At 39.5% G+C, this 72,089-nt stretch overlaps 1 protein-coding gene and 1 non-coding gene across 2 annotated transcripts; one reads left to right on the top strand and one right to left on the bottom strand.

The window, feature by feature from the left end:
• The first annotated feature begins 6,522 nt into the window (after positions 1-6,522).
• On the top strand, positions 6,523-6,628 carry LOC142162548 (small nucleolar RNA R71). The gene has a single exon (XR_012693797.1). It is a non-coding gene; the product is annotated as a small nucleolar RNA R71 (small nucleolar RNA).
• A 19,759-nt stretch (positions 6,629-26,387) lies between these two features.
• On the bottom strand, positions 26,388-30,476 carry LOC107825278 (allene oxide synthase 3-like). The gene is made up of 3 exons (XM_016652113.2): positions 29,574-30,476; positions 27,277-27,763; positions 26,388-26,674 (listed from the first exon to the last, which is right to left on the bottom strand). The coding sequence occupies exons 1-3, from the start codon at positions 30,427-30,429 to the stop codon at positions 26,566-26,568; spliced, it is 1,452 nt and encodes a 483-aa protein (XP_016507599.2). The 5' UTR covers positions 30,430-30,476; the 3' UTR covers positions 26,388-26,565.
• Between the last annotated feature and the right edge of the window lie 41,613 nt (positions 30,477-72,089).

Below are 72,089 nucleotides of genomic sequence, written 5' to 3'. Positions count from 1 at the left end.
TTATGAAAAAGAGATTCGAACAGTTTTACAAGAAGAGATGAAAGCAAATAAAGGGAGGGGAGTCCTAGTTTATAATTCATATGGATCACTTCAATGCAATACCCAGCGATCACTCCTCAGAAGAGGGGTCGCATATGATATTAGCGCATCGGTCATCATATCCATATTCTACCCTTCCCACCCCGTTAAGGTATTTAAACGCGATTAGTCTCGTTTACTTATTGCATGCTAGTACCCGTCCCAACCTATCAGTCCCGGGGTATCAGGACTTCTGATCCTAAAGGGGAAGGAAAGGGATATAGGCATATATGGAGTTCAAAGGTTAAAATTCAAATTGCGACATACAAAACAAGTAACAAATATAAGGATGAACAAAACAAATAGGTAAGGCTCAAGTAAACCCCTTAATCAAACAAACACTTAGTTTAGCATGTCTTGACACATACTGATTTGGTCTTTAAATTAAACTTAAACAGCAAACGGACTGGTTCAACCCATATGTTTAGATAGAAAGTCTGCATTAGGAAACTTGGATCCAATTGTCAGAAATTAAGGTATTTCAAGCGAGTGATTTAAAAGGTACTGGTTTCAGGAAAAGTAGTCTAATGCAGAGGAGTTTTGAAAAGAAAGTATAGACTGCAGTAAAAATAAAACACAGAAATGGTTGTGAAAAAAGTTTTAGAGATAGAAATATCTGAGGAAAGGGTAAGTGGCAACTGTTTTTAAAGACAATTTCAGGGTCTGAGTAAAACGTTTAGGCAGAATGTTTAGAAATAAACTGTTTCAGAAAAGATGCCGTTTTGAGGGATTCAAAAGCATACTGAGTCAAGAGAGTTTTGTCAAAGAATTAAGACTTCTGAAATCGTTGTTGTATTAAGACGTTAAGGACCAGTTAATAGATCTTTATTACTTTAAGCGAATCAGACGAGTTTGATGCAAATCCTATAGGCATGATATCTACTTTGATTTTTAAAAACCTGTTATTGAACTTGTAAAAGATGATTGGGTTAATTAACCCTACAGTTTGCCTAATGCATATGCATTCCTTATAGACATGATCTCTATATGCATTGATTACATGAACGTTAAGTCCTATAGGCATGATTTCTATGTGATTTGTAACACAATGAAGCGTTGACCCTATAGGCATGGTCTCTAGGTGATGTGGAACCAGAAACATTGAACAACCCTATAGGCAGGATTTCTAAAAAAAATTAAAATCCTAAAGCATGGTTCTACCCCTACTGATGCAAGAATGTAAAACCCCTCCCACACCCTTTTACTATATTCCCCAAATCCTTTATACAAATTATTACAGACCAAAAGAAAGAAAATAAATACATTAAAAACTAACAGCTAGATCCGTGCAGCCTAATTCAATCTTAATGTCCAATAACATGTGATTAACCAATTCCGGATTTCCAAAGCCTTCTCTTTATCCAAAGTGTTTCAAAGTTCCAAGGAATCTCAAGGATTCCCGGCATTGCTTACACTTAAGATACCATTTAGAATTAGAATAGTGCAGTGCGGAATAGCCAGCCCTCAGGCATCCAAGTTCAGTGGGAGCTCAAGGGTCCCAAAGCATGGTTTGCAAGAGAGGGGCAGAACTTAGACCTAGGAGTAAGTGCAAAGTGAAAAGGGATTGGGGAGCCATAACAAATGGTGGTCAACCCAGCCACATGTGCAGACTGGCACACCCCTGACCATTTGTTTGGTCAAACAAGTTAGGAGCAGACCCTTGAGGGTCAAACCTAGGTCTGGATGGTGATTAGGAAACCACCAGACTCAGGTCCAGGCTCAAGCACATAAAGGGGAGAAGGGAGTGGGAATTGATTGAGTTAGGAGGTTCAATGAACCTAGTTCAAAGTCATGGGCAGCAATAACAGAGTGCTGTCATGGCTGGAACTGTACTCTCATACAAAGAAGTAAAGGGAAGGGATTCACATGAGAAGAGCACATACAGAGTTGCAGAAACATAAGGAAAGAAAGCATAACAGACTAAGATGTAAACACATGGTGACAGAGAGAGCATGATAGGCTAGGAAATAAACACATAGTTAAGGGGCATTATTTAACTAAGAATGACATTCCAGTTGCAAGTACTAGAATAGAAGAACAACAAAAGCAAGTAAACAGCCAGAAGTCAGCAGGAGCAAAATCGAGTCTTCAGCAAATACTTGAGAGTTCAAAGAGAACTCAAAAATGTTTTAGAAAGTAGAAAGAGAAGAGGAGCAGAGTGCTCAATACTAGAAGTTGAGAAAGTAGTAGTAGAGAAAGTATTGAAAAGTTCGAAGTCTTTTTGTGTATATCCGTCTTAAGTGTAAAAGGGGTAGCCCCTTTTATAGTGCAGAAGGCAAGTGAGAAGAAGGTAAGAAAATAATTTTGAAAGTCAATCATACAGATTTCCCTTCAGCCAAGGGATTGATTTCAAACGGGCATGACAAATAAGGAAAGGATTTTGAGTATAACAGGGGTAAATACACAGAAACCTATTTAAGGAAACAATTTAGTAGTACACGGTTTAGGTCAAACAAGGAAAGACAATCAATCAACCAGCCAGTAAAATCAGGATTCGAATCTTAGTGTGAATGAATCCAACCAGAAAAAGGTGAAGAGAAACTTATTTTAAAGAAAATTAGTAACACTCAATCAATCCTCATAAAAAGGAAGTCGGAATCAATCACAAGTTGGCAAAAGACCTTTTGAAAGAAGAGTTTATCATATATAAAGCAAACACTTCAAACAGAAGAGTCTAACATCGAAGTATTTAGAATCATAAACAAAAGAATACAAGTTCAACCAGAGACTCATAGTGAGTCTGAAGGTACAGGGTCCCAAAGTGGAACCCTAATTTGATTTTCCAAGAAAAAACCCCCAAATTCTAGGGTTTCCCCATCGAATCAAACACAGAAATGAGAAGGCAAGTGAACAGACTTAAGGAGTCTTAGGAGAATCAGGCAAATACAATGGAAGGCTTGAAACAATCAAAGAAAGAAAACCATTTTAACGCATGAAGAACATGTTCAGACAACTTCACAACTTAAGAAAGGATGGGGGTTTAAACAGAACAGACGAAACATGCTTAACAAGAACACGAACATAGTTCAGAAAAGCAAAACATCAAGAAACACAGTAGTAAAGAGTGAGAAAAAAGAACAGACTAATCATATGAGCATACATATAAAAGTAGGAAGACAATACATGCGTAAATAGAGTAGGAGAACATACGAGCATACTGCAGACAAACAGCTGAAAGAAAAGAACAACAAAAATTGAAAGATTTTCAGAAACCCTAATTTGAAAAACCAACGATTTTGAAAAGGAATTTTTGGGAAAATACTCAAAACGTCAAATATAGCATAGATCTATCACAAATCTGAAAGAATAAAACGAAAAGCAACCTCGAATAGGTTAGGGTTTCTGAGAACCCTAAAGGACGAGAAGTCTTGGAAGTCACGAGAGCGGATCTGAGCTGATAAGGTCGAATCCAAGCTCAAGAGGCTAAAGTACGCCGGAGCAAGGCCGAAAACGGCCAAAGAATCTCGAATCGGCCAAGGTCTAGATGAAGACCTTCGAGGTCTAGCCTCAAATCTTCAGCGAGCAGGCGTATAGGAGCAGAATATGGTGAGTAGAGATCGTCCACGGCTAGATTAACCATGGATTTCGGTGGATTTTGGGTCGGAGAAGGGGTAGGCGGCTTCTAGGGTTTCAGGGGTTGAGAGAGTTCGAGAGAGACGAGGGAACCAAAGGTGGCGGGTTTGGAGAGAATGGGGATAGGGATAAGGTCATTGGAATTAATTAAGGTAAAGGGGAATCTGGGCCGTTGATCAAAATGATCAACGGCTCAGATTAAAAGGAACACGGACCGGTTCGGTTAATTGGGCGTTGGGTCGGGTTAATTGGGTAATTGGGTTGGGGATTTTGGTCCAATTGGGGGTTAAGATTGGGGTTAATTTAGGCTAAGACTGAAAGGTAAATGGGGCTACATATTAAATAGCCAGTTTTTTCCTTTTATTTTATAAAAATAGTAAAAATTGATTTTGAAATTAAATTAAAAGTACTGAATCAGTAAATAGTATATAATTTTAATTTAAAATACTGGAATCACTTTTTATAATTATAAAATGCGATAAAATCTTAATGAGGCTAATATTGCAATTACATGCAATTTAGTTTTAAAATACCAAACGAATTTGTAAAAATATGCAAAAATCATGCCAACTATATTTGAGGTAATTATGAGAATAAAGTAAATTATTTTCTAAAATGGCAAGTTTTGGGAATAATTATTGGGATTTTATGATGTAAAAATAGGCCGTAAATTGATTTAAAAATCATTAAAAATGCCAAAACCCTTTGGGGTGCTTATATATGCACATATATGTCATTTTGAAAATATATAGGGAAAAATTGGGTATCAACAGTTGTGCTTGCACATCTAACAAACTAGATGAGATAATAACAAGTAATATGGAGTTAGCTCCTAGGAACTCATACCTGAGATGGGCGAGCAGTGGCTTCAACTCCAGCTTTGGTGGTTCTTCTATGGATGGCATGGCTGGAGGAGTTTCTTTGTTTTATAAGTGCAGGGGCTCGAATTCAAGTGTTCTATCCTAAAACCCTCTGCCATCTAAAGCCAACACTCATTCTTCCAATTCTTGCCCATTCACCTCATCTAAATTTACTAGACATGCAGCAAGAGGATCTTCAATAGTCAATGTCTCATCATCCGCTTCCACGATTACATCCACGGCATCAATAAGAGAACAATTGGCGAATTCACTTGGTCGCCTCATAGATTTATGCACATTGAATGTTATCTCCTCATCGTTCAACCTCATCTTGATCTCCCCAGTTTCACAATCAATGAGAGCTCTCCCTGTGGCTAAGAACGGACTTCCCAAAATTATGGGAATTTCTTCATCCACCTTACAATCCAGAATCACAAAAATTGTAGGGAACACAAATTTCCCTACCTGTATCAACACGTCATCCAAGATACCAGAAGGTCTTTTTACAGTTCTGTTAGCCAAGTGCTAGATGTGGGTCTAGCTCTTCCAATCCCCAACCTCTTATAGATCGCCAGGGGCATAAGATTTATGTTAGCCCCCAAATCACAAAGTGCCTTGGCAAAAGCAAAGTTACCAATGGTGCAGGTAATTGTAAAACTCCCTGGGTCAGACAACTTCTCAGCAACTGATCTAGTCACCACAGCACTGCAGGTCTGAGTTAGAGTCACTGTGGCCAAATCTTGGGAATCGAATTTTCTGGACATCAAGTCCTTCATCATTTTTGTGTAACCAGGCATCTCCTTCAAAGCATCAATCAATGGAATATTTACCTAGATTTGTTTAAATATCTCCAAGAATTTCTTGTATTATTCTTCTTTCTGGTATTTGGCTAGCCTCTGTGGGAATGGTGCTGGAGGTTTCTTCTTCCCAATGATTTGGGTATTTTCTTTGTAAGACACCACCTCAACTACCGGTTCTTGGGCTGTCTCAACTTTTTTCTAAGCCTCAATCTGTGTGTTGGTTTCTTCCTGGGCAGGCTGTACTGTCACCTCTATCAGTTTCGTTGAATCATATAGCTCAATGGGTACTGGTACAAGTGTCTCAGCCTGTCTGCTTTCTCGAGCCCTCTCTTGCTCCAAGTCTAAGTCTCTTCCATTATGTAGACTCACTGCCATCAGCTGCTTCGGGCCTTGATCTTTTGGATTTATTTGAGTGTTTGCAGGCAATGTCCCATGAGGACGATTATTCAAAGACATCGAAACCTGGCCCATCTGCCCTTCAATATTCTTTATAGCTGACGCATGTGCATCTACCCTTTCAGTCATTTTCGCATTTGACCCAATAACCTGCTGCATTATTACCTCGAGTCTAGCAAACCCATCTTCCTATCTCCCACCATGTTGCTGCTGAGGAGGATGATAACCCTGCGCTGCTGATTTTGATTGTTGTATCCATGTGGCCTTTGGTAGGGCGCCACATTATTCTGAGGTCGCATGCCTCCCATATTTCCATTGTTGAGTTGTGGCTGGACTGGCCTGTATGGCTGATTCTGTTGGTCCCAATTCTGACCACATTGTCTCTGGCCCCCATAATTAGACACATAATTCATGTCCTCAGGGTAATGATGATGATCACTTTCTGCATTCCATTGGCCACCAATTGGCTGACTAATGCAAAATGTGCATAATCCCCCATTGGTAGTATCTACAATGTGCACTTGCTGCTTCTGGCCTGACTCTTCCACCTTTTTGGTGAGTATACTCATCTGTGTCATTAAGGTGGCCATATTTTCAACAAGAGTATTGGACGGATCTAAGGGCACTAATTGAACTACTAGAGTGATAGGTACATTCCTGGTTGTCCACCCCGAATTCGGTGCCATCTTGCCAAGTAGGCTCTGGATTTCGCTCCATGTTTTGCTCAATAATGCTCCACCAGCTGAAGCATCAACATTAGCCTTCACGCTATCTGTCAACCCATATAAAACCGCTGCCCCAACATCTAATCTGGAATACCATGGTGCGGACATATAACCAACATCCCTTTGAATCGTTCCCATGTTTCTTGTAGTGTTTCCATTGATTTCTATTTGAAGCCCAAAATTTCATCAATTTGCTGAGCAGTCTTGTTGGGTGGATGAAAATTATTCACAAATTGCTTGACTAACTCCTCCCAAGTCGTGATGGAATTAATGGGGAGTGAGTTTAGCCAAGTCTGGGCAGCCCCTATCACTGAGAATGGAAACAACAACAGCTTTATTGCTTCCTGAGTTACGTTGGGTTGCCTTTGAGTTTTGCAGATTGATAGGAAATTCTTCAAGTGTTGTTGAGGATCTTCAATATATGACCCCGAAAATAGTCCCTTGTTTTGCAACAAGTGCAACATGTTGTTCGTGATTTGAAAAGATTCGGCCTATATCTACGGGACTAATATCGTTGTGGCCAAATTCTCTGTTGTGGGTTGTGCCCATTCATATAGAGCAGCCTCTGGCACAAGAGGTGCCACTAGCGCTACTAGTGCAGCTGGGTCTACCATGTTATCCCCCATGTCTGGTTCGAGTTGTTCAGTTGATTGTTGTTGTTTGTTTTTCCGATTGGCCCTATTTAAGGCCTTGAAAACTTTCTCGGGATCTGATAATGCTTCAAATACTTCACCAGTTCTCGATGAGTTTCTAGGCATGCACCTGTACAACCAAGTCAACAAACTTTAAAATTTTAATGTATAGATTTGAAAATAAAGAAAACTGACTACACCAAGAATTTTTGTATTTCTTTCAACTATAATTGATAACACCGTTAATTCCCCAGCAACGACACCAAAATTTGATCTCGCCCAACTATCCTTATAAAAGGACAAGCGATCGTTACAAATATAATCCGAGTATTTAGCCCAGAGTCGAATCCCACAGGGAATTAACCTACCAATTACTTATGTCAGACTCACTGAATTCTTCGTAATCAACTTTCCAGATATTTCGAATAATAGCTGGAGATGTTTTTACTAACTATAACTAAATGAAAGCAAGTAAACTAAAAGCTAACTATGACTGGGTTGTATGCAAATAAGAGAAGTATCTAAGGTTTGTGATTTCCCCGATTGATGGAATACCTTCATGTTATGTTTCACATAGATTTGTCTAAACGTCTCTGTCGATCATGAGCACTCTTATTACCGTAAATATCTCCTTAGCAATTACGACAATTTACTAAACGCACTCCCCCGGGTTACGCTAGGTGGCTTTTATTACAGCTCACTTTAGATCGCACCCAAGGTTTCATTATCCTTAATCCCACCTTTAAACCCTCGGTTATTGATTCCTCATATACTTTGGGAGTGGTATTGTACAACAATTACCTAAATATGCATTCTCTCCCCGAGTAATACATACTAAATAGGCACAGCTAATTGAAGATCCTATCAATTAACTACAACAAAAACTTATTTGAACAAATAGAGATTAAACTGGGCAAACTATATTAACATAACATGAAGTTCATCCTTCAACAGATTCCATCAAAACCCTAGACTAAATAATTAGCTACTCATAATCGTGTTCATACTAACAACAGCAAAATTCATCATAAATGGTAAATATAAAAGGAAGAAAGGAAGAACTCGATGCCGAATTATCCTCCTTGCCTCTTGCTTCTCCTTGCCTTCAACTAAGCTATAAAAACCTTAATAATGTCCCTTTGGGTGAGCTGGACCTCTTATAGGTTAAGTAGAATTACCCCCGAACTTCCAAGTTTGCCCGTGAAATTATAATCTCTGAACTGGACTATCGCGGCCGCGCTAATGGTCGCGCATATGGCATAGTATTCTGCCTCGAATTCCTGGGCTAGTGCGGTCGCGCTAAGGGTGCACTAATAGCCGCGCTAAGCTGGTCAGCATTTTATTACTTCTTTTCTCTCTTTTTTCACACATACTCAGCTCTGAGGGGTTTGCCTTGCTTTAATTTAGCTTCAAACACTAACCTAAGTCCTCATAAACGCAACTTGCTCCTGCAAAACATGAAATTCACAATTAGAGCCAATTTATCATCATTTAACTATCATAGAACAGTGAAGCATAGTCAAGTTGAGGCATAAATAGTCGCCAAAATACATAAATCTAGCCTATTATCAGAACTTATCTCTTTGGCGAAGTCCCTTGGCCTTAAGGGTGTTATTTCGAGCTTCCATCGAAATATTAACCCGTTGTTGTTCCAGTTTTTTGGAGAGTTTGGTATCATCTGAGAGATTCCCAATTTTTCTTAACCTCTGCGCTTCCTGGGTGAGTCCCAGCTCGCTTAACTTTTTTTGTATCGGAGAGTGTAATGTCAGAGAGCATGAAATGTTTTTGTTTTGCTCACGTTCGTTTCGTGCACACATTGGGGTTTCCTTGTGTAATCTTTCCGCCTTCCGGTGTGGAGATGTCATTGGTAGGAGGGATGATGGATTATACTTTGAACTTGGGGGTGTCTCCCTCGTCGACTCGGTCCTAAGTTCTCGGGAAAACCCTATTGGGGCAACTCCTAGGTGAGGGAACGAGAGTACAACTTAAAGGGCATCATTTTCTAAAAGTTGGATCGTCAGGTGGGCGATATTTTGTAGTAATTTTGTAGTAGTTTTCCATTCACCAGTTGAGATGTTTCTTTGCTTGATCGCCTGCGTAGCGCTTGTGTTCCTGTTTGAGAAAACAACAGAGGATATGCCAAAATGATGTTTTCCTTACCCCTATCCGATGAGTCGGTGAATGAGGGTGGATTTGTAGTGTTGCCCATTTTTCCTGGCTTTTCAATGGTTGATGGGGCGGTGGTTTCTAAATTCGATGGTCGTACTCAGCTCTCTTTCCCCTTCTATTTCGTGCTTTTGCCCTGCATGGGCTGGGCTTGCCTTAGCTGGTTCATGGACCGCCCGGTGTACAGGGGAGGATGCTCTCTCTCCCCTTCTATGTTGTACTTTTGCCCTGCATGAGTTGGGCTTTGCCTTAGCGCTCTTTTCGGTGGGTAATCATGTTTCCGGTTTTTGATCTGGAAGAGACTAGGAAATTTTCACTAAGAAATCCTCACAGATGGCGCCAAATTATTTAACCAAAAGATATTGAAACCTTTTTTATTAAATCAATTAATGAAGATGAAGAGGTAAATCTTAGTCAAATAAAATAAACTCCAGATCTATAACCAAATCAGAAAATGATGAATAAGATAAAATAGGAGCGATCAATCTTATTGATGTTTTTCATTTCTTCTCTCACCAATTGATGGAGATAATTGTTTTGTCTTCTTTTTGCTAAGAAGATTACATAGGAGAGGAAAAAGGGAAAAAAGGCTCCCCTTCTAGGAAGGTTTCCTCCCTATATATAGTCATGGAGTCCATGCTACATTCTTGGGTCAATGTCTATTTTCGTTGTTCCCTGAATATTGTTCTTCGACTTAGCGGGTACTATGAGTACGTGGTTTGGTGCAGATCATGTGTCTTTCACTATCCTGGTGCTTGGACGGGATCCGGTTGGGTCGGCCACAGTGATCAGATTTTGACCAATACAATCATCATGCCACGTAGGTGCCATTTCGCATATATTAATGATATAGGGAAGCTTACATATGAAATAGAGTAGCACTTGTAAGAAGGTTCTAGAGAAATATAGAGGTTTTCTTAGGAATACTCTAGAAACATATGTATTTGCTAGGAAAATCCCTGGAAGATTCTAGTTATGTAGAGAATTCTGAAGAAGGGACTTACTTGTAAATAATAAGGGACTTATGCAACAACTAATATTTCTATACTAGCCTCTAGGAGACTAGTATACAAAGAGGGCCTTTCATTTGTAATTCAACAAGCAAAATAATCAACTTCTCTCTAATACAAAAGCTTTCTTTGGCAATTTTCCTATGTTCTAACATTCTCTTAGCGATCTTGAGTATAGTAATGCAGACTTGGCATAGCGAGAACATAAATAAGTTGTGCAAGATCATGAGCAAGTTGTCAAGTGTCGCACGTGCGCGTAGTTAACGACTAAGGACGTGACATCTAGTACTAGTAGATTAACACTCAATTAACTTGCAAAGAAAAAAATTATATATTTAAAATATTTCAAAGAAAATATACAAAGAATAATCTCATATGAAGAGAAGATAAGGATTAAGTTGTATATATATAGATGAACATTTTGTATCATATATTCGTTTGCATATATACAAGAAAAGTGCAGCTAAATGTTGTCCTCGCATAGAAGGAAAAAAGTATTAAACAATTATCTCATATATTCGTTTGCCTAAATATTGTTTTTTTGGACTCAAATTATCTTAACGGGTGTTTTCAAAAAAATACATTTCTATATATAGCGTGTAAAAACAAGACGCTATACATTAACGGTAACGTCTGCCGTTAAGGTATAGCGTCTTTTATTCATACGCTATATGGTTTGACGATTTGACTGCCACATCTAGCGTCTTGTTATTGTACGCTATATATAGCATTTTCTTTTCATACGCTATACTCAGATTTAAATACTGCCCTTCGTCTTCTTTCCCGACCACCCTTTCCCCCATTTTTTTTAAAACCCTTTCTGGTCCCCTCCCCCCACTGCCCATAATTAAAATAAAAATTGTGGGGCCCTTCCGTCACACAAAAGGTAAAGAACGTAGGTCCCACATCATAGTAGAGCATTGTATTATTGTGGTTTAACTCCTTCGTCTTCAAATTTTCACACAAAACACTCACTACATCGAGGTATTTCGATTTATTTTACGTCCAAACTTGTATAATAATGTATATCACTGACTATTGAATGTGTTTTCATGTCGTTTTGTATTTTATTTGCGAAACTAGTATGTTATATTTATCCGGACTTAGATATTAGTGTTCTAAAAAAATGTAAAATTGAGATTTAATTTTTTATGTTAATATCCGAATTTAGATATTAGTGTTTCCATGTCGTTTTGTGTTGTATTTGTAAAACCGGTATGTTAGCGTAGTAAACTGTATAGTATTTTAGTGTAGAATCCTTGTAGTTTCAGTATTTCTTATAATGGTAGATTGTTATATATACTTTGTACAATTAAATACTCAAAATTATAAAACAAACACACACAAAATTATCAAAAAATTAAATTCGACACACATAAATAATCATGATAAGTTGGTGCTACTGGGCCTCAAATATCGAGCCTGGAACCCAATTGTTATATATAATTTGTACAATTAAATACTCAAAATTATAAAACAAACACACACAAAATTATCAAAAAATTAAATTTGACACACATAAATATTCATGATAGTTTGGTGCTACTGGGTCTCAAATATCGAGCTTGGAACCCAATTGTTATATATACTTTGCATAATTAAATATTCAAAATTATAAAACAAACACACACAAAATTATCAAAAAATTGAATTTGACACACATAAATAATCATGATAAGTTGGTGCTACTGGGCCTCAAATATCGAGCCTGGAACCCAATTGTTATATATAATTTGTACAATTAAATACTCAAAATTATAAAACAAACACACACAAAATTATCAAAAAATTGAATTTGACACACATAAATATTCATGATAAGTTGGTGCTACTGTGCCTCAAATATCGAGCTTGAAACCCAATTATTATATATACTTTGCATAATTAAATACTCAAAATTATAAAACAAACACACACAAAATTATCAAAAAATTGAATTTGACACACATAAATAATCATGATAAGTTGGTGCTACTGTGCCTCAAATATCGAGCTTGGAACCCAATTGTTATATAAACTTTGCATAATTAAATACTCAAAATTATAAAACAAACACACACAAAATTATCAAAAAAATGAATTTGACACACATAAATAATCATGATAAGTTGGTGCTACTGTGCCTCAAATATCGAGCTTGGAACCCAATTATTATATATACTTTGCATAATTAAATACTCAAAATTATAAAACAAACACACACAAAATTATCAAAAAATTGAATTTGACACACATAAATATTCATGATAAGTTGGTGCTACTGTGCCTCAAATATCGAGCTTGAAACCCAATTATTATATATACTTTGTACAATTAAATACTCAAAATTATAAAACAAACACACACAAAATTATCAAAAAATTAAATTCGACACACATAAATAATCATGATAAGTTGGTGCTACTGGGCCTCAAATGTTGAGCCTGGAACCCAATTGTTATATATACTTTGCATAATTAAATACTCAAAATTATAAAACAAACACACAAAATTATCAAAAAATTGAATTTGACACACATAAATAATCATGATAAGTTGGTGCTACTGGGCCTCAAATATCGAGCTTGGAACCCAATTGTTATATATAATTTGTACAATTAAATACTCAAAATTATAAAACAAACATACACAAAATTATCAAAAAATTGAATTTGACACACATAAATAATCATGATAAGTTGGTGCTACTGGATCTCAAATATCGATCCTGGAACCCAATTGTTATATATACTTTGTACAATTAAATAATAAACATACAATTAATGTTGTTTAATTTAAAGTTGACGACATGAACGCGCTTGTACATCCCGGCCCTTACTCTCGTAAGCTATGTTACGCGGCGCCTTCCTGAGATTCCTTGGAAGGGCGACGTAAGGCTAAGCAACTGATGTCAGTGCAGTTGCTGTCCGCCAACTGAGGTCCCCTCCGTACGCTAGACTAGATTTTCAGTGCCGTACGGGAAAACCAATGTCAAGAGAAATTGAGAGAAAAGGAATGAGAATTGAGAATGAAAGAAAGCTTGATTGCATTAATGAAAACTATTACAGAAAGGCAATGCGGTGTCGAGGGGGAGAGACACCAGTACAGAGAATTGTTTGCTTGCTAGAAAGTTTTGATTGTTTGGTCCCCCTTAATAATGCTTAAAAAAAATAATCCAAAGCTACAAGACTAGACTTGATTAAGCTAGAGAAACATAATGGAATTACATGAAATAAAACTACTCTATTTACAATGAAAAAAGACTTAGTTTGCTATAAGGCAGGAAACAGGTCCGTTGTCGGCAGCATAGTCTTTGGCATCAGGGTCTGCGCGCGCGGCGCTGTTGGCATCTGCTTGCGGTTGGGCGCTGGCGAGGGATATCAGTGGGGCGACAGAGGCACATGCGCTCTTGTCACTTGGCGCGGCCAAGACCACGGGGCCGTCCGTGGCGCTAGGCATTGGAAGGCTTGCTAGGACGCCACGGGGCGCGCCCAAGGGGTCATGGGGCACGGCTGGAAAGCCGCCCATGACATTCTCCCCCACCTGAGTTGGCGACGTTCTCGGCGCCTTACTTGCAAGATAATCTTCAATTAGGCTCTTGTAGGCTTTGAGGTTTGTTCCCCTCTCCCAAGTGTTCTCCTCTGCATCACAGCCTTGCTATTTCACCAAGAACTCCTGGTGATCTTTCCTTGAGGCATGAATCACTCTATCATCAAGGATAGCTTCAACACGCCTTTTCCCGGTTGAATTGGGCCCTCGAATACTGGGTATTGTAAGCTGGCTCCTTGAAGGATCCTCCGTGTCTTCCCGAAAAGGTTTCAGGAGGCTAACATGGAAGACAGGATGAATTTTCCACCAAGCTGGGGTATCCACCCGGTATGCAACTTTCCCAATACGCCTTTCAATGGACAAGGGTCCAATATACTTTTGCAATAAGCGAGGGTCATGGACCCCCGCAAATAAGTAACGTTTTGGAATTTTGACCATCACTTTGTCTCCTACTTGGTATTCAACAAAGCGACGATTCTGATCAACATGCCTCTTCATCCGCTTTTGAGCCTTAACAAGATAGCTCTGCACTATCTCCAAATTTTGCTTCCACTCTTTAGAGAAGCTAGCAGCTCGAGGAGATTTAGACATATTTGGTGCATTGACTGTGTGTGGGAGTAGCGGTTGATGTCCGGTAACAATTTCAAAAGCACTTTTGTTTGTACTAGAGCTCTTTTGTGAATTGAAACACAGTTGAGCAGCATCCAGAAGCTTCACCCAATTCTTCTGCGATCCGGTTACAAAATGACGGAGATATTCCTCCAACATACCATTGAACCGCTTCGTCTGGCCATCAGATTGCGGATGAAAACTTGAGCTGTGATTCAGCTTCGACCCAAGGCACTTAAAGAGTTGGGTCTAAAAGTTGCTAGTGAAGCGTGAGTCACGATCACTAACAATGTCTTTGGGTAGGCCCCAATATTTGACGACATGAGAGAAGAAGAGTCGAGCTATATCTTCTGCTGATATATATTGTGGGGCAGCAATAAAGGTAGCATATTTGGAAAACCGATCTACCACAACCAAGATAGTTGTTAGATCTCCGACCTTGGGCAATCCGATGATGAAATCCAGAGAAACACTTTCCCAAGGTCTCTTTGGGACAGCTAGTGGTTCCAAGAGTCCCGCCTGTGTTAAGTGGTCTGACTTGTCCTTCTGGCATACTAGACAAGTCTTCACATACTAAGCAACGTCATCGGCCATTTGAGGCTAATAATATGCACGGCGAAGTAACACTATGGTGCGTTCTTCACCAGAATGGCCGGCCCACAGAGTATCATGACATTCCGCTAGAAGAGTCCTTCGTAGATCTCCTCCTTTAGGAACATAAAGTCGGTTCCCTTTCACTTTCAGAAAACCATCTTCCATGTAGAACTGGCGAGTCTTGCCTTGTCCTACCAAATCAACCAAATACTGTGCAGCAGGGTCTTTGATGAGTAAATCTTGTATCTGGTCCTTGATGGAGGTGGCTACTTCGCTCCCCCTTAGGGTGGCGAGTAAGCACACTGATGCTAGATCAGCTCTCCGACTGAGCGCATCAGCAACATGATTGGTCTTCCCACTTCGGTACTCCAGGTTGAAGTGGAATTCAGCTAGGAGTTCCTGCCACCTGGCCTGTCGACCATTCAACTTCGGCTGGGTCATGAAATGGCTAACAGCTGTGTTGTCTGTCTTGACCACGAACGGGGTTCCCAGCAGATAGTGCCTCCAGAGGCGCAAGCAGTGGACGACAGCCAATAATTCTTTCTCATGGGCGGCATAGCGCCGCTCTGCATCTTTTAGCTTCCGGCTCTCGTACGCTACGGGATGCCCTTCTTGTAGCAGGACGCCACCGAGGGCATAGTCAGATGCATCTGTTTGTACTTCGAATGGCTTGGCCAGATCAGGAAGGGCCAAGACGGGGCTACTAGACATAGCCGCTTTCAATGCGTTGAAGGCCTCCGCTCGCTTGGGTCCCCATTCCCAAGGCGTGACCTTCTTGAGGAGTTCTGTCAATGGTACTGCAATGAGGGAGTAGTTTTTCACGAATCGCCGATAGAAATTGCATAGACCAAGGAACGCCCTCAAGGCGTGGATATCCTTAGGTGGCGGCCAATCTGTGATTGCCTGAATCTTCTGCTGGTCCATCTTGATCCGCCCTTCCTCAATGACATGTCCGAGGAAGTCAATTTGCTTTTGAGCAAAGGAGCACTTAGATAGCTTCGCATATAGTTCATGCTCCCGCAATCGAGCTAGGACCTTCCGCAAGTGCATCAGGTGTTCCTCCAATGTTTGGCTATATACCACAATGTCATCCAAGTAGACCACCACGAATTCATCAATGTACTCCCGGAAGACTTGGTTCATCAAAGTGCAAAATGTAGCTGGGGCGTTAGTCAAGCCGAATGGCATAACTAGGAAATCGTACGACCCATATCTTGTCACACAGGTCGTCTTGTGCTCATCACCCTCTGCAATCCGAACTTGCCAATAACCTGTCTTCAAGTCTATTTTGGTGAACATCGTCGCACCACCCAGTCTATCGAACAAGTCTGCCATTAACGGAATAGGGTACTTGTTCTTCACAGTAATTTTGTTTAGAGCCCGATAGTCCACACAGAGTCGTAGACTACCATCATGTTTCTTTTGGAATAGCACAGGGGACCCGTATGGGGATTTGGAGGGCACGATAATCCCTGTGTCTAGCATTTCCGTCAATTGTCTCCGAAGTTCGGTGAGTTCGGGTTGTGACATTCTGTAAGGCGCCCGGGCAGGTGGCTTCGCGCCCGGCACCAGCTCAATTTCATGATCCACAGTGCGTCTAGGCGGTAGTCGCTTTGGCATGTCTTGTGGCATGACATCTTCAAACTCTAGTAGTAGCTCCTTCATGGGTTCAGGAATGGGACCCGAGGAGCATTCTACATCTTCGATGCAGAGGGTTGCCAGGAACGTAGGTTCGTTTCTTTTGACCCCCTTCTTCAACTGCAAGGCCGAGATGTTTTCAACGGCCATCTTCATGGGCATGCACGGGATAACGCAGGGCTTGGCCCCATTTGCTACCATCATCAGTAACATGTCAGCATACGGTACAGGCATGGTGTTGGTTTGCCTCAGGAATTCCAATCCAACTATCAACTCGAAGTCATCTATGATCACCACGCGCAAGTTGAATTTTCCTTCGTAAGGGCCAAGCTTCATCGGTACTTCTTTGGCTATTCCACCCACTGGCTGGGGAGGTGAGTTGATAGCCTTGACACGGCCTCTACCTTTCCCTACAACTAGACCAAGGCGCTCCACCTGAGTCGAGGCTAAGTAGTTGTGGGTAGCACCCGTGTCTACCATGGCCCGAATGGGCTTGCCATTCACCTTCATCTCAACGAACATTAAGGTCCTCTCGTGCTTAAGAGGAGTCTCATCATCCGCCTTCTTTTTCCCTTTCTTGGTGACGGGACATGGGTCCTTCTTCTTGCGGATACCAGCACTAGTCTCTGCTAATGCCTCAGAAATGGAGCCAACAATTGCATTGAAGGCACCTACTGGTTCAGTCTGATCCGCATCGTCTGAATCGTCATCCGTCCCATCATCAAAAGTCTGATGGGCATTCATCTGTGCATGTGGGCACTCATTGTTCCAATGTGGTCCGCCGTAATGACGGCACCCTGAAGGAGGCTTCCTCCCCCGATCATTGTTGTTAGACGCAGCACTGTTGCTGCCTGTGGAGGGAGCCTTAGGTTTGGTTGAGCTCCGATCTCCCCCACTTCTGCTAGGGCCAACATTGCTAGACTGGCCCCCTTTGAATCCCGCTCGGGCAGGCGGTTGAGGCCTATCCTTTCGAGCTTCCATTTGATAGTCCCCAAGGCATTCAGCTGCTTGGATCGCCTTGGGCAGGGTATCTACCCGTTGCCTTTGTAGCTCCATATGGGCATAAGGTTTCAGCCCTTCTAGGAAAGTGAAGAGCTTGTCTTTGTCCCCCATGTCGCGTATGCTTAGCATGAGTGCGGAGAATTCCCGCACGTAGTCCCGCACAGATTTGGTCTGACGGAGCTCCCGTAGCTTTCTCCTTGAATTATATTCAACATTTTCGGGGAAGAATTGTAGGCGGATGGCTGCCTTCAGTTCTGCCCATGTTTCGAGAGCATCTTCACCGGCCTTGATGGCTTCGTATTTCACCCGCCACCAGAGTTTAGCATCACCCTGAAGATACATGGCAGCAGTTGCTACCTTCTTAGCTTCTTCTAGGCCCCCAACAGCATCAAAATATTGTTCGACATCAAAGATGAAGTTCTCCACTTCCTTGGCATTCCTAGCTCCACTGTATGGCTTTGGCTCAGGAATTTTCAGTTTTTGTGTCGCGGAGGTGGGGTTTGCAGCGCCCCCGACCTGGTTTCCACCGCCTCGCAGTAGGCCCTGTAAAGCAGCATTGACAACATTGAGCTTGTCTGTCAAGTCGTCAATAGTTTGTTGCATGGCAGTCACCCTGTCTGCCTCTTGTGCCCTGTAAGCTAAATCCTCGGCACGCTCCTGTTGGAGTCCCTTGAATTTGCCAAAAATTTCGGCTGCCTCTGTGGCTGCCGTTTGCCGATCTCCCTCGGAGTCACGACTGATGTTTTCTATGTCAACTTCGGCCTGGAGCACCCTGCGGTCCAGGTCATCCAACCTTTGCCCTAGGCTGGTTCTTAGTTCAGGCACCGTATCCATGATGGGCAGTAATCCGTCAACCGTCTGTTCAAGGGCCGCAATGCGGTCCCCATGATTCACCATGGTCAGAAATGGTGGTAATGGCAATGCGTTCCCTCGTCCGATGTCGAGCCTAGGCTCTGATACCAACTGTTACGCGGCGCCTTCCTGAGATTCCTTGGAAGGGCGACGTAAGGCTAAGCAACTGATGTCAGTGCAGTTGCTGTCCGCCAACTGAGGTCCCCTCCGTACGCTAGACTAGATTGTCAGTGCCGTACGGGAAAACCAATGTCAAGAGAAATTGAGAGAACAGGAATGAGAATTGAGAATGAAAGAAAGCTTGATTGCATTAATGAAAGCTATTACAGAAAGGCAATGCGGTGTCGAGGGGGAGAGACACCAGTACAGAGAATTGTTTGCTTGCTAGAAAGTTTTGATTGTTTGGTCCCCCTTAATAATGCTTAAAAAAAATAATCCAAAGCTACAAGACTAGACTTGATTAAGCTAGAGAAACATAATGGAATTACATGAAATAAAACTACTCTATTTACAATGAAAAAAGACTTAGTTTGCTATAAGGCAGGAAACAGGTCCGTTGTCGGCAGCATAGTCTTTGGCATCAGGGTCTGCGCGCGCGGCATTGTCTGCGCGCGCGGCGCTGTTGGCATCTGCCTGCGGTTGGGCGCTGGCGAGGGATATCGGTGGGGCGACAGAGGCACATGCGCTCTTGTCACTTGGCGCGGCCAAGACCACGGGGCCGTCCGTGGTGCTAGGCATTGGAAGGCTTGCTAGGACGCCATGGGGCGCGCCCAAGGGGTCATGGGGCACGGCTGGAAAGCCGCCCATGACAGCTATTAGTGCTTCAGGGCAATCATAGGTCCGCCCATATATGGGAGGGAGAGTTACATTCCCAGACTCTTCGCGCTAGGAGAGTGGATGACTTGTGGGATTTTCTGAGGCACAGAGTTCTCCACGAGCGTGTAGTCCATCGCCTCCAGGACATGGGATTCTATAGGATTATTGAGATCGGGCAGATACAGGTTGACTGGGCTTTGATCACGGCGTTGATTGAACGGTGGCGACCGGAGATGCACATTTTTCACCTGCCCATTGGTGAGGCTACTATCACGCTACAGGGCGTTGAGGTTTTATATGGCATGCCCGTTGATAGCATGCACGTTTCACTGCCTATTGTTATGAGATTTATGTCGCGTGATGCTTATTTGGACATGCTATAGCAGCTCACGGGTTTTAGGCTAAAGGACGAGACTGCATCGTCGAGTGCTAGTCAGTTGACATTGACCCCGATTAGACAGCACCTGGAGTTACTCCACCCCGATACCACCGACGATGCAGAGGAGGTACATATCACCCAGTATACAAGGTTGTTGTTGCTTCTTCTATTTGGAGGGGTCTTATTCCCGAACACTTCGGGGAACCTAGTCAGCCTGAGATTTTTGCATCATCTTCAGCTGCTAGATGAGTTACCCTATTACAACTGGGGTGTTGTTGTTCTCGGCTACATGTATAGGCAAATGTGTCGGACGAGCATGGGCACTCAGAGAGATGTTTGTGGTTTTATGCAACTTCTACAAGTGACAACATATTCAAATAAAGTGTTCATCAGCTCCAACTCTACCTAGTTAGACTTTATCTTAAATATTACGTCAACTTTGTATGTTAGGTTTGGGCCTGGGAGTGGTTCTTGCAGTTTCAGCCACCACAACCACAATTACCTCCTACTGTAGCACCTCCATTTCTCCCTCTAACCAGGAGGTGGGTTCTCCGCCATACACTTTCACGAGAGTATGATACTCATTATAATCTCCCCCTCTGCAGGGATGTGTTGGATCTGGTGGAGGGCGTACAGGTAAATATGTACCTAAACTTACCTGGTGTAGATTAACTTAGTGTTGCGCATACTCATGTTTCATGTTCTTATTTGATAGTTCATTTGGACACCATACAGCGACGATTTGATAGCTTCTCTGCCACCTTATTGCTCAGCCGGCCGATTGATTTGGAGCACTTCTACCCCACTCATATGCCTCGATATTGTGGAGCATCATACCTCGGAGCGGGTACTTCGGTAGTTTGGCCGCCCGCAGAATATACCGAGGGGGCCAATATGGGAGCCTACACATTATCAGAGGGATGATCGTTGCAGGGCGGACAACGTATTTATGGCATAGTTAGCGACGCAGATCCATATTTGGGACCATCGAGATCAGATGATTCCGCCCCCACCTACACATATCCAGAAGGTTGATCTTTAGAGGTATATGTCCTGGTACTGGCACATCACCCGAATTTTTATCGGGACTATTCATCAGGTTGGCGGTCGGTACGTTCCATACGCCGCACGACGCGAGGCCCTGATATGTTTTCTATTATTATTCATTATATAACTGTATTTCAATGCAATATACGTAGTTTATATTTTATACGTTGTGCAGGCTATTGGACTACACACAGTCTATCATATGGGACTGCAGATGTAGGATTATGTCAGCGATCTTACGGGCGCCATGCAGGATTATAGCCGGCGATTTGTAGAGTTGGCTGCCCGGACACTGCAGCGAGCCCGGGAGGATCAGCGTTTGGCACACATGCCTGATTATGTAGAGCCAGAGCAGTATGAGCGAGGCCCTGGTGTGGCACGAGGTGGTGGTGGCCGACGAGGTGGAGGTGCCCGATGAGGTGGTGGTGCCCGACAAGGCGGGGGTGTCGGACGACGTGGCGGTGGGCGGAGAGGAGGTGGTCCCTAGCAAGGGGGCGTTGAGGCCCCTGCTGATTATGTTGTTGCCGATCTGCTAGGTGGCCTACATGAGACGGACATGCCGTCATACATCCTTGGGATGGATCTCACTCTAGGGACTTCGCAGGTGACGCTGTTGGGTCAATTATTGATCACGGGCACGCACCTTTCTGGAGTGGATTGGGATACATACTTTCCAGGCTCGCCTACTGTTATTGAGAAGCGGCCGAATTATGGTTCATCATCATGTGCAAGTATGGTTTTCATAGTATTGAATTAGAATTTGTCTTTATTTTCCATAAGTTTGTTAATTTCCTTTTTAAGGCTGAACGTGATGTTGACATGGCTGCGACAGATGATTATATTCAGGAGCCCGATGAGATAGTGGTACGACAATTCAAATTGTTGTGACTTATTATATACTTTGTTATTCTGAGCTTTTTATTCTTATGTAGGTTTCTACTGGACTGACTGCCCCTTCTTCTGATCCTGTCAGCACCACTGATGATCATGCAGCGGCATCCGGCTATAAAGAGGTGACTTGATGATGACGATCCCGATAGCGTACTCATGCGGGATGTGATGCGCCTCAGGCCAGTGCCTGCATTGAAGCACACTGGATGCGGGACACATTGATTTTATTCTTTTTTTTTGTATTATATGTAAATAATATTTTTGTATATACATTAACAACAACTTTTATATAATATGTGCATTACTTTTTATTTCTCCGTTAATTAGCTAGTTTCGTACTACAACACAAACACAAGTCGTAAAGAAGTAAAATCCCATTCCAATGACTGAAAATAAAGTTCATTACAACTACTTTAGCTTAATAAAAACGCACGACAACACACATAAAGATAACTTGATACACTAAACACATACATTTAGTCACCGCCGCCCATTATTCTCTGCTCCAACCACTTAAATTGTTCTAACAACTTTTTTTTTTCTTCTTCTACCTCTTTAAGTTTCGCTTTCAACTCCACAACCTCTTTTTTAAGTTGTTTTTCACGTTCCCACTTTTTAAACACAAATCATTAAGATCGTTCAACAATCCTTTGTAGTATTCCTGATGACAAGGTTCATCAATCCATACCTCAAAATCGCAAATAGGTTCGCCGGGAACCTTATAAAATTTGTTCAAACATTCCCAGAAGCGGCGTCCAGCTGTACCATTATCCCAACAACTTTTCATCTGGCATTTTTTTCCGCACTTGCACATTGGGACATAAATAGGCTGAGACATTTTTCTGTTAAAAAACTTGCTTTTCAAGGAAGATTTACTATTAGTTATTTTTTAGCGAAGAAAATATGTAGAATGAGCTCGTCATTTATAGGAAAGACAACACACATAACGTAGTATTTAACCGCCCTATATATAGACATAACATATTATTTAACCATGCTATGCCTTGCGTGTTAAATGTTCTTACAAGTACGAAACAACTTTATGTCAGATCGACAAGACAACACACATACATAACGTATTATTTAACCGCGCTATATATAGACATAACGTAGTATTTATCCGCGCTATACTTTGCGTGTTAAATGTTCTAACGGGTACGAAACAACTTTATGTCAGTTGGGTAGCTTTTTCAGATCGACAAGACAACACAGTCATAAATTAATCAGATTTATGAAAGTTCAATGTTGTTTCTAGTTCTTCCAAATATATAATTTTTTTTATTATCATTGAAAAACTAAAATAGAAAAATTCAACTCATAATTAACAAACATAATTTTATTTTATAAATTTTGCAACATAAACAAAACAACTAAATATTACAACACAAACTCATTGATAGTTAGGCACAATAGAAGAACACCCACCCCGAGCTTGATTATTGTTGCCACCCAAAAGACATTTTCGACAGTCGTGTCCTGTTTGCGAGCATATACCACATCTGCGCGTATAAACGGTATCACTAACATCCATTTGGTTCCGTATACGCGTTCTCTTCTTCACCTGCATTCGACGCAAATAGGACTTGTTACACACCATTTTAAATGGTTCAGACGGCAAATAATGCTCAGCACTCACTAGCTGCAACTGCCCATTATATGTGTTTAGGTACGTCGCAACACTATATTGTTGATCAACATAGTTGGTTACACCTAAACCAACTTGTTGAAAGCACTTGATGGCATGTGAGCAAGGCATGTAGTAGATGGACCATTTCCCATAAGAGCATAACCTTGTAGATTCATTTACAGTATGTACATTATTACCCCGATTTTGATGGATAGCGGTGCGAACTTCAAAAACATTTCTTTCGTTATCATACTGCAAAAATGAATGTCAATGCGCTCGCCGTCTGTATTTCTCAAATCTCTGTATCGGCACTGGCATAAATTCAACACCCCTTTTCATCAATGACGTTGCAGCTGCAGACCTTTCAACAAACCTCTCCGCCATCTTCTTGAACGACATCCGCACCATGGCTATGACAGGCAATCCTCTTACCGACTTCAATAACCTGTTGAAAGACACTGACACATTTGTGTCAGAGTTCCCCATCGTCTGCCACCATCCGCATGTAAAGTCCAATTTTCAAGGTCATGTCGCATTAACCAACGATAGGCTGCCTCATCTTCTTGCCTGATATATTCCATGTGCCTTCGAATTTATGTTGTTGGTGGTCTGCTGCTGCCATCCACATCAAATCATGCAGATCCTTGTTGGGATGTGCCTTCTCGAAATTGGCTTTAAGATGCCTAACATAGTAACGATGGTAGGCATAAGGTTCTTGCCATGCAGGCAAGTTCTCCACAAAACTTAAGATACCACCATGCCGATCAGATATTAGACAAATACCGGAACGCTGTTTGACAACGTGCTCTTTCAAGTGGTTCAAAAACAGCGTCCACGTCTCTTGGCTTTCATTGGCACAAATAGCAAAAGCTAGAGGAAATATCTGTCCATTAGCATTTATTGCCACGGCTATCAACAACTTGATATCGTACTTTCCATAGACATGAGTGTCATTTATGGATATTACGGCCGGCAATTTGAAAAACCATCAATTGTTGGTTTAAACGCCCATAACACGTAATTGAATGTATATTCTGGTTTACCTGGAATTCGATCAAGCTTCCATTCAACAACCATCCCGGGGTTAAACTGTTGCAGTGCAGCCATGTACCTAGGCAGCTCTGCAAATGACTTATCCCAGTTACCATAGACTATTTCAAACGCTCGTTTACGCCCGAGATATGCCTTTCTTTTAGTAATGGCATGGCCATGTTCCTGGTGGACTGCTGTAATGCACTCTTTGATTTTATACCTTATGGACGCTTCGATGTTTGGAATAAGAACGAGAGAAATCAAGTCAATATCTAAGTTAAAGTGATTCACGTTGAATGTGTCCATTTCGCATGTGTGGGTGGGAATGTATTTACCCACTTTCCACAGACCTGTCTTCTTCTTGCTCGCACGCAACATCAATGACATGGCCAAAACCACATGCGACAAACAACCTTGTATACAACCGGACTTGACTCCCATACCGTCATCTCACGACATTCTTTTACGTTGTGCATTTTACAAGCCCTGCTTAGGCGCGCTTTATCAGGAAAAAGCATGCCCTTTGCCAGCACCATTGGTCTAGACTCATCCCACATTGCTGTCCGAATTTCATCAAAATCCCTTGTGATAGCTTCCACATCCGGTATGTTTGGCAAGTTATCCAGTAAGGAATCTCCCTTGAATGAAACGGCACTTGGGACTCGTACACTCTTCGTCTAGGGGGTGGAGAATACTCTTTCGTCAAATCAGGTCCTTCCTTCTCGTCCTCCTCATCACCATCCTCACGAAGAAAGGGTGTCTCGTCTCTAGATTCATCAGCATTGTTGTCGTAATCACTGTTCTCTTCCTCACTTTGTGCATCTGCCAGATCCCGATTTAATACGTCGTCTTCGGACAATTGAGTGAGTACATTTGGTTCAACTTGCTCGTTTTCACTGCACAATCAACAAAATAATAAGATGTTGAACTTAATAAATACTTTCCATATAGCCGTATCACTTCACTTACAAGTCGTAATGTGATGAAATTCCATGATGGACATTTTCATTTCAGTGATGGCTCCCATATGGACCACCATGATCCAACACCCCAAAACAATGCTTGGGTTCAAAATTTGTAAAATTCATATCCGGCATGCACCCCCTGTTAAATATATGAGCATTAATACAAATTCAATACAACAAAAATGTACATCGTAACACAAAGGAAAATTGAAGCTTACCACTCGTCTTGTGAATTATGTAAAGCAGGCGGGGATAAGTTTAAATCAAGGAAAACTCTTTCATTCGGAACCTGTCCGGCAAAAACTCCTCCAGAATAGCCACCCGATGACTGGAGGTTATCCGGAACCTGTCCGGCAACCTCATTGTTTGGAACGTCTTCGACCTTGACGTACATATCCAACATATTTATTACAAGATATTCCCGGTATTCATCTGGAGTCCTCAGAAAATCCCTCAAAGTTTCATCATCGTAGATGTTTAACTCCGAGTAAAAAGCAGCCTCTTGCGGAGTGACGGAATACGGATATCTTCCGGTTACTTTAAGTATCACTGAACGTTTCCTCACACCCATTTTTGCATAACAACGATATCAATTTATTGTACTCTATTGTAAGTGGTAATTTAACATGACCCTGTGGAGATAAACTATACCTCACAGAGTTATTCTCCATCACAACCTCACCCCCCCTCCCAATATAATGAAACTCTTATTCTACGTTCTTCAGACATTACGAAAAAAATGTTTCAACAACAAGAAAAAATTGAACGGGAGTTAGAATTTTATGTGAACGAATTTTCCTAAAATCGTAACCACTTTATATAGGAAATGGCTAGTCCGGGATATGAAAATTTTTGTCGTATAGCGTTCTTTAAATATACACTATACACATTTAAATTATTGTGTTTGTCAGTTTACTTATTGGTGGGTCCATATTCAGGGTATAGCGTTTTTTTAGGCGTTATATGTATAGCGTATGAATAAAAGACGTTATACCTTAACGGCAGACGTTACCGTTAATGTATAGCGACTTGTTTTTGCATGCTATATATAAAAAATATTTTTTTAAAATATCTATTAAGATAATTTAAGTCCAAAAAAATAATATTTAGGTTCCGGACAGCCCGCATCATTACGTATAATTTAGTTTCGATATATCTCAATGAAGCTGAACTCTAAAAACAGTGCATTATTATCTCCACTCGAAGTCAAGTACATCAGCACAAGTACAATAATTTGCAGAATGACCACATCCACGTGCAGTAATCAGAGCTAAGTCTTTTGAGGCTTAAGTAGCCAATTACTGTACTTTATTTGCAGCCTATAATTACATATCTGAAATAAGATTCATGTCGCTCTTTCCACTTTCTTCACCGTTACTGATGACCCAAGAAAGAGCTTTGTTGACTCCACTGTGAATGTGTCGTACCGCATGAAAAACTCCACCAACATCAACCTGCACACATATATAGGTCGATATTTTTCAAATTGCAGGACAGAAGTAAGGTCCAAGAAGGATAATACATGGGCAGACTTTATCCCTACGTAATTATTTTTGATAAATGCTCTACTCAAGAAAAAAAATAGTAGCAACATGCAGTATTGTCAGCAAGAACAAATCGCATGACAACTATAGTAAAACTCACTATTACTCCTAATGTGGTTTATGTTTGAAAACATTTATCTTTTTATAACAACATAGTAATAGATAACCCAGGGTTTATACGAGCCCGTTTGGACATAAAATCTTTTTATTTTTTTTCAAAATCAGTGTTTGGCCTTAAAATTTTCAATTGTCACTTGAAGTTGAAGATGAATATTGGAATTTTTAGAAAATTTTAAAAACTCCAAAAATCTGTTTTTCTAAATTTTTCACTCAGGTCACTTAAAAAAAATCAAAAATAATCCAAAATTATATTTATGTCCAAATACAACTTTAATTTTCAAATACCATTTTCACTTAAAAAAATTCATTTTTTCTTGTTGGAATTTTACAATTCTTATGTCCAAACGCCCACAAGTTAAAACTCGATAAAAAGGGAGAAAAAGAACATTAACCTGCACAAAAGCACGACAAGATTTTTCCCTGCGCATTGTTTGTTGTCCACCGTTGGATCATCTGTCTCTCTTGCATTTGACCAATACACATACTTTAGCAAATTTTCACCTTCGGCCATGAATCTCTCCGGAATAAACTCCTCTGGTTTATCAAAAATCTTTGGATCTTTTGTAGCAAAAGGCTGATATCCAAACATCATTTCACCTTTCTTAATTAAGAAAGTTGAATCATGGCTTTGGATTAAGATATCTTCTTTGGCTTTACCATATTGAAATGGAACTGCAGGTTCAATTCTTAATACTTCATACACTACTGATTTTGTTAAACTCATCTTGTTGATTGCTGATAGAGTTATGGTCCCACATTCTTCTTTGATAATTGTCCTGATTTCATTTGCCAGCCGAGTGTGTAAACTCTTTCCTCCATTGGCGACCCACTTTATCAGTGCAGGGAATAAAACTTTCATCCCACCATAAGCATTGAAACCTGTGCGTAGAGGTGGCAAAATAAGAGGACAGACTTTGTAGTAATCCGTCTAACTCGTCTAAGTTTAAACAAGTTGGATTAGAGTTATGCAAGTATTAGTTATACATGTATTAGTTATGTATGTATGTATTAGTTATACAGGAATAAGTAATGCAGAAATTAGTTATGCAGGAATTAGTCCTTCAGTAGTGCACGTGAAATTCAAAAAAAACGGTCATGCTAATTAGTGTATATAACTCTTTCTTGGGTTTGGGTTGAATTTTTTGCTATATTGTTACACACTTTATTTAGTAATTCAAAAACATCATAGCACAAGATTGTTATTTGCTGGAGAAAACGAACAGTGAAAAGTTTACTGGAGAGAATCTGAGAATGGCAATGATTTGTGGTAAACTTATAGGGATAAATTTGTCATTTTAGTATTTTATCCATATATTACTAATACATGTATTAGTTATTCCATCTTCTCTCCCGCATAAAATAATACACAGATTGACTCATAACTTATACATATATTATTTATGTAGAATTGTAAAATGCCAACCAAATATGGTATTAGTTATGCTGAATTTTGTACAAAATAACTAATGGCTACCAAACATGGTATAAGTTATGTTACCCCTAATACATGAATAACTTTCCCCCTAACCGGCTACCAAACGACCCCTAAGGGTTCGTTTGGTTGGAATAGGGCTTATGTCGGTATAAGTTATGCCGGTATAAGTTATGGTGAGATAAGTCATACTGAGATTAATTATGTTGGGATTGTCGTTTATTCACTATTTGATATGTTGTATTAAGAATGACAATTGTAGAATTTCTAAAAACAAGGTATAAATTATACTAGTGCTAATTACCCCATCCTCTATAAGGTATAAGTTATCCCGGTATTAAAATTAACACCGAGATAACTTATACCTGGTTTGCTAACCAAATAGAATATTAAGGTGATATTAAATTTTTATACCACCCCTATACCTTCTTATACCTCATTCCAAACGATCCCTAACTCGTCTAAGTTTAAACAAGTTGGATTATGAACTATTCTTTGACATGACTAAACGAGTTGAACTTAATATCACCCATTAAACTTGAGTCAAAACGAATTTCAAAATAGTGTGATCTAACGGGGCAAAAAAAATCTTTACACAAATAACCAGCTATATTCATTATTTACTTTTCTTAGCCGGTCTGCATGGATTATACATAGTTATACACATATTGAGGCAGAATTTCATGCTAATGGGTTTAAAAAAGAAAAAAAAATTTAAAAATTATAGGTAGTGGAAATTGAACCAATGACCTTATAAAAATTTTGAACCCCATAACCACTAAGTTGTGATTATGGGCTATGCCAAGGAAATTCAAAATATAATATATAGAGGTACAAAACAGATTTTATCTTATATATCAAGTGTAATATTTTGGCGAAGAGGGTAGCAAACCCCTTTCCGCCCCCTACATATCATATCTGAATTATTTATATATTAATATATCTATCAATTATTTTAAGTTTAAACGGTGGGATGAACAACTATTTAGGTTATTTCAAACATAAAAAAAGCAAATTTAGATGAACTTCAACTAATAATTTAAACAAACTATATTACTACTACTTTCAGATTTTTTTTGCAAAACAAAAAAGGAAAAGTTAAAAAGGTCAGAGAGAAGGTCGGATCATGTTGGACAAGTTGGGTTATGCCTGGATATTTTGACTTACTTTAACCCGACCACCTTGTTCTAGTGAGCAGGTTCAATTATGAATTGTTTATTTATTTGACCCTTGTTGATCCGTTCAATTTTGACATACCTGCAAGAAAAACTAAGTTGTGGCAAGCTTCATCTCTTTTGATCCCATTCTTCTCTGCTTCATTCAGTGTACTTTCAGCATGCTTGCTAAAAGCATCATAAAGCTTCTGGTAATTCGATCTCACTAGAAAAAATGGCAATGGGAAAGTATGCAACATTAAATCTTCCAGAAAGTTCGGCACAAATTTTAGACCTAGACTAACCAATGGAGCAAGTTGAGGCAACAACCATATATCAAAAAGTTTTGGTCCATTAGAGCCAAGATTTGTGTCATGGGGATTGGTTTTGTCACATAACAAACGAAAAACAAAGTCAAATGACATAATGTCGCTATTATTATTGAAATTTGCTTTGCCATTTTGAGAAATCTCATTTTCAAGATTTACAAAAAGGCCAGAAATTGAGCTTCTAAATAAAGGAATAAATTGATTATGAAGCTTGGAGATTAAAGATAAAAAGAACCCTTTAAGTGTAGCATGTGTTGACTCATAAGGATCAAGATAAGCACAAGGACGATATCCACCATAGAAATCAGTAGATGGCATGTACGTGCCATCAAGAACGTTCTTTTTTTCGACTTTAGAGTTGTCGAAAAGAACGGGAAATGTTTTGGCATCGAGGAGAACAATGACTTTGGGATTTTTAGCAATGAATGGACCTGGTGGCATGTTGGTTCTAAAGACAGTAGAATTGTATTTTTGTATCTTGGTAAGAAAGAATTCGTCTGTGCCGAGGTTGTAAAAGTAGTCATATCTATCTTTAATGGCTCCAAAAAATGGGAAACCATAGTCTCCTGGGATTTCTCGAACTGGAAGTTTGGAATTAGAAGTGGCAGAAGATGTGGAAAATGAAGACATCTTTTTGTTGTTTTTTGATTTGGAAGAAAAACTCCACACAGCTTTTACATTTATAGAAGGCAAGGAAGGAACTAAATAAACATTGTCGCTCCGTCTCGTATTAACAATCGTGGTTAAAATAGATATATCAAATTATTTGTCATTTTAGAAGTTTAAGATAAAATTGATTGTTTTTTTTTCTTTTTTATCCTTACAGCTTGTTTGGATGGTTGTTACTTATTGTATTATATCGTATTGTTACTTTAAATACAATGTTTGTTTTGATTGTTACTTAAATTTTATTGTATTGTATCGTTAAATCCGTCGTTATGTAACGATGAAATGTGCACTTTATGTAACGACCGATTTGGTGTGGTCATATCGTTACCTTGTCTTTTTCTCTCAATCTCACCCTTCATTATTATAAATAATTTTATATTATCATTTACCCTACCTTTTTATATACCGTATCATAATTTTTCTTTATAATATTGCAAGTTTATTTATCATATTACTGGTGCGTGATATCATGAAATGATAGCAAAACGATACAATCCATTCAAACATTATATTCATTAAACGATATAGTACAATACAATATAATACGATACAAAACATTATGAAACGATACGTAACAACCATCCAAACAAGCTGTTAGTAATAATTGTTCTTGAAGATGGAAATAAGACATAAATAGAATAAATATTCAATTAAGAGAGATTATATTTTAGGACATAAATAAGGGTAGAGTAGTCCAATCCTTTTCCCACTTAATATTTTTTAAGGGGCGTATAAAAAAGAAATACGAAACATACCGTAAGAAAGAGGGAGGACAATACTTCGTGGAGTTGGGGGGAGGGTGGTGTTCTGGTTAGGGTTGACGTTTGATAAGTTTATTTCACGATGTCAGTAATTAAATAATTTTTTGAAATCAAAATTATTTAATTTTGCTAAACTACCATAGGAAATATAATATCATGTGCATTGTCATCAATCATCATGTCTTCTTTGTTTCCTCATGATGATTTTTTGTCATTTTTAGATAGAGTTCAGTGATTTTTCTCGTGACAAAATAATTTAGTACTTTTATTTTGTAATACATAGATAAAATTAAGTAACTTTTTTCTTATAAAATATTTTAAAAACTTTGGTATGATAAAAGAAAGTTAAGTGATCATTTATAAAATTAGTAAGGTATTTTGATCTAGTAAATGATAGTACTTCGTTGAGGTGGGCTATAGCCTATAATGGATAAATATAAAATCAGGAAATTCTTTTTTTAAATTTATATAACTACTATTTTTTAAAAAAAATTCCTTAATTACCAACTTTTGAAAAAGAAATTTCAACCGGCACTTGATTACACTACTCCATCAATTGACACTCTCTGTGGTGGTGTCTCGTTATCCTATTTTATAAATTTTTAAAAACAATAAGATAACAAATACGGGCCATTCTACAATAAGCGAATCCATACATATTTTATAAAATTCATATATACCTGTTTATAGACAATCTTCACAGTATCCTAGAGATATTTGAAAGTCTTTCAAAGTCGCCTTCATTACTGGCAAATTTGTATGTGTATATATATATATAGAGACCTCAAAACTTCTCTGTAACAACTTTATTTATTTTGATATTCTTTTGGCTGTCATGGTGAAGTGCTATTATAGAAAACATATATTATAACATAATACAAAAATCGATTCCGACAAAAACTTGACTTCTATATATAGTGAATGAATGTTATAAAGGAATGTTGTTATAGATAGGTATGACTATATATACAGTAGCAGAGCCACTCATTAGTTAGGAGAGTCAATTGACACCCATCGTCAAAAAATTACATTATGTAGATAGGTTAAATTTTTAACTTTTATGTATATATACAGGGGCGAAGCCACATGCTCGAGAGGGTGGTTTTAAAATATTAGGTTTTAAAGGTATATAACATATTATTGAATACTCTTTGTCGAAATTTTTTTCACTCCTTTCAAATTTGAACACCCTTGAAAATTTTTTTGGCTTCGCCATTGTATATATATTATATGTTGATTCCCTTAATTTTTTTGTATGCTTACTTATTTATATTTTGACTACTCTTAATAAAAATTCTGATTCCGCCATTTGAAATTCAATAGCAAGCGAATTGCGTATTTCTCTCGGTTGTAAATTTTTCGGCGTAGGGACAAAATCTATCCGTTGCAGAGGGCTGGCCAGATTTCGAAGAGTTTTTTTTTTACTTCTTTATTGTATTTAAAATCTTGATTTGCTAAATCATGCTGAGCAAGGAAAGACGTGCTACTGATAATGCACCATACTGCTACATTTTGAAGTTCCAACTACTTAATGAATTGACCAAAGAATACATATTTTATGGCTCCCTCGACATCCCACATGCCTTTTGCTATATATATATTTTATCTCCAGTTGCGGATCCTCCTTGATGGGTGGGGTGTGCCAGATTGGCAAAATTTTTATATTCATATATTTTACTTTTACTTGACAAGTATATTAAAAATATATTTTTATTTTTATTTATTACTTTACGCATATCAATTGAAAATAAAAAGTTTTTCTTGTTATACTCACAATATTTATTACTCATTTCAAATTATTTTCTCAAATTCAATAAAATATGCATCAATTTATATGAGTATCATAATATACTTCATTTATTATTTCTTAAGGGCATGAAAAGTCAAAACGTATCAAAGAAAAGTGAACAGAGGGAATATATGTTAAAACTTTTTTTTTAAAAAAAGGTCAACTATTTAATCTTGGCGATTACAGTTTCATGCTAGACAAAGGTGCCATTGAAAATGTTGATTCCATTTGTTTTTAGGTATAATATATGTAATTTTTATATTTGCAAATCAAAAACCTATTAAGTTAACTCGAATAAATTTGAAAGAGATCGAATAGAATCGAATACACATTCCTAGCGAGAAGAGAAAACTTTTTTCTTCTGTTTTGACATCATTTTTCCCTATGCGCTCGAAAAATTGCCTTAGAAACATGCGGGTTAATCAGAAATTGGTTTGAGTTTAAACGCGAAAGAGAAATTAGACTTTAAAGGTTTTATTGCTTCTGTATTATTGTTTTACTCACCTAAATGGTCACTCAATTATTTCAAATTATCTTTTAAAGTTATTTTTCTTTCGTTTGTAATAACAAAGTCACTGAACTATGTCTATTGCACTCAGAAGATCACTCAATTAGATTTTTTAAATTTTGGATTGTCAAATACCTGTTTTACCCTCTAACTTATAAACATTTATCTTCTTTTAATTTTTTAAACTTTTTAATATTATGATTTTCCCTTTTTAATTTATATTATGGACTTACCTATAGAATAAATAAATGTTATTTGTAAATTAAACAAATAAAAAGTATTTAGGCATCTATAATACTGGAATAAAAAAATAATGAGCATAGTAAAAAAATAATTAGAATAATTTATTCATTAATAATAATTTTAGTGTTAACAATAAGAAATTTAAAATTTTATTTACACAATTCAGAATGAAAAAAAATAAAGGTTGTAAAATATATATTACATGCACGTAATATAATAATAAATATTTAAATAAATGTATTTTTATAATATACATTATATATTCTTGCTCAATTATATTATTATGTTTCTACCAATTGTCACGACCCTAAACTCAAAGCTGTCGTGATGGCGCCTATCGATGATACTAGGCCAGCCGACTTTTACAATACTTCAATAATTCATTCAAAGATGTGCTAAAAAGCCTTTTTATAATAGAATTTTCATAAAGAGAAACAAGAGTTGAACTCAATATAGAAATGCAGAAAGAAAGCCCCAAACATCGGGGTGTCACTAAGTCATGATCATCTAAACATAATTAGTCCGACAATAACAAGACCAACATAGTCTGGAAGCCAAAATACAACTAAAGGAAAGATAGGGAAGAAGAAAAGCAAGGCTGCGAACGCCTGACATCTACCTCGCTATCTCCAAAATTTGCTACGAGGACTATCAACAACCTCTACGATCAACTACTCCTGGATCTGCACACGAGGCCCAAAGAGTAACATTAGTACACCAGCTTAGTAGGTAACAGAAATAAATAGGGAATTGAGAAGTAGTGACGATCTATGCAAATACAGTTCATTTCATAGAATTCAGTAAAGTGTAGGCATGCTTTCAGTCCAGAGTTTAAGTCAAATCAGTTGATTTAAGTCAAGTTCAAGTAAAGTCAGATAAATTATCTTTCAACAGTTCTCAAAACAAGGATATAAGGCAACTATGTGCATCAATGATGGAATTATATACTGCCTCTCGGGCAATCATCACTCAGTCCTCCCAATCATTTCAACCTCACACCCACTCATTCCTCACAATCGCTCAGCACTCGCACTCAGTAGGTACATGCGCTCACTAGGGGTATGTGCAGACTCCGGAAGGGTTCCTTCATCCCAAGCGCTATATCAATGACAATCATGGTAGAATAAATGAAACATGTTGCGGCGTGCAGACCGATCCCATAAATGTCCTCAAAATTAGGCCCTCGACCTCACTCAGTCATCAATCTCTCCAATCTTTCGGGCTCTCAGAAATCAAGATAATCAGCCTAAACAACAATGACAAGATGCATCAAATAGAATAACGGAGATTGAGATGTAATATAAGAATGCACAACATGACCGAGTATGGAATATCAATAAAAACAGTGAGATGACAGCAAGAAACGACTACTAAGGGTCCCAACAATACTGGCATAAAGTCAAAATATGGTATCTAACATGATTTACAATCAATCTTTCTATAACACATATGAAGCATATGGCTAACAACAGGTTGTTCAACTTTACAGTTTCTACGGGACGAACCAAGTCACAATCCCCCATCGGTGCGCGCCCACGCACCCGTCAACTAGCATGTGCATCACCTTCAAAATAGTCACATCACACAAAATCCGGGATTTCATACCCTCAAGACCAGATTTACAACTATTACTTACCTCAATCCGAGCAAATCTCTACTCCGCAATGCCCTTGCCTCTCGAATCAGCCTCCGAACATCCCGAATTTAGCCATAAGCAGTACAATACCATTAATATATGCTAAAGGAATCAATTCCACAAGAAAAACTACTAAATTAGACTCAAAACTCAAAATTGGCTCAAACACGGGCCCACGTCTCGGAATCTGACAAAAGTTATAAAACCCGAAAGTCCATTCACTCACGAGTCTAATACCAAATTTACTCAAATTCGACAATAGAATCCCCTTCAAAACCTCAAAATTCCATCTCAAGAACTCTTCCACTTTTCCCCCAATTTTTTACCCTAAATCACAATTTGGATGATAACAATCAAGATATAATCATGAGATTTAACCAAAATCAAGTGAGAAACACTTACCCCAATAAACTCCCTGAAAATGCTTCAAAAATCACTCAAATCTGTGGTCTCTAGCTCAAAACGTAAAAAATGAGCTCAAACCCTCGATTTTGAAATTTAACACGACTACCCAGATTTCCTTCATCGCGATCACAGAAAAGGCCTTGCGATCGCGAAGCACAATGCAGACCGCCAACATATTAACCCTACTCGAACGCGGAATTAACCATGTGATCGCGGATCAGTGCCTCTCAGGCATACGCGAACGCGTCCAGCTCCACGCGATCGCGTAGAGCAATTCCTTCACTCCTCTACCGCTCCAAATCCTTCTACGTAAATGCAACCTCAGCCATGCGTTCGCGATGCATAGCTTCGCACACCTACGCGATCGCGATCCTATCTCTGTGATCGCGTAGAACAAACTCATCTCTACCCCCAAATAAGCTTACGCGATCGCGAATGAACCCCTGCGATCACGTACAAGGAAACCAAAAAAATCCAACATTAGATATCAGCAACTTTAGCCATATTGCTAACCAAAAATTAAGTCTGTTAACCACCCGAAACTCACCCGAGGCCCTCGGAACCTCAACTAAACATACCAACACGTCTCATAACATCATATGAACTTAGTCGAACCTTCGAATCACTCAAAACAACATAAAAATACCAAATTACTCTAGGATTCAAGCCTAAGAACTTCTAAACTTTCGAATTTCACAAACGACGTCGAAACCTACCAAACCACGTCCGAATGACCTCAAATTTTACACACAAGTCAGAAATGACACCACAAACCTACTCCAACTTCCGGAAACCCCGATGTCAAAATTTCCACTTCCGGCCAAAATTGCTAAAATTCTAACTTTCGCCAATTCAAGCCTAATTCTACCTCGGACCTCCAAATCACATTCCAGGCGCGCTCCTAAGTCTAAAATCACCTAATGGAGCTAACAGAATCATCAAAATTCAAATATGAGATTGTTTACACATATGTCAATATACGGTCAACTTTTCTAACTTAAGCTTCCAAATAAGAGACTATGTGTCTCAATTCACTCTGAAACCTCTCCAGACCCGAACCAACTAACCCGGTATATCATAATATATCTAGAATACAAAAGAAGCAGGAAATGGGGGAACGAGGCTATAACTCTCGAAACGACCGGCCGCATCGTTACACCAACTTTTCGACGACACAAAGTTATGTCACCGAAAAGCAGGGGGACTATCTGTATAGGGTAAAATATGCTATGTTAAGTCGTGCATGGAAAATATATAATATTATTGAGCATAATTTTCAAGAATATATAATTTATATTATAAAAAATACAACAACAACGACCTAGTATAATCCCACAAGTGGGGTCTGGGGAGGGTAATATGTGCGCAGACCTTACCCCTACCCCGAAGGGTAGAGAGGCTGTTTCTAGGAGACCCTCGGCTCAAAAAAGTAACATGAGCCGATATATTAGTACCATAAAAATGCATAATAAAATAAAAGTAATATAAGAGATATGAAATACAGAATACAAAATACGAAATAGATGGCTGGTATAGTAAAACTAGCAGGTAAAGCCCTGCATCAATAGACGACCAATGACATTCTTAGTCTAACTCCTAACTGGCTAGTCTCACTCTATTGTGTTGTAGAAATATTCACAACTTTCTCCTAACCTACAACCTTAATGCTCGACCTCCATAATTCCCTGTCAAGGGCCATGTCCTCAGTAATCCTAAGTCGCGCCATGTCCTGTCTGATCACCTCTCCCCAATACTTCTTAGGTCACCCTCTACCTCTCCGCGTGCCCACTACAGCCAGTCGCTCACACCTTCTCACCGGTGCATCAGTGCTCCTCCTCTGAATGTGCCCAAACCATATGAGTCTTACTTCCCGCATTTTATCCTCCATGGGGGCCACACCCACCTTCTCTCGAATATCTTCATTCCTAATCTTATCCATCCTTATATGCCCGCACATCCACCTCAACATCCTCATCTCTGCTATTTTCATCTTCTGGATGTGTGAGTTCTTTACCGGCCAACATTCAGTTCCATATAACATGGCAGGCCTAACCACTGCTCTATAAAACTTACCTTTTAGTAACTGTGGCACTTTCTTGTCACACAAGACTCCCGACGTTAACCTCCACTTCATCCACCCCACCCTTATACGGCGTGTGACATCCTCGTCAATCTCCCCGATCCCCTGAATAACCGATCCAAGGTACTTGAAATTACCCCTCTTGGGAATGACTTAAGAGTCAAGCCTCACTTCAACTCCCGCTTCCATCAGCTCAACTCCAAATTTGCACTCGAGGTATTCCGTCTTCGTCCTGCTCAACTTGAAACCTTTAGACTCAAGAGCATGTCTCCAAATCTCTAGCCTCTCGTTGATGCCGCCTCGTGTCTCGTCAATTAGAATAATGTCATCAGCAAATAGCATGCACTGTAAGCACGTGATTTTTTCCCTATATGAGAATTACTCCCAAAAAATTCAAAAAATAAAATACTTTTCCTTGGTGTGCAATTTTGTGATATTTTGTGATATTTTGAATAATTATTTGTATTTGTCTGTGCATGTTTATTTGCTAAATTAATAAAAATACAAAAATATGTCGCATTTTGCATGTAGGCTTTAATTCTACAATTTGTTAGTAATTAAGTTTGTTTACAAAAAAATAAAAATTTACAAAAATAGGCATCATTTGCATTTTTGGCATTTAATGTCCAAATATATAATTTTATGCTTAATTACTACTTAATTGTGCGTTAATTGTTATTTGGAGTTAATTTGCGCTTTTATAACTTAATTTAGTTCTTAATAATAATTTAAGTATTTTTATAATTTAGTTTTAGAGAAATAAAAGAAGAAAAGAGAGCGAAAATATAAAGAAAGTCGGAATTGGGCCTCTTCTTCGATTTCAAGCCACAGGCCCAAAAATTGGCCCAATCTTCCCAAACGACCCAGTCCATTTCGAACTGGGTCGACCCAGCCCATAACCCAACACCCCTATTATCTTACAAACAACACAAAACAAAAAAAGAAGAAGAAGAAAACCCTAAAAAATACTAACCCATCCGCCACCCCCTCTCTCTTTCTCTCTTCTCCTTCACCATCTTCAAGCTCCATCCATGGCTGCCCTACCCCCAACGACCACCCCCTCCAGCCCTTCCCCCTCACCCCGTCACACTCACACACACACGCACAACTCCTTCATCTTCTTTCTTCAGTAAGAAAAAAAACGCAGCCAACCCTCCGTCGAACCCCGTCGCGCTGCTGCATCATCTGCTTCTTCGTTGTTGCTGCTGCATCGTCTGCTTCTTCTACTGTTGCTGCCCGCTGCTGCATCTTCTCCTTCTTCTTCTACTGCTGCTGCCTATCGAGCAGCTGATTCGAAACCACCTCGTCGTCGCTGGACAGAAAACCAACGAGCAACATGAGGTGAAGAAGAAGAAGCAACAGTCTTGGAGATGTTGCTGTCCGCCACTGCTGCGTTTTGCTGCTGCCCGCTACTGCTCCGTCATGCTGCTGCTTGCTTTTGCTACGACCAGCTATGGACGAGCTTCATCGAGCTCGAACTCGAGCTCCCATGGCTGCCGCTGCGTCTTCGTCTCCATTCGCGCTGCTGCTACTATGTCGCGCTGCTGCCTGCTCCGACGTGTTGCTGCTGTTGTTCCATCGTGTTGAGTTGCTGCTCCTGGAACTGCTACTGAGCTGCTGCATCGTCTTCAAACGACGCCAAACGACCATCTTCTTCGATCGTCGTTTCGATCCGGTTAGTGGGTTTAAGATTTGGGTTTAACATTCTTGTCTTGTTCATCGTTGAATTAATTTTTTTTAGTTTGTTCATGTGTTTTGTTGGTTTAATTTTCAGATTCAAATGAAAATTTAATTAATTGTTTTTCATGTTAATTTTATTTATTTTTTGAAAAAAAGAATTGTTAGTTTAGTTTTAATATAGAAAGGTATTAGTTTAAATCGTTCAAATCCGTTGTTTGTTGTTAATATAGATTTAGTTAGTGTTCATCTTGTTTGAAGTTCGTTTTTAATTTAGTAATATAATGAGAAGTTATGTTTTGGTTTTAATTTTTGGATCATGCATCTTTGTTATAAGTTTTGTTGGATTTAATTTAAGAAAGATTAGTTGATTATTTGAATATTAGTGATTTGAATATGTTTATTTGTTTTGTTTAAGTTTAATTCGAAGTTTGAACAAAGTTTGTTTGTTATCGTTATTGAATATTTTCATTCATGTTCATACTTTGTTTGGTTGATCTTGAATCCGAAATTTGTATAGTTTGATTTCTTGTTTATCATTTATGATTATTTATTGAATTTGTCTCATGATCTTGTTTAAGTTTAGTATAGGAATTGTTGGTTGTAATGTTGTTAGGGTTGATTTTAAGATCAATATTATTGAATTTAGAAATCTGAATATACTTGTTTGTTGTTGTTGTTGTTGAATCGGAAAATAGGTTTGTTTGTTGCTAAAATATTGTTCAATCAAATTTTAGTTGTTCTTTGTTGTTCAATTTGTGTTCATGTGATTTGTTGTTGAAATATTGAAGAAATCATGTTCATGTGATTCGTTGTTTGAACATTGTAAGAAATTGATCATATTGTCTATATTTTGGTTAAGTTTGATTAATTGATTTGTTATAGCTGATGGGGTAGTTTGGTAATTTGCAGTATGTTCAGGGGTAGTTTGATAATTTCAGTAAGGTCGGAGGGGTAGTTTAGGAATTGTACATTTTGTAATTTTTTATATGAAGCATGGGGGACAAAATGAAATGGGGTGGGTTGTGATATAGTTATTTAATATAAAGGGGGGACAAGACAAATTTTAGTGTGGGGGATTCTTGTATTTGTTTATGTTAGGCATGGGGGACAAAATATAATGGGGTGGTGTGATATATTTATTTAATGTAACGGGGATGAGTGGGAAGATAATGGGTTTGGTAGAGAAAATGGGTTGATTTTAATTGATTAAAAGATTTATGGGATGAGATATAAGTAGAAGTCTTGAAATCAGAAAAAAGAGAGGACAAAAATAGAAAGGAATACAAAAATAGAGAGAGAGAAAAAAAAAAGGCTGAACATTTAAGAGAGAGAAAATTCCGAAAAATATTCAAACTTTCAAATAAAAAAAAAAACTAAAAAATATTCTGCTTTCTTTCATTGTTTGAAATTAACATTAATTGTTGTTGTGTCATAAAAGCTTGAAGTTTTTGTTTTGGGATTAATACTCCACCGGTTTGCAAACTCTGTTCCTGGGTTGTTACTGTTGCTGGATTGTTGCTGCTGTGCTGTATTGTTATTACTGCTGTTGATTCTCATCTTCATTTTCTTTTGCTTCCAATATCAGGTACACAACTGACACGCTGGTTATTGTAATCCGAAATATGAAGCATGAATACGAAAAAATGAAGAGTTGAAATTCTGAATTATATTTAATTATATTCTGAATTTTATTTGTATGTATAAATTATTTAGCTTGTAAAAAATCAGAATCATGTAGATATTTAATACATATAGTGGAACATGCGACGATAGCTTAACAAATGAACTATCTACATCTATTGCCTAAAAATAAATAAATGGTGTAGTAATTCCGTCGAGTCAAAAATCAAACGAATAGGCCATCTAGTAGGAAGTTGGTAGAAATATTGTTTAGTTAAATAATATTGGTTAATTTCAGCATGTAAATGGTCTAGGATTAAAATTAGAATTGCTATATTTTTTTTAATTTGACAAACTGAGAACATGCCTAGTATAATGTAACTAGGTAATAACATGTAAATAAATTAAGATATTTCTCCTTTATTTTGTAGAGACAAATTTCAATAAAAAATGTAGGCATTTTAGGACTGCCCTTTTAAAAATAAAATGAGATGAGCCTCGTCCAATAAAATGCACTAATTGCGGGGCCCTCAATAATTGTTTAATTGAGTATTTAGAATTCGGGATGGACTGTTTAGTGAATTCCACAGTCTTACCCATAAATAATAATATGCTAATCGCTTTAGGCACGATTTTAATAATAATACATTCTTAAACACGGGTGCGCATTTATGCGACCCAAATCCAAATCCCAAAACATTGAATAAAAATACATTCCGGATCGCGGGTGCATTTTATGTGACGCAATCCAAAGACATGTTTTTAAACAATGTTCACATTCTTGTAAAAATAATTAAAAAATAATAAAAGCGGTAAAAAGATAAAATTTGCACATAAGTTCATATTTTGTATAAAATCAGATAATCAAGCCGAATATAACAGTTGAGCGACCGTGCTAGAACCACAGAATTCGGGAATGCCTAATACCTTCTCCCGGGTTAACAGAATTCCTTATCCGGATTTCTGGTTCGCAGACTGTAATACAGAGTCATTCTTTTCCTCGATTCGGGATTAAATTGGTGACTTGGGACACCCTAAATCTCCCAAGTGGCGACTCTGAAATAAATAAATAAATCTCGTTTCGATTGTCCTTTAATTGGAAAAAACTCCCTACGTACCCCCGCGGGGGCGGAAAAAGGAGGTGTGACATGCACCATGGCACCTCCCCTTGAATATGATGAGTCAGTGCATCCATCACCAGGGCAAATAGGAATGGGCTGAGCGCAGACCCTTGGTGCAACCCCGTAATAACTGGAAAGTGTTTAGAGTCGCCTTCTACTGTCCTAACCCGAGTCTTAGCTCCAGCATACATGTCTTTAATCACCCTAATATAGTCAACCGGGACCCCTTTATCCTCTAAGCAGCTCCATAAGACCTCCCTAGGAACCTTATCGTACGCTTTCTCCAGATCAATAAACACCATGTGGAGATCCTTCTTCCTATCCCTGTACTGTTCCACCATCCTCCTAATAAGGTGGATAACTTCTGTGGTAGATCGCCCCGGTATGATCCCGAACTGGTTGTCTGAAATAGACACCGTCCTTCGCACTCTCATTTCTACCACTCTCTCCCAAACTTTCATAGTATGACTTAGTAATTTGATACCCCTATAGTTGTTACAGCTCTGGACATCACCTTTGTTCTTATACAAGGGGACCATTGTACTCCACCTCCACTCTTCAGGCATCCTATTAGTCTTGAATATAACACTAAACAATGTAGTAAGCCATTCCAAGCCTGCTCTACCCAAACACCTCCACAGTTCAACCGGAATTTCGTTTGGCCCGGTAGCTCTGCCCCTTGTCATCTTACGCATTGCCTCCATGACTTCATCGATCTCAATGTCCCAACAATTACTTAATTCATGGTGACTGTCGGCATTCTTCAATTCCCCAAGTATAATATCCCGATCCCCAAGGTATATTATAAATAATACCTTTATTTAAATAAGTATTCTTATATTACATGCATGGTTACAACCTATTTTCTTTCATTCTGAATTGTGTAAATAAATTTTGAATTTTTATTGTTAATATTAAAATTATTATTACGAACAAATTATTCTAATTAATTTTTTTATTGTGCACATTATTTTGTTATTCCAGCATTATAGATGGTTAAATATTTAAAAAAAATTAATTTATTAATAATATTTATTTATTCTATAGGTAAGTCCATAATATAAATTAAAAAAGAAAAATCATAATATTAAAAAATTTTAAAAAAATAAAAATAAAATAAATGTTTATAATTTAGAGGGTAAATAGGTATTTGACAATCCAAAATTTGAAAAATCTAGTTGAGTGATCTTCTGAGTGCAATAAGCATAGTTCAGTGACTTTGTTGTCATAAACAAAAGAAAAGTGACTTTAGGAGATAATTTGGGATAATTAGTGACAATTTGAGTAATTGACTCTAGTTTTGAAAGATTGGTTTTATGGCCATAATGAATGTTCATGTATGGAATCATTTTCTTAGTAAGTAGTATATAACTTGCCGGAATTCAACATTTATTAAAATTTCGTTTGATTATGCTAATAATTGTGATTTTACAAAATCACAATTAACCCAATTCTCTTTCTTTCCAAAATCCTCTCAAGATGCTCATGCTCTTTCTACTCACTTTCTTTTGATTGCAGTTCGAATCGTGAAAAAAATGGTGTGGAGCCTCTATATTAACAGACATGAATTGATGTTCTTTCTTAAGAACCGATAAAAGCATCACCAATGACTCTATCATGTATTTGGTTGTTGGCATAATATTAAATAAAGACATCAAAATTAAGTCTGAATTTACAGTCACATCACACATGTTAAACAAAGTACATGTGGTTGTTATGCATTTCCACTTTCTAGAATGAATCATGGCAGTCGTACGCTATAGCGCAAGTAATTAAATTCATTTGAATATTCAGACATTTTCTTCACTTTTGGCGTAAAGTTACTTTCAAGCAGCAGCTTAATGAAACATGTCCAATTGAAAGCAGTCAGGGGCGGACATGACACATGACTTAAAAGTTATAGCTAGATTCACATAACTTTAAATTTTGAAGCCACGTTTAAATGTTCGCTATCTCCAAAAGTATGTGTGAAGTAAAAACCACACGTGTTTTGTGTGTGTAGTAATCGAGTAAGAATGGAGAATAATAGTCCGATTGGCCAACCTTTTTTTATTTTTTTTGGCCAAATGCACTTTTTTTGGGCAAAAAATTAAGGTGTTTGGCCAAGTTTTTGGAAGGAAAAAAAATACTTTTGAGGAGAAGCAGAAAAAAATAGTTTCTCTCCAAAAACACTTTTTTGAGAAGCACTTTTGAGAAAAATACACTTAAAAACAGTTTTTTAAAGATTGGCCAAATACTAATTGTTGTTCAGAAGTGTTTTTCAAACTAATTAGTCAAACACAAACTACTTTTCACCAAAAGTACTTTGAGAAAAATATTTTTGAAAAAAAAGTATTTCTCAAAAATAAGCTGATTTTTGCAGCTTGACCAAACGAGCTATAAATTGGCAGTAGCAATACCAAACCAAATATGACTGAGTAGTGAGGACATGAGCTGAGCCTTAGCTAAATCTTAGCTAAAACCTTAAAAATCTTAATGACATAATGCTTTTAAATTCTCCTAACTATTATCCTATTGCAACAATTCTTGTTAAGAAGAATTCTCATTCATAGTTAGGCAAACAGCATAATGTACTTATGTAGGGTAGCTTTCATGTGGTTCCCTGATGTAAATGTAATTAGTGAGAGCTCCTCGTGCAACGCTAGATCCGGATGCATCTTATTTAAGATATATAAATATCAACAAATATTTAATGGTGAATGAATAATCTAAAATTACATATCTTATCTTTGATACTAAATACCTTAAATATTAATATTATCAAATATAAATCGTAAATTTGTCTATGGCAAAAGTTGCAATAGTATCAAGGAAAAATCAAGTTGCACATGAAGATTTCTGTTCTTATTTTCATTGTGTACGGGGTATAGGAAGGAAAAGTTCTCATAAGGATATGAAACTTTACCATTAAAGAATGTAAAAGGTAGCTCTAGTACTAGTAAATTAACTCGCAAAGAAAAAAATTATATATTTAAAATATTTCAAAGAAATTGTAGCTATTCACTCCTTCTAGTTCTAGTGAATTTCGCTCCAAATAGCATAAAAAGAAGCTTGAGTTCAATTAGGGGGGAACCCTCTGTAGTCAACCTGCTCCCAATGAAGAGGTAAGGGGCGTAGCGATGAAGTCGAACAGGGTTGGTAAATTTACCGGGTGACTCGAAAGCAGGCTCTTAAAGACCACTCCTAGCGCGTCAGTCATTTCGCTCCCAAAGAGCTCCCTAAAAACGTTGCCAATATCGACAGCAGCTCCTGTTCAAGCTCTTGTTTCGGTTCCCGCAAAAGAAATTGTTGCAGTCTCAACTGGATAAATGAACAGCTTCGCATCTATTTCCTATTGTAATGACAAAGGTTTTTCTACTGATCCAGTGTCAGATAATTGGGAATTCGCTTTCAGCTCTTAATCTTCTTCGGGAGACATGGAAAAAGGCAAGGCTCGAGAGACCTAGCGCTAAAGCAATTGTAGCGGCCCTTACTCTATCTGCTTCTTTCTCTTCCCAGGAATGATTTAGTGTATAGAGTTTAGCTTATACATGGAAGATTAAATCACCGTTTCTTATAAGTATAAAGTTTTGAGCTCACAATCTAATGATGGAATTGGACAAACCATCATGGATGATTGTAGCACAAGATTAAATATAATTTATCTTAATTATGGGAATGATTTAATTCCAACTTCTTGTGCTAGTACATTTTGTATGTATTGAACGGACCAAATAGAGATAAGTATTTTATACCGATTTAATAAAATAAATTCTCTAACCATTAAATATACTTATACTCTTAATCTTGAAATAATTATTATTAGTTGTGTATATTATTATTATTGTTTTGATTTATTAAAAGGCGAGATCCTTTCTTTGGTCAATATGCCTGGTAAATTGGATAATAATAATGTACATTAGCGGAATAATAGTTATGTCACGACCCCAGTTCGCCCTCTGTGAACTATCGTGACGACACCTAGTCTCTACGACTAGGTAAGCCTAACAATGCGGAAAATAAACTAAACTTGCGGAATAAATAGTCAAAAGCCAAAATAACTTAAGGAAACAATATTTAAATGCCGCTCGACATATACAATACAACATTCTCAAACCAAGTACACTATCCCAAAATCAAAAATCTCATGAAAATACAAGCCTTTAAATATCTAACACTATCTAACTCCATATTTGTCTAACAAAGAAAAGAAGTACAGAAGGGCTAATACTTAAAAGCGAGAATAGAAAGGGACTCCTCGGTCTGCGGACGCGACAAATATACCTTGAAGTCTCTACAGAAGCGCCTCGCCTCAAGGATGATAAGAGTGAGCGAAAATACCTGGATCTGCACATGAAAAACATGCGCAGAAGAGGCATGAGTACACCACAACGGTACTCAGTAAGTGCCAAGCCTAACCTCGGTAGGGTAGTGACGAGGAAGGTTAGGGCCCTACTGAGATCAATAAGATATAAGGGTTAACAGTGTGAGTAAATCAGTATAAATAAGTGCAACAGTAAGAAATAATATAGAACTGCAGAAAACAACAACACCATGAACAGAGACAGACAAGCCACGGAAGAAAATACAGCTCAACATAGAGATACCATCCGGAGCATCTTCCAGGATATCGTCCTGTAGGCCCAATTACAACTGTCCAGTGGATCTCCCGGGATACCGTCCCGTAGTCCATCACATATATGTCCGAAGGATCTTCCGGGATCCCGTCCCGTAGTCCAACTATCAATGCGCGGGGGGATCTACCGGAAATCTCGATTTGTAGTCCCCAAATGTAAATATGCAGGGGGATCTATCGGGAATCTAACCAGCAGTCCCAAATATAAATACCTAGTACTGAGGGAATCTACTGGGTGCATTTTCGTAGTTCCATATAACTGTGCAGGGGGATCTATCGGGAATCTAACCCGCAGTCCCAAAGTAAATAGACAAGGGGGAGCTACCGGAATCCCACATCCGTAGTCCCAATGTAAATACACAGCAGTAACAAGAAAATATTCAACAAAGGGAAATTTCATATTAAGACAACAAATAATTCTAGCCTAGCATGCTGCACAGAGTTCAGGTAAACAGATTGATCAATTAAAGCAATTAAATCACTTAGACATGCTTTCCTAAGCTAACAACAGGCTTAACAGGACAAGTAATAAAAGAAGGAAAAGAAACACGCTAATGAATACTTTAAGAAAATCGGGTTTCCAACAATTTGCACTAGTACGCGTTCGTCACCTCATGCACAAGGCAATTCAGTTACAAAATATACAAATCCTAAGGGGAAGGTCCCCCACACAAGGTTAGACAAGCCACTTACCTCGAACCGACTCAAAATCAACTAGAAACCACGTTCTTGCCACGAGTATCCGACTCCAAATGGCCCAAATCTATTCAATTCCATTTCATAATGTAAATAATACTTCAAGAAGCTGATTCAACAATTAAATTCTAAGCTAATATGCGAAATTAGGTAAAATGACCAAAACACCCCTAGGGCCCACGTCTCGGAATCGGGTGAAATTTATATTTTCAGAAACCTCGTACTCTCACGAGTCTATGCATAATAAAAACACTAAAATTGGAGTTCAATTACCCATCAAATCCTCAATCAAAGGTCTCTTAAACTCAAGCCCTAATTACTCATTTTTCCAAATTTCTCACCATTATTTGGTCTTTAATCACATAGAATCGAGTTATGAAGTCAAGGACGTTACCTCCAAGCGATTCCCTTCGAATCCTTCTTTTATCCCTTTCAAAGAGTTCCAAAAACGATTAGAAATGGTGGAAATAAACCTCAAAGTCGCGGAACCTCTTTTAAAATAATGCCCAGCAGTTTTCGCATCTGCGGTCCCGCTTCTGCGGAACAAACTGTCGCATATGCGACTTCCCACTCAAAGGCCAGAATCCGCATCTGAAAAATATACCACATTTGCGGTTCCTGAAGAAAATCGCAACTTTCGCTTCTGCGGCCTCTAAGCCGCTTCTGCGGTTCCCAAATCGCAGATGCGAAAATACCAGAAGACAACTGCTGCACAACCTCAACTCCAAAATTTCCTCCGTTAACCATCCGAATTCATCCCAAGGCCCCCGGGACCTCGACCAAAGGCATCAACATATCTTAAAACCTCATTCAAACTTGTACCAATCTTCAAAACACTTCAAAGAACATCGGAAACTTGAATTAATCAAAGATTTAAGCCTAAGGACTCCAAATTTCCCAAAAATACGCTTTCGATAAAAAACCTAACCAAACCACGTCTGAATGACCTGAAATTTTGCACACACATCCTAAATGACATGACGGAGCTACTACAACTCTCAGAATTCCATTCTGACACTCGGATCAAAATCTTACTATCGGACCAGAAACTTCAAAAATTCAACCTTTGGCATTTCAAGCCTAAATTAGCTACGGATCTCCAAAACACAATCCGAACACGCTCCCAACCCCGAAATCACCCAACGAAGCTAACGAAACCATCGAATTTCCATTCCAAGGCTGTCTTCACACTGTTCTGACTACGGTAAATTTTCCAACACTTAAGCTCTCATTTAGGGACTAAATTTCCCAAAACTCTCTGAAACTCAAAATCGAACATCCTGGCAAACCACATTAGCAGAATTAAACTTGGGGAAAGAAGTTAATAGGGGATCAGGACGTTAACTCTTATAACGACTGGCGTCACATCCTCCCACACTTTAACATTCGTTCGTCCTCGAACGAGCATAGAGACATACCTAATGTAATGAAAAGATGATAGTAACTACTGCGCATATCCTGCTCGGTCTCCCAGGTCGCCTCCTGGACTGACTGGCCCCGCCATTGAACCTTCACCGATGCAATATTCTTTGACCTCAGTTTTCTGACCTGCCTGTCCAATATTGCCACTGGCTCCTCAACATAAGATAGATCCTTGTCCAACTGGACTGAATTGAAATCCAACACGTGCATGTATCACCGTAATACCTCTGGAGCATCGAAACATAAAATATCGGATGAACTCCTGCCAAGCTGGGAGGTAAGACCAGCTTATAACCAACCTCCCCAACATGCCTCAATATCTCAAAAGGGCTAATAAATCTCGGACTCAACTTTCCTTTCTTCCCGAATCTCATGACGCCTTTCATAGGCGAAACCCAAAGGAGAACCCGCTCTCCAACCATATAGGAAACATCACGAACCTTCTGGTTTGCGTAACTCTTCTTTTTAGACTGGGCTGTACAGAGTCTATCCTGAATCACCTTAACCTTCTCCAAAGCATCCTAAACCAAGTCTGTGCCCAATAGTCTCGCCTTACCCGACTCAAACCAACCCACCGTAGATCTGCACTGCCTACCATATAAAGCCTCATATGGTGCCATCTGAATGCTGGACTGATAGTTGTTGTTGCAAGCAAACTCTGCCAATGGCAAGAACTGATCCCAAGACCCTCCAAACTCAATCACACACGCACAGAGCATATCCTCAAGAATCTGAATAGTGCGCTCGGACTGTCCGTCCGTCTGAGGGTGAAATATTGTACTCAACTCTACCCGAGTACCTAACTCATGCTGAACGGCTCTCCAGAACCGTGATGTGAACTGGGTACCTCTATCTGAAGTGATGGAAACTGGAATACCATGCAGACGAACAATCTCCCGGATATAAATCTCTGCCAACCGCTCCGAAGAATAAGTAGTACACATAGGAATGAAATGAGCGGATTTGGTCAGCCGATCCACAATTACCCAAATGGCATCAAACTTCCTCAAAGTCTATGGAAGCCCAACTATAAAGTCTATTGTAATCCTCTCCCACTTCCACTCCAGAATCTCTATCTGCTGAAGCAACCCACCCGGTCTTTGGTGCTCATACTTCACCTGCTGATAGTTGAGGCACCGAGCTACAAATCCAACTATATCCTTCTTCATCCGCCTCCACCAATAGTGTTGTCTCAAATCCTGATACATCTTTGCGACACCTAGATAAATGGAATACCGTGAGCTATGGGCCTCCTCCAGAATCAACTCCCGAAACCCGTCAACATTGGGTACACAAATCCGACCCTGCATCCTCAATACCCCATCATCACCAATAGTCACATCTCTGGCATCATCATGCTAAACCTTGTCCTTGAGGACAAGCAAATGAGGGTCATCATACTGCCACTCCCTGATACGATCAAATAAGGAAGACCGAGAAACCATGCAAGCTAGAACCCGACTGGGCTCCGAAAGATCCAATCGCATAAACTGACTGGATAAGGCCTGAATATCCATCGCCATAGGCCTCTCTAATGCTGGTAAATAAGCCAAACTCCCCAAACTCTCTGCCCGACGACTCAAAGCATCAGCCACCGTATTGGCCTTGCCCGGGTGATATAAAATAGTGATATCATAGTCCTTTAGCAACTCTAACCACCTCCTCTGGCGCAAATTTAGATCCTTTTGCTTGAACAAGTGCTGCAAGCTCCGATGGTCAGTATAAATCTCACAAGTCACCTTGTATAAATAATGACGCCAAATCTCAGGGCGTGAACAATGGCAACTGACTCAAGGTCGTGAACAAGGTAGTTCTTCTCATGTATATCTTCAACTGTCTGGACTCATAGGCAATCACCCTACCGTCCTGAAACAACAACGCTCCGAGGCCAATCCTCGAGGCATCACAATAGACCGTATAAAACCCAAAATCTGTAGGCAGTATCAAAATTGGGGCTGTGGTCAAAACTGTCTTGAGCTTCTGAAAGCTCGCCTCACACTCCTCAGTCCACCAAAATAGAGCACCATTCTGGGTCAACCTGGTCATAGGGGCTGCAATCGATGAAAACCCCTCCACAAAATGATGGTAGTAACCCGGCAAACCAAGGAAACTGTGGATATCTATAGCTGAGGATGATCTGGGTCAACTCTGCACGACCTCTATCTTCTTCGGATCCACATGAATACCCTTACTCGATACCACGTGGCCTAAGAATGCCTCTGAATCCAACCAATCACACTTTGAGAATTTAGCATATAACTTCTTCTCTCTCAGAGTCTGAAGAACAGTCCTCAGGTGCTGCTCATGATCTTCCCGATTCTGGGAATACACCAGAATATCATCAATAAAGACAATGACGAACGAGTCAAGATACGACCGAAACACACTGTGCATCAAATGCATAAAGGCTATTGGGGCATTGGTCAGCCTAAATGACATAACAAGGAACTCGTAATGACCATACCGAGTCCTGAAAGCTGTCTTCGGGATATCTGGCTCCCGAATCTTTAACTGATGGTAACCTGAGTGCAAATCAATCTTAGAAAACACCTGTGCGCCCTGAAGCTGGTCAAACAGATCATCAATACGGGGCAAAGAATAACGGTTCTTCATTGTAACCTTGTTCAACTGGCGATAGTCAATACACATTTGCATATAACCATCCTTTTTCTTCAAAAACAAGATAGGAGCACCCCAATGTGATACACTGGGCCGAATAAAACCCTTATCAAGCAATTCTTGTAACTGATCCTTCAACTCCTTCAACTCAGGAGGAGCCATACGATATGGGGGAATAGAAATGGGCTGAGTGCCCGGCAACAGATCAATGCCAAAATCAATATCTCTATTAGGCGGCATGCCTGGAAGATCAGCTGGAAACACATCGGGAAAATCCCGTACTACTGGAACTAAATCAACTGAAGGAGTATCAATACTGACGTCTCTCACATAAGCTAAATACGCGGAATACCCCTTCTCAACCATATGCTGAGCCTTAAGGAAAGAAATAACCCTACTGGGAGTGTGATCTAAAGTACCCCTCCACTCAACACGCGGTACACCTAGCATAGCCAGCGTCACGGTTTTGGCATGACAATCAAGAATAGCATAATGGGGTGACAATCAGTCCATGCCCAAGATAATATCGAAGTCAACCATATTGAGTAACAATAAATTGGCTCTAGTCTCAAAATTACTAAGAGCAACCAAACACGACCGATAAATGCGGTCAACAATGAGAGAATCTCCCACAGGAGTAGAAACATAAATAGAGGAACTCAAAGAATCTCGGGGTACACCCAAATGCGGAGCAAAATAAGAAGACACATAAGAATAAGTAGAGCCTAGATCGAATAGAATCGATGCATATATGTGACAAACCAGTATAATAACTATGATGATAGAATCGGAGGCAACAACCTTGGTACGGGTAGGAAGGGCATAATATCTGGCCTGGCCTTCCCCTCTAGCTGGCTGAGCAGGTGGGGTGGCAACTGGTGCTGTGATTATAGCCTGAGAACTCTGCGGAGCACGATGTGGCTGAGAAGTCTGTGGAGGTGCACTCGTCCCAAGTCTAGGGCAATACCTCACCAAATGGTGTATGTCACCACACTCAAACAACCTCGTGGCTAACGTGGTAATGGGAATTGTGCGGTACGGGTACTTCAAAACCCCTGAACACCTGAAACACTATGTAAAATCAGAGATGCAAACTGAGCTAGTTGACCCGTAAAACCTCTACCATGCCGTAATCGTCCTCCAAAATAAGGGCCAGTGGTGTCTCCAATCTACGAGGTCTCTTTACTTCCCTATACCCTTTCTCCTGACCTCATATGTCCTCTCTCTCTCCTGGACCCACCTGTCCTCTACTAGGCGAGAGGTCCTCACCACCCGCTGAACTGGGACCACAGGCTATGTCGCTATGACACCTGGAACCTGACCAATGTGAACTCACTGCTCTTGAGCGGGGGCGGTGGAAGTCTGGGTACCTCCCTCGATCTGTGAAGTAGTTGGTACAATGGTACAACATGAATCAACCCCGCCTGAACTAATGTACAAAACATGCTCAGGAACTGTGCTAGAGTCTCCTGAAGTGCTGGAGTAGTAGTAGCAGTAGGCGTATCCGGGGCTCCTAGGCTCTGGCTGGAACTGCTGGTGGCTCATCGGTGGTAGCTCGCGTGGGTGCTCTGGCTGCACCACGTGTGCATCCTTGGCTTCTACCCCGGCCCCCACCTCTGATGGCTCTCGCGAGGGGAGCGGGTGTCTGATCATCTCTGGTAGCACGTGTCCTCACCATCTGTGAGAGTATAGAAGACAAAAGATTAGGATTGTGATGTCAAAAATCTTGCACGACAGAGAAATCAAATGAAGTGGAATTTTCCTAACAGTTATATAGCCTCTCGTAGATAAGTACAGACGTCTTCGTACTGATCAACGAGACTCTAATAAACCGGCTTATGATCCATGACTCCTATGAACCTAGAGCTCTGATACCAACTTGTCACGACCCCAGTTCGCCCTCCGTAAACTATCGTGATGGTACATAGTCTCTACGACTAGGTAAGCCTAAAAATGCGGAAAATAAACTAAACTTGCGGAATAAATAGTCAAAAACCAAAATAACTGAAGGAAACAATATTTAAATGTCGCTTGGCATATACAATACAACATTCTCAAACCAAGTACACTATCCCAAAACCCGGAATCTCATGAAAATACAAGCCTTTGAATATCTAACAATGTCTAACTCCAGATTTGTCTAACAAAGAAAAGAAGTACAGAAGGGCTAATACTTAAAAGCGAGAATAGAATGGGACTCCTCGTTCTGCGGATGTGGTAGATATACCTTGAAGTCTCTACAGAAGCGCCTCGCCTCAAGGATGATAAGACTGAGCGAAAGTACCTGGATCTGCACATAAAAAACATGCGCAAAAAAGGCATGAGTACACCACAACGGTAGTTAGTAAGTGTCAAGCCTAACCTCGGTAGGGTAGTGACGATGAAGGTCAGGGCCCTACTGAGATCAATAAGATATAAGGGTTAACAGTGTGAGTAAATCAGTATAAATAAGTGCAACAGTAAGAAATAATATAGAACTGCAGAAAAACAACAACATCAAAAGTAGAGACAGACAAGCCACAGAAGAAAATACAGATCAACATCGAGATAACATCCGGGGCATTTTCCAGGATACCGTCCTATAGGCCCAATTACAACTGTCTAGTGGATCTCCCGGGATACCGTCCCATAGTCCATCATATATATGTCCGAAGGATCTTCCGGGATCCCGTCCCGTAGTCCAACTATCAATGCGCGGGAAGATCTACCGAAAATCTTGATTCGTAGTCCGTAAGTAAATATGCAGGGGAGATCTATCGGGAATCTAACCCGCAGTACCAAATATAAATACCCAGTACTAGGGAAATCTACCGGGTGCATTCCCGTAGTTCCATATAACTGTGTGTCACACCTCCTTTTTTACTACACTCGCAAGGGCATAAGGGAGTTTTTCCAATTAAAGGACAATCGAAACGGGATTTATTATTAAAGATTTAGAGTCGCCACTTGGGAGATTTATGGTGTCCCGAGTCACCGGTTGAATCCCGAATCGAAAAAAAGATTGACTCTGTATTACAGTCCGCGAACCAGAAATCTGGGTAAGGAATTCTGTTAACTCGGGAGAAGGTGTTAGGCATTCCCAAGTTCCGTGGTTCTAGCACGGTCGCTCAACTATTATATTTGGCATAAATTATCTGATTTTAACAATTATGAACCTATGTGAAAATTTTAACCTTAACCGCTTTTATTCATTTTTTGAGAAAATTGCAACGTCATTAAAACAAGTCTTGAACCACTTCACATAAATACACCCGTGGTTTTTGGACATACTTTAACATCGTTGGGATTTGGATTTGGGTCACATAAATGCGCACCCGAGTTTAGGGATGTAATGTTAAAATACGTGCCTAAAGAGACTAACACGTTATTATTTTGGGGAAGGTCGTGAAATTCTCTAAACGGCCCGTCCCGAAATCTAGGTGCTTTATTTGGCGAGGCTCATCTCTTTCAATATTTAAAGGGAAAACCTAAGAGCAACTATGATTCTCTACTTTATTTGTCTCTAAGATAAAAGAAAGAGTCCTAGTTAATTATGTATTGAATTATAATACGTTGAACTATGAATTGAATTCTTCCATCCAAGTCCAAATAATGAATTTGCTTGTGCACGATTGCAGCAACCCAACATTTCAGCCGCCAGCGTTTGGGGTCAAAGTCGTGGATCAGTTCTAGAGCCCAACGTTCTTTTAATCTCCCCTAGGAGACCTTCTGTGGGTTGGAAATCTTTGGGCTCGTTTTCCACGCATTCAAGCCCAATCTCCATGGTCCAAAAATTTTAGACTTTAACCAAACGAACTTACACTAATGCCTCAATCCTTTCTTTCAATATGCAATTAGTGGGAGAATCATAATAACTCAATATCGAAGCTAGAAAAGATGCAACTTCTGAACTACGACTACATGATATCCAGGCTATGGTTATTGACACTGGACAATGAAGTATAAACCATTTCTACTATCTATTATACATGGAATTACTGGTACGAACATAGACATTCTTCCTAACCTTTTAGGCTCCATCATATTCCAGTTTTAACACTTATAGAACAGGGTGCCATACTTGGACTATATTAAAATGAACCACACTAAAGTCGATTCTATTGAAGGGAATATGCATAGGTTAATAGTCCATATACACAGTATCTCATGTATTCCATTAACTTTACATACCACAAATATTCAGATAAGAAAGAAAAAGCAACATGGTTCCTAGAATACACTACTTGGACTAGGATGAAACAAGCTAAACTAACTACTTTCACATTATGCTACTGGATTCCAAACAAGTTGTTATTGAAGACTGAAGGCCAAAGATCATTCATTCATCAAGCTTCATGTAATTATAACTTTACATATTTCTGTATCTCATCTTCTATGGATTCAAGGGATACCTAGAAATGGCAATACAATGAAAAGAGAAGGAGGTCAACAACATGCTAGTAGCAGTCAATACAACAACAATGCACCAGCAACAACGACTCAATCAATACTCCAGAAAAAGCCAGAAAGATTGTAAACCAACAGCAACAACAAATACCAAAACAAACAGACTCAACCAAGCTTGTATTAAACCCAAAACTGAACCAGAAGATGAATTACACCTACGGATGCAATGAAACAGTATCTTTCTTTTGGTTTTCTATTCTTAAACTCTCCAGCACTCTAAAAAAGAAACCGATTGTTTAAAACTCTCAAAAAACTGGCCTCAACTCTCCTCAAAGATTCTTTTAAATTTAACCTCTAAAAAATGATCCTCAAAACTGCTCTCTAAGCCTGATTAGAGAGGAACCAAAAGCAGAACCTCTCTCAAACTCCTAAGGTCTCAAAATTCATAAACTTTTGAACTCTTTCACTCTCTGAAAAACTGATCAAAGACTGATCTCCCTTCTATTAGGTTGGTATCTCTCTCAGAAAGTTTTCTTCCTTTCAATCTCCTAAGCTCTCCAACTCTCTTCTCTCCTCCCCCTTTTTTCCCTCTCTATGTGTTCTATTTAAAGATCAAACTTACTCCCTTTTTTTTATTCCGACTTTTCTTTACAGCTTGTATATTCCCTTACTATGTGTACCCCTTTAACTTTTTATCATTACCCCCCATGTTATCTACTTTCCAACTCCTAAAAGCATTTAACTATTAAGAAAATATTTCCTCCCATCACCCCCTCTGATTTTCGCACTCAACAAAACCAAGACAGAAGTGTCAGTTACCCCATTACATCCCAATTTCATTATTTTATTCCCCTAGTTATGGGCAGCATGGTTTTCTAAATTAAAAAGTGCCCTGACAGCCCATGTTGTCATGTTACCCTCAGTTCAACTTTTCAAATTAAAGCCCCCTTGAATCTCTACCTTAAGTTTTGATTGATTGTAACTCAATTCAAAAACGAATATGAATTAAAAAACCTACTGATTCAGGTAGCAAAACTCAAAACTAACAATGAACCCCTGAAGCTGAGAATATACGGATCAGAAAATAAAACAACCAACGTCAAATAACTTGAAGAGAATAACTAACTACAAACATGAATTAGCTACAAGAAAACGGACTAATGGACGAAACTATTTAATCGATTCGACAGTTTATAACACATGCTAATCAACAAAGCAAACTGGACCAAGAAAAGGGTCCGAAAGAGGAGGAAGAAAATAATTGACAAAAGACGAATTACAATGAAAATTAATCAGAAGACAACAAACGAAAAAGAATAAATGAAAAGAAATACCTTGGAATTTAAAACCATTCGAATCCGTCCTACTCGAAGCTTCAACTTGATTTTGAAGCTGAAATGGACCTTAATCGAGTGTTCTCGACTGAGAGCACACGACTAAGGTCGATTATGACCTTAGTTTTTTACTGCGTATCGATCCCCTGGCTTGGTTCTTTTAGGGTTCGTCCAATCGATTTCAAATTCGAAGGAATCCAACTTGATTCGAAGGAAAATGGTGTTGGATTAGGGACAAAGGAGGTCTAGTGGTGGTATGGTGTTAATTTGGGACTGATTGGGTAGGTTTAAAGTTTGAGGTCTTGTCTTCGATGTAAGATTCGAAGCAGTCGGCCATGATTCAAAGGTAATGGTTAGAGGGGTTAGGTTGGGAGGTCGAGGGGAAGCTAGGGTGTGAGTTAGGTGGCCATTGGAGTACCGGTTGCCGGGTTTTGGGCGGTGGAGCAGGCCGGTGGCGGCTAGGGTTTTGGGGGAGGGATTTCCGGTCTCTGAAGAGACGATTGGAATGGGGGGGGGGATTTGGGAATGGAGACGGGTTTACGGGTATGGGGGGTGTGACATATTAAAATCAAAGACTTAATCTGGACCGTTGGATGGATGAAAACCAATGGTCCCGATTGAGTCGCTTAACAAACCGGGGCCATTTGGTTTAGGGCTGGGGACTGGGTCGGGTTGGACCGGGTATAGGGGTGTTTGAATTGGGCTGTAAGGATTTGGGCCTTGGGGATTTAAATTAATTTTGGCCCAATTCCGATTTCCTTTTCTTTTATTAATTATTTTCTTTCTAAATTGTCTAAAAAAAATTAAAACCAAAATCCCAACTCAAATTATAAAACCAAAATTGACTTAAAATACTAATCCACTTCAAATAATATTTATCACAAGTAATTAAATACTAAAAATAAAACAATCACACAATTTGACATTAAACACTTTAAAAATGTAAAGTACGTTATTTTTTGTGCATTTTTCATTTTTTGTAAAAGTAACATTTTACTAAATTAACCAAAAATGTAAAATCAAATCCTAAGTGTAGATGCTATATTTTGGTATTTTTATTTTAAAATTAAATATGCAAACAATCAAGAAAATTGCACAGTAATTCCTAGAATAACACATAATTAAAGAAAAGGCCTAATTTGAGAATTCTTTTTGAGTAATTCATATGAGGCAAAAATCACGTGCTCACAGCTTCTCCTCTTTGTCCAGAAACATGAAGAGTTTTCGTGCAAAGACAAAGTGAGCGGATACGAGCGATTTTTGCCTGTTTTGAATACTCCGTGGGGAAGCATTTTGAAAGATTTGACCGAATCTCTGCTTCAAAGGTTTCCTACATATCCTTGGATATAAAGGAATCAGGTCAATGTAGTTCGGGATGTTTTGGTAGCTGGGACTACCATGAAGCTGCGGTTTTGCTGTTACTGCTGCTGCTGCTGTTGATACTGCCTACTTACCTCCTTATTACACCATGACAAAAATGAATAAGCTAGACTAAGCTATAATCTATGCTTTACAAAGATTTATTTCCAAACTTGATCTTGTGACTGATGTTGCCTTGTTGATTTGTATTTCCTCCGCTGTTTCTTTACTTCTGGCTCGATTTGTGGTCTTCCTTCTGATTTCTGCTGGGGATTTTTATTGTAACTCTCCGCTTTACTGACTTCAAACTAATTGCTAGACTTAAAAAGTATTCCCTGCTCTCCAGGCGGGCTCCTGACTGCTAACTTGAAATGTATTCCCTGCTCTTCAAGCGGGCTCCTGACTTTAACCAAAATAGACGAAAACAAAGGAAATTTTTCTGGCCCAGTTTGGGTATCTGGGAACATATGTAAGTGTAAAACGAATCACATTACCAAATATCAATAAGAACTTGAAAACTAAAACTTGAATTGTACTCCCTTGTTCTCTAGGCGGGCTTCTAACTGCTGAACTTGAATGTATTCCCTGCCCTCCAGGCGGGCTCCTGACTGCTAACTTGAAATGTATTCCCTGCTATCCAGGCGAGCTCCTTACTGCTGACTTGAAATGTATTCCCTGCTCTCCAAGCGGGCTCCTGACTGCTGACTTGAAATGTATTCCCTGCTCTCCAGGCGGGCTCCTGACTACTAAACTTGAATGTATTACCTGCTCTCCAGGTGGGCTCCTGACTGCTGCGCTTGAAAGTATTCCCTGCTCTCCTGGCGGTCTCCTAACTTCAATGAAACAAATAAAACAAAGAAAACTTTCTGCCCCAGTTTGGAGGTTGGGCACATATGTGAGTGTTGAACTGAATCATATTACCAAATATTACTAAGAACTCGAAAGCTAGGTCCCATTATCCAGGGGGTCCTGACAATTCTTACCTAAACGACAATTTTAAATCTAAGTTATATCTTCTAAAGGTGTGACTTCTGCTAAATCTTGTTATCTAAGAGGGTCTTAAAGCTACATTCCATTATCCAGGAGGGTCCTGAAAACTCCTAATTACATCCTATCTTAAACATGCAAACTTTGAAACCAACTTATATTCCTTAGGGTATATTTATGCTACTTATGATTGTCTTGATTTTTAAACTAGGTCCCATTTTATAGGAGGGTCCTGAAAATTTCCGACTAAATTTGGAAAAAGGCGGAAAAAGATGGCGTTTCTGCTTGGGGAAAATGTTGAGGAAACAGAAAATCATAATCAGTAATCTGGGAAAGAAGAGAAGTCAGAATCTTTGTCCCCATGGGGTAATGTCCAAAGTGTATCTCAAACATACAAACTTCAAAGTTCTACTTATAATCTTCTAGGGTGCACTCATGCCGAATTGCTACTCATGATTATTTTGAATTTTAAACTAAGTCCTATTTTCCAGGAGGGTCCTGAGAATTTTCGCGATCAATTCTGCCTAGTACTTACTCTTCCTACGGATGATTTCCCGAAACAAATGCCATTTTTGCCCCTGTTTCAAATCAAAGAAAATTTCTTCAGTTTAAAACGTGGTGGTTCATCGTGGCATTCCTGCTGGATGTGGTTTTCTCTTTGCCATTCTTTGCTTCGTCCAACTGTTTTGGACTGATCGAAAAGTTCGTTTTGACCTCTTGACTGATCCTTAACTGCAAGATCCCCAACTGCTATTCTCCCCTCATGACCTTTCTGCCTGAAACCGTACATCTCCCACTACATTACTGAACCATTCCACAGTTTTAACTTTTGCTTACACCATAGGTCCCATTTTTCATCATATTATTTTTTGCATGTTCCAGCTGCATTTTGCTTTGTGCAATTCCGAAACTAGTAGTAAGCTTTGAAATTCCTTCTTACAAGGCTAAACTTGGTAGAGCTTTAGATAAGTAAAATTAACAGCAATGAAATGCAAGGATTTTAAGAATAAAGAAAAGAATTCAAATTTGGATGACTGTTGGAGATAGGAAAAAAGACTTATCTGAGCGGAATCACCGACACCAATAATCATGGTATGCATTTGGATCAATAAGCCCAGTCTATTTAAACAATCTCCTCTCCAATTGTTTTACTTTTTTCTCCAAGATTTCCACAACCCAATTTTACTTTCCTCAACTTACGGACCTCGTTCGACTTGCCGTGCCCTGAAGGGTTTTCACCGACAAACCTCTCTCATTTGTTGATTCCTCAATTAGTTGTCGCCTGATGGTGCCCGTGAAGGTTTTCACCAATAAGACTCTCTCATTTTTAATTTCTCTCAGCTTTCGTCGCCTCATGGTGCCCATGAGGGTTTTCACCAATAAGACTCTCTCATTTTTTGATTTTTCATACTTATACTGGAGTGTTGCCCCTGATATGAATTCTCTATACATTGCTCAACTTGGCATCTCTCAAAGACTGATCGGAAGGTCTTTCTTTGGACCGTAATGTGGGCTTTTGGATGGAGTTAGAAAGAAAGGGTATCAAAGACTCAAAGCAATTTTGACACAGGTTTTAAAATTACAACTCTTGGAATCACATTTCTTATTACAAGTACAATTTCTGCCCCAGTTTCTTGCTTGGGAATCTTTTGATATTTTATTTTACTATGACCGAGCCGGGAAGCTGCCTACGTATCCTTAACATAAATCAGGTCAAACGTAGTTCACACCTGAATTTCCTTGTTGTTATACTTTCATTTCTTTTCTTTTCTTTTTCTTTTCTTTCTTTTTCTCTCTTTTTCGTTATTGATTCCAAAAGAGGGATATGAAAGAAGTAAATAAGGCTCAAAAGGGGGAACAAAGGGTGAAGTGTTTAGATAGCAGAACAAATTGCCTTCGTCATTCCAATCTTCGAAATAATGTCAAATACAAACAATCAACAGTTATAACAAAGAAATCATACATAATATCTTTTTACTGTGTCAGAATTGATAGCCATGTCTATGCATTTTCCTTAGATATCTGTTAAACATAAAGCACCATTGGACAATACTCTGGTCACAGTGAATGGCCCTTGCCAATTTGGGGCGAACTTGCCTTTCGCTTCAGCCTGGTGTGGAAGGATACGTTTCAGCACCTGCTGGCCCACTTCAAACTTCCGGGGACGTACCTTTTTGTTGTATGCTCTTGCCATTCTTTTTTGATATAACTGGCCATGACATACTGCTGCCAATCTTTTTTCATCAATCAAGTTCAACTGCTCCAAATGGGTTTTGACCCACTCATTATCTTCAATTTCGGCCTCAGCGACAATCCGAAGGGACGGGATTTCAACTTCCGTAGGTATCATTGCTTCAGTTCCATATACCAACAAATAAGGAGTTGTACCTACTGAAGTACAGACAGTAGTGTGATAACCCAGCAACGCAAATGGTAATTTTTCATGCCATTGCCTGGAACTTTCTACCATTTTCCGAAGTATCTTCTTTATGTTTTTGTTAGCTGCCTCAATTGCTCCATTCGCCTTGGAACAATATGGGGTAGAATTGCGATGTGTAATCTTAAACTGTTGACATACCTCTTCCATTAATATATTGTTAAGATTAGCACCATTATCCATGATGATCACCTTTGGGATGCCGAATCGACAGATGATACTTGAGTGAACAAAATCGACCACTGCTTTCTTGGTCACCGATTTGAAAGTTTTGGCCTCAACCCACTTGGTGAAATAATCAATGGCTACCAGAATGAATCTATGCCCGTTAGAGGCTGCTGGCTCAATTGGTCCAATGATATCCATGCCCCAAGCAACGAAGGGTCATGGTGCCGACATCGTGTGCAATTTCGATGGTGGAGAATGAATCAAATTTCCGTGTCTGGCATTGATGACATTTGCGCACAAAACTGATACAATATCGCTCCATGGTGAGCAAATAATAACCTGCTTGGAGAATTTTCTTTGCCAGCACATACCCGCTCATATGTGGTCCGCAAACTCCTAAATGTACTTCGGACATGACAACCGTAGCTTGTCTAGCATCTATGTGTAAGCACGTGATTTTTGTTTTACGCGACAATCACTCCAAAAGAAACAAAAATAATAGCAATCGGTCTTGCTGTACAATTTTTGGATTTTTACGTGGTATATTGTTAATTATTTATGATTTTTGCCCATTTTATTTTTATTAAAAAAAAAACAAAATACAAAAAATGTGTCGTGTGTAGTTGAACCGTAATTGGTTTTAAAAGGAAAATCATAAAAAAATATGCGTCTTTTATTCTATTTCTTGTTGTCATTAAGTGATTTTATTTTAATTAAATGTCAATGTGAGTGATAATTGTTGTTTTGAGTATTAATTAATATTGGTATGATTTTATTAGGAATTTTATTTTTTAATTTGTAAGAAGGAAAACATTGGATTTGGGCCATAATTTCAAATGAAATCAGGCCCAAACTCATACAAATGACCCAGTCCAACCAGGCTTTCTGCGAGATGCCCCAAACGACGCCGTATAGGCGTCATCCTTTTGAGCCGTTGATTGATTCAGGGGAACGGCCTAGATCAGACCAATCCTTTACCCAAACGATGCCGTATAAGGCCGTCTAATCTCAGCCGTTCAAATCCGATCCCATCCAATGGCCTCAGGTCACGCCCATGAACCCGACCCATTCAAATCCCAAACCAACCCAAACCCTGGCGTTTGAAACGACACCGTTTCCCCACCAGTTGAAAGATCCTGGCCTTTCATCTCGCCTCATCCAACGGCCAGGATCAATTCCCTCATTAACTATATAAACCTAAAACCTTACCCTGCCCCCCTATCCAAACCCCCCCTGCCTTAGGTCGTCCCCTTCACCGACCCCAACCCCGGAACCCTAGAGCCGCCCCCTTTCCCCTCACCAAAAACCCGGCGGCATGGACGCCGGTGACCCCCGCCTTAACACCATAGATGCACCTCACCATCCTGAACCTAAATCCATCAACCATTTAGCTCGAATCCCCTCCCACCTTATCGAATCTTCATTTGAAGATTCGAGTCGGACCTCAACTTACCCCGATCTACCCCAGTTTCACACCAGACAGTCCCCGGACCTCCCTCGTGACCAAACCATGCTTGGTTTGGTCCGAATCTAACCAGGGAAACTTAGATCCCAAATCTACCCTTAGGAACCCTAGAAGTCCTGATGCTTGGTCTGTGGCCGTTTGAACTAAATGATTAGGGTCTAATGGACCTTAATCGAAGTGTTCTCAGCAGAGAACACTTCGATTAAAGTCCATTCATCCCTAAGAAGGATCGATTCAAATCCGAACTAGGGTTGGCTGATTTTTCAAGACTTCAGGTATTTGTGTCTTCCTTTTTATCAGTTCATGAGTTTTGTTGTAGTTAAACGTTTGTTTATTGCCCAAAAATGTTTAGTTGATTGTATTTTTGAATTATTTGTCTACTGTGTCCTGTCCGCCTTGCCTGAACCTCTGTGTTTGATCGAGTCTTTCTTCTATTCACTGATAATGTGTATATGTGTATGTGCTGTGCAATCAATTAAACTTTAAATTTGACTGATTAATTGATTCCCCAGTACAATTTTTGCTTAGTCAGTACAATTCGAATCATGTGTTTGATATTGTTAGATGTCTGATCATGGTTTTCGATTGTACATGTTATGATTAGTATAGTCGAGTCGACATATGTCGTCGATTAATTTCAGTTGTTCGAATGGTAACAATTTGATCTATTGCCTGTTGGAACTTTGTTTGAATCAAAGTAAGAATCAAGTATGGCTACTTATAGTTGATGTATTTGAATCTGAAAATGAAAAGATTGGATTGTTAGCTGCAATCTGAATTGGTGGCATGTGCATTTGTGCACAACATGTGCATAAAGGCCCTTTTGAGATGAAGAATAACTTGACAACATGTGCTGTCAGGTTATATTCCTGCTGCCCATGTCTGCTTTTTAGTTTAATAAGGTGTTTAAAAGGGGTTTGTCAGGGAATATCATGGGAGGGTTTATACTTAAATAGTTGAGTGGAAACTGAAAAGAGGACAGACCACATGGGGGGGGGGGAGGTTTCTGATGGTTTAACAGGCTGTGAATAGTTTGAGTTTAGGATATAAAAGGAAGCAGAACTTCCATTAAAGGGGACGGGATTTTTGAGCAACTCAGACAGATTTTGGAGACTGAAAATTGACACTGGATTTTAAAAGGAGAGGAAAACATCTTTGAGGAAAAACAGAGAGGCATATACAGACACACATACAAGAGAGAAAAACATACAAAAAAAATCAGAAACTGTTTCTTCCTACTGTTTGTTTGGTTCTCAGTTTGTTCAACCTGTTCAATCAATTCTGTTTTCTTTCAAGTATCAGCTAAGTTTATTGGTTGGTTCGCATTGGTTGTTTCTCCTGGATTTGGTCTGTCTTGGAGCTTTGTTTCTACTGCATTGTTTGCTGCTGTCATTTTGCCATTTCTCCATCGGCTATAGTTGTATCTCGCACTGGGATTTGTCCTTGTTTGTTACCTACTGTTACTGCTGCTATTTGGTATTGCTCCTATTTCTACTGACTTCCCTGCTTCTTCTATTACATTCAACATCCAGGTACACATTCGAACTCCGCATTGATGTAACAATGAAAGCATGAAATAAAAGATACGCGGGAGTTTAATTGTTCGTTGCTGCATTTACAGTTTTATAAACATTATTAGATTTGTGTAACCTGTTTAGTTTGCAACTTATTGAAGAATACATAGGTTAGCCTGTACTTAACTGAAGTTTAGTGTGTTTAAAATTGTGATTTCAGTTATCTAGTTGGTTGTATGATAAAGAATGTGTGAGTGGTTGGCATACGGATAATTAGATTTCCGTCAGCTATATTTTGTATATATAGGGCAGAACGTTTTAACCCTGCAGAATACAATGTAGCTTTAATCTTTTAAGTTCTAACTTTATCAGATCTCGTTAGGCAGTTTACATGACCACGTTCGAACCCTATTAGTAGTAGTTTCCGATAGTCAACTCTATTCATTTAGCTTAAATAAGTTAGTTTAAATTCAGGATTGAAGAACGTTTTAACGAAGGTTTTGGCAGTTTTATTAATATTGTATATTAATATCCTCTAGTAAATTAAAAGGCATGTTCATCCATGAAATAAGGCACGGAACAATTCACGTCTCATAAACAACTAATCAGATAATCAAATAAGAGTCCGAAGCTGGTCAAGCATGTAATTTAATTAACGTGTACTTTTCCTTCTTTCATTTTTCTCAAAGATAAATAATAAATGTAGTCGCCATTAGGTTTATCCTTTCATAAAATGAGACGAGCCTCGCCAAACAAAAAATGTAAATTGCGGGGCCCTCAATAATTAACCATAATAAATACTTAGAATTCGGGATGGACTGTTTAGTGAATTTCACTGCCTTCCCCAAAGATAATAACACGTTAGGCTCTTTAGGCGCGACTCAATTGAAATTACATTCTTAATTTCGGGTGCGCATTTATGTGACCCAAAATTCAAATCTCAACGGAGTCGAAATGTATTAATAACCACGGGTGCATTGATTGTGACGTGGTTCGAGATGCATTTTCACAACATTGCAATTGATAATAATAAAAAGCGGTTTAAACTTAATAAAAGCACATAAGTCACAACATGTATTTAAATCAGATATTTAGCCATTATAACAATTTAAGCGACCGTGCTAGAACCACGGGATTCGAGGGTGCCTAACACCTTCCCTCGGGTCAACAGAATTCCTTACTTAGAATTTCTGGTTCGCAGACTTCATTTGGAAAAGTCGAAAATTTCCTCGATTTGGGATTCAAGATAAACCGGTGACTTGGGACACCAAAAGCCAAACCTTTCCCAAGTGGCGACTCTGAATTAAAATAAATAATCCCATTTCGAATATTGTCACTTAAATTGGAAAAACTCCCCTCGCGCATTTAACCCTTCGGGGCGGGGCGCGCAAAAAGGAGGTGTGACAGCTCTGGCGACTCTGCTGGGGATTTGTTTTAACCCAGAACCATTGGTTCAGGGTTCAAGAATTCGAGCTTAGAATAATTGTTATATTTGGCTTTATTATCTGATCTTTATTACATGTTTTTGCATAAATTGCTAAATGTTGTTTTTTACCGCTTTGATATTATCTGAACTGTATATAAACTGTGCCGAAACCCTTCTCTTCTTACCTCCAGGGAGAAGCTCGCTGGTCGAGACTCCCTTTTCTGTTAGTGTCGATACCTGAAATAAGAAAGAGGTCGGACAAGTTACAAAGCCGGACGATCCCGCGGGTCCCCGGTACGTAGCCCCCTCCTCGACTCGAGTTGTCCGCTCGGGTACACAGTCTAGAACAAATACCCAGGTTATAAACCTAGTATAACGAAACTTCATGCCGGATCCCTAGTAGGAACGCTTATTTGCATCATATTGCATTTGACTTAGGGGGCTCAACACAAGGGTTGGGTCCGTCTAGGACAGGCAACCTGAAATGAAAAGACCATCCTGCTGCATCCTATTTGTTTTGCGCATTTATTTGCTTCAGTTCCGCATGCTGACTGGTTTCTAAAAAGGGGAAAAATAGCAGCGTAGGGAGATAATTACTTATTTTGAAAAATAAAACCAATGTCCGAGTAGTGTCAAAACCTCACCGGAATTTTTCTAAAAAAAAAAGAAAAAAAAACCAAAATTTGTCTTCTAGTTTGGTTTATTAAAAAAAAAAACATATAAATTTTTTCTTTTAATCACTTTCAAAATAAAAAAAAGGGTATTTATTTAAAGGTAAAAAAAAAATGGAAAATTCATAATTCAAAAAAAAATGTTGTTTCTTTCGTAGTACCTCTTTTATAAATTCAGACTAATAGTCCAAATATTTCCTTAAAAAAAAATATTTTCTTTAGTCTTTATCTCTTTTCAAAAGAAAATAAGAAAAAAAAATATTCTTGCTTTTCTGGGTTTAATTGATTTTCTCTATTCACGATGTACCGAACTACGCCGGTTTGATTCTCACACGGTGTGAGATACGTAGGCAATTCTCATCGGGTCCAACCTCCCATTTTAAAAAAAAGGATCTAGATAATTTTTAATTTTTGAGTCTAATAAAGGTTTTTTTTTAATAAATCACCCTAAATAAATGTGCAGGATGAGCACAATGCAAAATGAACACTTTTCGATAATGACTAAAATCCCTGTCAAGTTGCGGCTATGGTGGAATGATCTAGGTGTTGAAGGACAAGACGAGGTGAAGAAATATCTGAAAGGTCTCACGGGTTTACTGGAAATCATGCCTCGAGGGGATATCATAAGAGCTTTGGTCACCTACTGGGACCCGGCGCACAATGTTTTCCATTTCTCCGATTTTGAACTTACCCCGACTCTGGAAGAAATGGCTGGGTACATCGGAAATGCTGAACTTCCATTAAAGCATAAATACCTGGTCGCCCCAAGGGTCGTCACAGTGCATCGGTTCTTAGATTCACTAAAGATACCCAGGACGGTCCACAACCCGGATTTGGCTGCTGGTTTTTGTACTCCATGCTTCATATATGACATGTACGGTCATGAAGGAGGATTCAACAATCCGATCAACAAATTGTGTAGCAAAGGTATTCGTCAGAAGTGGGACAAGCACAGACGGGTAGCTTTCATGATGATGTTTTTAGGCCTTCTGATATTTCCGAGGAAAGACGGGAATATTGATCTGAAAATATCTGGGGTAGTCAGTACTTTGCTCACTCAAAACAATAGCGCTCTCGCGCCTATGATAGTATCTGATATCTTTCGAGCTCTCACAGCCTGCAAAGCCGGGGGGAATTTCTTCGAAGGTTGTAACTTGCTGCTATAAATGTGGATGACTGAACAACTTTGCCATCGTTCCGAGCTCTTGAGCCATGGTTCCTCGGAGAAAACTTGCGTAGAAGAATTTTACATGAGAACCAAAGATATCAGTATGCCCAAAGGAGTTATAGCATGGACCTCATTCTTTCAAGCTCTTACTGCCAGCCAAATACAGTGGACACTGGGATGGTTGCCTGTTGACAAAGTCATATATATGCCAACAACTAGAACTCATTTCTTACTAATGGGGCTAAAGAGCATTCAACCTTACGCGCCCTGCCGAGTTTTGAGACAGCTCGGAAGATGCCAGACAGTACCGCATGAGGAAGATCTTAGCGCTCAAACAATTGAGATAAGTCCTGACGGACAGTTTCCAGAAGCAAAAATTCGCCAAATCTGGAGTGAGTGTCAATATTTGAAATCAAATACTTGCGTGCGGGATCGAGCCAAAGGTGAGACGGCGCCAGGTTACCTTGCATGGTATAGAAGGGAACTTGAGCATGAAAGGCCGGCTAAGAGACCCCACATCCTGAATTTCGCCAAGTCGTCGCAAAGGCAGTGGGATTGGTTAGCAAAAGAAAGAGGCTATTGCGCCGAAATCAGTAGGTTGAAGCAACAAGTGGAAAGCCTGAAATATGAGCACAACGTGCAAGTTGCTACCGATCTGGGAGAGCGGAACAGGTTGATTCAGGAAAACGAAATGCTCAAAGCCCAGATCAAACAAATAAGGATGGATGCGGATAAACAGCCAAGGCGTCGATCAGACGAGCAGTTGATAAAAAGGCTAAAAAGTGAAGTCAGGGAATGGCAAGAGGGTTTAGAGAAATCTAAAAACGTCATAGCAGAGCTCAGGGCACAGTGGGATACGAAAGCAGATAAGCATCGGCGATACTTGAATCAATTGAAAGGCGACCACGAGAAAACTGTTGCTAAAATGAAGAGAGAGATAGCTACACTTGAGATCAAAGCAGCTATTCAGGCCAAGGATTTCCAAATTGAGAGCAGATACTGTTGCGACATGTTAAGCCAGATGAAGTTAGAAGTACGACAACTGAAGAATCAACATATACAGGATTCTCAGGTATTCAAGATATGTAGCGATCAGATAAAACGCCTACTCATAGAGAAGAAGCAAACCAAAGATAGGATCAAGGCCATTGCCCATGCCATCACCAAACGATGTCTACAATTTGAGAACATGACCAGCGTTACCGTCCTTTCGACAGTAATGGGTTATGTCAAGCAGACCATGCATGAGCTAGAGCAACTTGAGAGGGATCTCACACCTAGGACCGCGGCGAGGCCGAACGATGCCCCGTGGGCACCAATTTTCAAAACCATAATGTACTCATAAGTCAAGCATCTTCTGCCTGTTTTTCCCATCAGGGTGATTTTTAGTCTATTTTGAGTCTAGGTTTATTTTCAAAGTTTGCTCTTTCTTTTGCAAAATGTAGTTTGTAATAGACCATTTCAACAATAAAAAGGTTGCTTCTTTTACGCTCATTGGTGTTTTTGAACTATGTAATGATCTGATTCACGTGGCATCGTGATACGTAGGCAATCCTCATCGGATCCGGTCGCGGTTTAACCAAAGAGAAAAATTGAAAAAAAAAAGAAAAAAAAAGGAAAAATAGTAAAAAGCCTAAAAAGAATGCCGGAATGACGCATGCTTTCATCGCAAACATATAGGAATCCACTTAACTGTATAGGTGCATCATGCCCAACTTGAGATTGCCTATCTGTTATTTGTTTCGAATTAACCGCTCGTTTGTCGTTGAGTTCCTCCAGGTTTTTGGAGAATACGGTTGGTTTGGTGAAAGTCTGGCCTCGCACTCATACTTCACGAGGTCAAAGAGGAGTGTTCAACTACCTGTTGTTAAGTCCGGAAGCAGTACTCACACTTACTTCACCAGGTCAAAAGGAAGTGTAGAAATGTCTTCAGAGATTCCGTTGCCAACAATCCCTGTTTCCGAGGAAAGTTCTATCTCGGCCGTCCTCACGCCCGAATCCGCAACTGCGGAGGAAAATAGAATCTTGCGGCTTCGCATGCTGGAAATGCTTGATGACTGGAATAATGGAAAAGAGCCACCAAGCATTGTTCCTGGATTCCCTGAGTTATTCTCCAGGACAAGCGGGACTTCTAATGTCCCCATAAGTTATCCTGCTACCCCATTCGGATACCCAGCCATTTCAGCCTTCTCTGCTGGATCGCCCTCTGAGTCTCATCCTCGGGTGTCAACGATGGATGTAAACACCAATATCTTTACTGTACCACCTTGACCGATCACGGCACAACCTGCTGCATACAAGCCGACTTTTGACTCGTCCTCGTTTACATTCCAAGCCCCATCCTTCTCGATGGAACCAACTAGGTTCGCTACCAGCACTAATCCTCCACAGCCTCAGTGCGAGCTTGCACCTAGGCAGGATCAAAACCCCAGAATTGCGGAACAAAATGAGATGGCCAAAAGAATGAGAAGCCTTGAACAGAGTTTGAAGAATATGCAAGGTTTGAGCGGACAGAAAAACGTCTCTTACGCCGACCTATGCATGTTCCCTCACGTACACCTACCAGTGGGTTTCAAGACCCCAAAGTTTGAGAAGTACGACGGGCACGGTGACGCCATTGCTCACCTAAAGAAATATTGCAACCAATTAAGGGGAGCCGACAGAAAAGAGGAATTGCTAATGGCATATTTCGGGGAAAGTCTGGTAGGAATAGCCTCGGAATGGTACATGGACCAGGACATGTCCCGATGGCATGTCTGGGATGATCTCGCTAGAGATTTTGTGAGACAATTCCAGTATAACATCGACATCGCACCAGACCGAAATTCTCTGTCGAACTTGAAAAAGAAACCTTCAGAAAGCTTCAGAGAGTATGCTATTAAGTGGCGCGAGCAGGCGTCGAGGGTGAAGCCTCCCATGGATGAAGTGGAAATGGTCACTACCTTTCTCCAGGCTCAAGAGTCTGACTATTTCCAAAACATGATGTCAGCCATGGGAAAGCCGTTTGCAGAAGCAATTAAGATTGGAGAGATGGTGGAGAATGGTCTGAAAACAGGTAGGATTTTGAGTCAAGCAGCCATAAGGGCGACCTCCCAAGCCGTCCAAAGCGGGTCCGGAGGAATGGCAAGAGGGAAGAAAAAGGAAGAAACGGCCATGGCAGCCTCAGGAACAAGGGAATATCGTAATCCCCGACCCCGTTTTCCGGAAAGAACCCCACAACACTACTACCCCCACTCAAATCTAACATATGCTCATCAACCCTATATGGTCATGAATGCCCAGCCTTATGTCCATCCGCCGCAACAAGCCAACCGAGGCCAAGCTCCACCTCCCAGAAATCAGCCTCCTTACCGCAACCACTATAATCCACAACCTCCGCAGAATAACTTCCGCCCTCAGGAGCCGCCTAGAAGGCGGACTTTCACGCCCATCGGTGAACCATACTCTACTTTGTTCCCGAAGCTAGTCCAGTTGGGCTTCCTGCAACCAGTCCCTCAAACAAGGCAAAACC

This window comes from Nicotiana tabacum, chromosome 7 (assembly GCF_000715075.1).
Source record: "Nicotiana tabacum cultivar K326 chromosome 7, ASM71507v2, whole genome shotgun sequence".
NCBI lineage: Eukaryota > Viridiplantae > Streptophyta > Magnoliopsida > Solanales > Solanaceae > Nicotiana > Nicotiana tabacum.
The sequence above is the reverse complement of the archived record's forward strand: the minus strand, read 5'-3'. Positions and strand labels throughout refer to the sequence as shown.

Bases quoted from the DNA above. Each gene is read 5' to 3' on its own strand.
- LOC107825278 (XM_016652113.2), bottom strand. From the start codon at position 30,429: ATGTCTTCATTTTCCACATCTTCTGCCACTTCTAATTCCAAACTTCCA. The intron at 27,764-29,573 runs GTATGTCAAAAT...CTCTACGCACAG, and splicing joins CAACTTAGTTTTTCTTGCAG to GTTTCAATGCTTATGGTGGG. The intron at 26,675-27,276 runs GTTAATGTTCTT...ATATGTGTGCAG, and splicing joins CTTGTCGTGCTTTTGTGCAG to GTTGATGTTGGTGGAGTTTT.